Source organism: Carya illinoinensis, chromosome 14 (genome assembly GCF_018687715.1).
Source record: "Carya illinoinensis cultivar Pawnee chromosome 14, C.illinoinensisPawnee_v1, whole genome shotgun sequence".
Lineage (NCBI taxonomy): Eukaryota > Viridiplantae > Streptophyta > Magnoliopsida > Fagales > Juglandaceae > Carya > Carya illinoinensis.
The window spans coordinates 18,148,019-18,220,107 of record NC_056765.1 but is presented as its reverse complement, the minus strand read 5'-3'; the positions used below and the strand labels follow the sequence as shown (position 1 = coordinate 18,220,107).

General features: G+C 38.9%; 2 protein-coding genes, 2 long non-coding RNA genes and 1 pseudogene across 6 annotated transcripts in view; 3 read left to right on the top strand and 2 right to left on the bottom strand.

The window, feature by feature from the left end:
- Positions 1-2,883, bottom strand: part of LOC122293662 (disease resistance protein RPV1-like) — a 3,986-nt gene extending 1,103 nt beyond the window's left edge. The window contains exons 1-3 of the mRNA XM_043102180.1: positions 2,300-2,883; positions 1,022-2,111; positions 1-211 (exon numbers count right to left, since the gene is read on the bottom strand). The exon at positions 1-211 is cut by the window's left edge and continues 437 nt beyond it. Of these exons, the coding sequence (XP_042958114.1) occupies positions 1-211; positions 1,022-2,111; positions 2,300-2,883 (1,885 nt within the window). The remainder of the gene's footprint in view (positions 212-1,021; positions 2,112-2,299) is intronic.
- Positions 2,884-38,637: 35,754 nt separating this feature from the next.
- On the top strand, positions 38,638-42,179 carry LOC122293661 (protein FAR-RED IMPAIRED RESPONSE 1-like; the record flags this gene model as incomplete). The annotated part of the gene is made up of 4 exons (XM_043102179.1): positions 38,638-39,042; positions 39,774-39,875; positions 39,961-40,087; positions 40,174-42,179. Coding segments are annotated over exons 2-4 (2,226 nt in total), but the record flags the coding sequence as incomplete, so codon positions are not given.
- Positions 42,180-42,551: 372 nt separating this feature from the next.
- LOC122293961 lies at positions 42,552-44,376 on the top strand. Of its 2 annotated transcripts, XR_006237414.1 has the most exons (4): positions 42,552-42,990; positions 43,134-43,232; positions 43,343-43,436; positions 44,083-44,376. It is a non-coding gene; the product is annotated as an uncharacterized LOC122293961 (long non-coding RNA). The 2 variants fall into 2 exon arrangements; XR_006237413.1 differs by having other exon boundaries at positions 42,552-43,232.
- A 256-nt stretch (positions 44,377-44,632) lies between these two features.
- On the bottom strand, positions 44,633-46,232 carry LOC122294954. Of its 2 annotated transcripts, XR_006237814.1 has the most exons (3): positions 46,062-46,232; positions 45,130-45,284; positions 44,633-45,034 (listed from the first exon to the last, which is right to left on the bottom strand). It is a non-coding gene; the product is annotated as an uncharacterized LOC122294954 (long non-coding RNA). The 2 variants fall into 2 exon arrangements; XR_006237813.1 differs by having other exon boundaries at positions 45,130-46,232.
- A 2,859-nt stretch (positions 46,233-49,091) lies between these two features.
- On the top strand, positions 49,092-50,109 carry LOC122294906 (annotated as a pseudogene).
- The last annotated feature ends 21,980 nt before the right edge of the window (positions 50,110-72,089 follow it).

Sequence of the window (72,089 nt, the reverse complement as noted above, 5' to 3'; positions counted from 1 at the left end):
AGAACTTGTCTAGAATTAGTAGTCTTGTAAGACATTCATTTAAACTCAAATGTTTTAGTCGTTTGAGAAGTCCGATGGATGGGTGGACCTCACACAAGCTTTCACAACCTGCAAGGTATATTTTCTCAAGATTTGGGGCTTCTGTCAAATTTGGAGTTTCGATCAAGTTCTCAGAATCACTTAGATCTAAGTACTTCAAATTGTTTAAAACCTGTTATAAACAAGTAGTTATAAATTAGATCAAAATATAAATATACTAACTTATTTGGAAAAGATATGAAGGGGGACTATTAAGAAGATCAATACGCATTTACACTAGTAAAAAACTTACCGCCAACCCCTTCCAGAGTTGTTTAATTCGGGTGCCAGACAGTCTTAATTTTTGTAGTAGTTTGAGCACTTTGATGGATGGATGAACCTTACACAAGCATGTACAATCTGAAAAAGTCTATTATCTCAAGTTTTGGGGCTCCACTCAAATCTGGTGTTTCAATCAAGTTATTAGAATGACTCAGATTTAAGTACTTCAAATTGTCAAAAACCTGTTATAAACAAACAAGTAGTTTATTAGACCAAAATATGAATATATTAACTTATTTTGAAAAGACAGGAAGAGATATTATTATGAAGAATACGTATTTATAAGAGTGACAAACTTACCATCAATCCCATCCACAGTTGTTTGAAGTGGTTGCAAGGCATGCTCAGGACATTAAGATTTTTTGGTTGGAAACTGCTCGGCCAGGATTTCAAATGACAATCTGACCAGTGTAAGAATTGCAACTTATCACTTGGCATGTATTTTAAAGGATTTCCACACCATTTTATATATTCAAAATAATCAAAATGAAGAAATCTCAATTTTCTCATCTTTGAGAATGCTTTGGCATTGGGTCTCTCTTTTGTACAAAGGTCCATGCCTTCAATTGCATCAGTTCCCTAGTAACCAAGAACAACGAATTAGCAAGCCTTATGATGAAAATATAACTTTTCATATTAATCTCTAAACTAATCAACTTACAGTATCATTCTTCAGCATGTGATAGACATCCTCCACACGAAATAGTCTACTACGTCGTCCAGGTTCTTTAGGACACTCGCGGCGAACTATTTCCTGACCCATTTTTTTTAGCAAATCATACATGGACAACCTTCCATATTCTGATTTGTTAATGAGGGACTTGTCGACGAGAACCTCAATGTCGATGGCTGGATATATTTCCTTAAAAGAGTCCCTTAGTTGCAAACTTGCTTGAGGAAAACATGCCACATCCAAAAATAATTTTTGTTGCGATTCCTCCAACCCATCAAAACTTATTTGAAGTATATCCATAACTTCTTTATTAGGAATTGCTTCTAGTTGATCCCTAGCACTTTTCCATGCATCTATTGTTCTCCCAAACAAGAAGGAACCCAAAACTTTAAGAGCTAAAGGAAGGCCTTGAGTATAATTCACAAAATCCATAGATATTTCCTTGTAATTCTCTATAGGATGGGTTTGCTTGAAGGCTGACAAACTAAAGAGCTGCAAAGCATCGGTGGTTTGAAGCAACTCAACCTTATAGATATCATTCACTCCGTGTGTTATCAATAGATGACTATCTCTGCATGTTATAATCACCCTACTCCCTGGACCAAACCATTTCTGATTCCCTACTAATGCCATTAGTTGCTTTAAACTATCCACATCATCGAGGATGATAAGAACCTTTTTATTCTGCAACCTGGTCCTTATCACCATGATTCCCTGGTGATGATCCCATATACGTATTTCTTCTTGCATGATCATAGAAAGAAGTTGTTTTTGTAAAGAAGCTAGACCACAAGTTCTAGAATCTTCTCTAATACAAGAAATAAAGGTGCTTCCTTCAAATTGAATAGAAGCTCTATAATAAATTATTTCGGCCAGCGTTGTTTTACCAACGCCACCCATCCCATGAATTCCTAAGAAGCGAACATCATTTGATTCCATATGCAATTTCTTCATCATTTCCTCTACACGGGAGTTTATTCCAACAAGTTTCCGGTCATCATCATGAATTAGGATATTTAGCATTGTATAATTGTAGAATATTATTCCACTGATTTTTTGTATAATTGTTGACTCGTACCTGTAATTTGATAGAACAATTAATATAGACGTGACCTGAATAGGCACGAAAAAAAAATAAACTCTTGAACTTATAATTAGAATATTTAGCATTGTTAATAACAACACTAATAATAACAATAACAGCAACAATACTAGCTATGTGTCGACTATATTATTATTTTGATCTCAAAGAGGACTAAATGTTACCTGTCCTCAAGTATGTGCTCTCCGGCAATATTACTGACTTTTCTGCAAGCATTTCTCCATGTATCAATTTCTTTGATGTCTACCTTGGGATCTTTTTCGTGTGCAGTGAAAGCTTCTGCAAAAGTCCCTCTTAGATTTCTTACGTCTGAAGGATCCACATGGTAGAAAATAGGAATAATTGTGAGATTCGTTTTTTTCTCCCATTCAACAATCTCGGCAAGTTCCATGAGGCACCATTTGGACGAAGTATAATTTGTCGAAAAAATGACGATGGCATATTTGGATTCTTGAATTGCTTGCATAAGCTCTTGAGAAATGCATTTTCCTCGGTTGAGTGTTTCGTCATCACTAAAGACGAGAATACCTTTTCGTTTTAAATCAACAAATAGATGATCCATAAAATTATTGCGAGTGTCTTTGCCATAGAAACTAAGGAAAACATCATGTTTCCATGGAGGCATCAAGGAAGAAGGTGAGGAAGAGGTTATGATTTTTTCATCTTCTTCCGAACAAGATGAATTGTCTCTTTTTCTTTTCTTAGTATCCTCGAAATTAGTAGATGAAGAGGGTGTTTGAGTGGCCATGAATGCGGGGTTTAGAAGCTTAATTGTGGAAGGAAATATTGGTAATTTGCAAGCTTAGACAATGAGAAGAACAATGAAGATATCCTGAGGTGATCTGTATGTATATATAGAAGCTGGCCATGGAGTACTAGACGTACGTACTGGTCGACTTGAGCTGGAAAGTTCAAAGTAGATGCAGCATCAACTCTCGGTTATGGAATGCATTGATCAGAAAGTGGGAGGAAGTGCTGCGCACAACCAGCGCATATGTACCTAATTTCCAGATTACATATTTTATTAGGGGGGAAGGTTGAGCATGCGCAGCTCCGCTTTAGTAACTTTTTGACGGCTACATCTTAATTAATTTAATGAAGAGATGATGAGTTCTATAAATAAAGAAGCTAGCCGTACTGAAGAGACCTCAGCTGGAAAGTTCCAAGTAAATCATGCAACATCATGATCAATCCAGGCAATGGATTGTTAGGCCACCTAGAGTACCTATGTTTATTGTTTGTGATTTATCAATTCCATTCCCCTGAAGGTCATTCAATTTCTTCGTTATTCACAAAATCATTTTATAAGTTTTCACCTTATCTCAACTCATCTCATCTCATTATTATAACTTTCTCAAATTCTCATATAAAATATAATAAATAATTCAACATTTTCAAATCTCAATTCAACTTTTTCAAATTTCAAAAAAATAATAATTGTAAAAGACATGTCCCACCACCATGAACTCAACTGTTCACTTGCATGATGTAAAAAGACTCCCGCGTAATATGCCTGAGAACACTTTGATACTTAAGTCAAAAATGTATCACCCAAACATAATTCAAAATTTAGATCTAGATTATCTTTGGGATTACCTGTATGTATAGATTTCCAATTAGACTTGATCAGCACCATATAGGATTACCTTAATGTGATGTATATCTTGCACAACGCTTATCAGTTTAGATCACCTCTGAGTGACCAAACCAATTATATACATGCATGAAATTCGCTTCTTCCCACATAAGGCGGTGTGTAGCATATGGATCCCTACTGGGCTTGGGCTCTTCAGTTTAGGCTAGTTGGCAGAGTACCTTTTCCATTTGGCCTAATCACCAAATAGGCCCTCCGATAATAATATTTTGTTTAACTTTTATCTATCATAAAAAACTATCTCATCTCATCTAATCTTATCTCTGAATACAAACCAGTTTTGAGACAGATGCAGGTTCTTTGAAACAATTGTATTACTATTTGTTTCTTGCCTTGTACGTCTATTTGGTTAAGCCAATTGGATTCAGGGCATATATACTGGCTCCTCGATTTTTGAAAATGCTGGAAATTGAGTAATTTGGATAAATAGATCAGCTTCATTAAGATTTCAATTACAGCGGAAATGGATACTACGTTACAGGTTTGGTATTCCCCCAATAAAATTGGAAATGCGAGTGAAAGAATGTGGGGCTGCATTTAGTGTCTTCATATGATGCTAATTCACAATTCTATAATAGCATTGCTAGCTCCTCTTGGTTTGGGATCTCCAATTTTAGATTTCTATCATCAATTTTATTTTTCTTTGCAGGGAAAATCTCTGATTGATCATAAATTCCTTCCATTGGCGATGTCAAGTGATCATAAAATCTCAGATTGATTAAGGGAATGTGGTCTACCCCTACCCAAGGTTTTCTTCTTTGTCATGTTTCTGGTACATTATGCTTCCTAAACTGATACGGGATATACCAGCCAAGATTTTACGTTGATTGCACTGAATTATCTTAATAATTAAATGTGTTTCAGTAAAAAACACACCAAAGTGGGAGGAAGTGGAGCTGTACAGAACCATCTAATTCCTAATAAAATATGTAATCATTCCTATGATCTACCATATTCATTCGTCTTTGTTTTTTTAATATGGCGTGATTAGCGGTTGGAAGACTTCCAAGTCTATTTGCAGAATTATATATATTATCCCTCTATTCCAAAAAAACGTGACATTATATATCTTGGATATGGGAGTCGATTAGGCAAGTATGCTTCAAGAAAATATAATTCTGCAAATTGTTTGTTGCACCCATATAATAATTAATCAACCAAAACCGCGTATATACGTAATTACCAGGTGGCTTCTTCCAAACGCTAATCACGCAAGATTATAAAAAACGAGTACAAAACAAAAAAGTTGAGAGTGAGTCAATTCCAGAGTGGTTGCATGTGGAAATTGGAATTCATGATAGCTATCTATGTGCGTACGTAGGTGCCATCCTCTTGTATGAGTTCTAATTAATTAATTGAGATGTAGTACTTAAGTAATTAATGGAACTACACGTTTTAGTTTCTTTCCTTTTCCCATGAATATTAACGATGACTGCAATAATACAGACTTTTGACTTGACCGCGAAGCCCATATATATATATATATAGATGGGAAATGCACTAAAGACTACTCTATTTGCCGGTGACACCATTAATTAATTAACTATTAGTACTATTATATCTTAATTTAGAGAATGTTTGGAAAATGAGATGAAATGAAAAATCTATAAATAGTAGTAATTAAATGGTTTGTGATTAGTAATGAACATGTTTGAGTTATGGTGTTTTATGAGATTTTAGAAAAGCAAAGTGTTGGAGTATATAGCATCAAAGATAAAAGATATGGAATTAAAAGCTAAATATGAAAAGGGCAGATTAGAGAATGAACATTGATAGTTATTTAGTTCGTGAAAAACTACAACAAAACCTCATCAGGCTATTCTACATTCCATCTCGACTATGACAGTCAATTTGGATGTGTTTGGTTCTTTCATGCTAAATTGGATTGGAGGCTATAGACATGGCAGACTTGCTATCAATATACATCAATGTTGGCTGAGAATGATGAATTTGTAAATCCTGTTGTGCATAATTCAACCATTGGACTTCACATGTTGTGGTTGCAAGGGTTCGATATTCTACTTCAGCAGATGATCGGCTGATAATTACTTGCTTTTTGGACTTCCATGAGATCAATGAGTTTCCCAAAAACACTGCAAACGCTGTAACACTTCTCCTTGTATCAATGCACCTTGCCCAATCACTGTCTGAAAATGCCTTGAGTTGCAATTCTAAGGATGCCGAGAAGAACAATCCCTGGCCTAGAGTGGCTTTCAAGTATCTCAACACGCTAACTGCTACTTGATAATGACTTACAGTAGGCTTAGCAAAGAATTGGCTTAGGACTTGGACTGAATATGCAAGGTCTGGTCTTGTAAGTGTTAACTATCATAGTCTCCCAATGAGTCTTCTGTAAGCTGAAGGATCTTCATACAAATCAGAATTAGTGGCTGTCAACTTTAAGTTGGTCTCCATTGGAAAGGCAGCAGGCTTTGCACCAATTATTCCTGTGTCTTGAAGACTATCCAATGCATATTTCCTTTGGCAGATGGAAATACCTGCTTTGGATCTTGCTATTTCCAATCCAAGGAAATATTTTAGGGGCTCCAAATCTTTTATAGTAAATTGATCATGCAAAAATTCTTTTAAGCGTTGAATTTCTTGTAAGCTATCACTAGCCAGCAACACATCATCAGCATATACTAGCAATGCCATATAAGATGTTGTGGATTTCTTTATAAAAAGAGAGCAATCAGAATTCCCTTGAGTAAAACCATATATAATGAGAGTAGTAGACAGTTTTTCAAACCACTTTCAAGATGCCTGTTTGAGACCATAAAGACTTTTTAAAAGTTTGCAAACCTTATTTTCTGCATTAGGCATTCTAGGGGCAGCTTCATGTAAACTTCTTGTAAATCACCATCCAAGAATGCATTGTTTATATCAAATTGATAAAGATGCCAGTTCTTAATTGCAGCCACAGTAAGTAATAGTCTAATAGAAGTCACTTTTGCCACAGGGGAAAAAGTATCAAAAAAATCCAAACCCTCTTGTTGATTATAGCCATTTGCCACTAATCTGGCCTTGTGACTCTCTATACTTCCATCAGCTTTATATTTGACTCTAAATACCCATTTACAGCCAATAGTCTATTTATTTTTAGGTAGAGTAAGAAGGTTCCAAGTTTTATTTAACCCCAAACTCAAGTTCATTTTTCATAGCTTTTTGCCATTTAGGAAATTGTACAGCCTGTTTATAAGATTTAGGTTCTCGACAGTTTGCGATTGAAGCAAGAAAAGCTTTATGGGAATTAGATATTCTACTAGAAGATAAGAAGGATGAGATAGGATATGGATTACCTTTAGAAGCATCATTAGAAGAAGTGAGAGGGGTTTCATTTGTTTTTGGGATGTCTTTTACAAAACCACTTGCTTCTTTACCACTCTCTGCAAGATGAACATCCAATATTCATATTCATCTTGAGGGGGGGCGTTGGAGTATAGCATCAAAGACAGAAGATATGGAATTAAAAGCTAAATATGAAAACAGCAAATTAGAGAATGAACATTGGCAGTTATTTCTGTTAATAGTCATCTCTATTATTCTTTTCTCATATTTTTATAAATATATGTAAAGTGCTTGTATCATTCAATTCAATTCAATAGTCTTAATGCCATACACTATAGTTTTCACTTCTTTCTCTCTGCTTTTCTAGTTGTTTAGAATTTTAATCTTCTATTTGTCAAGTTCTTAACACAAAGAGAAAAAATTAAATAAAAATACCATATAGTAAAATAATGTTAAAATATAATTTTTTAATATTATTTTATATTGAGATTTGAAACAATTGAATTTATTTTTGTGTTTTGTTTGGAAGTTTGAAAAAATTGTAATAATTAGATGAAAAAACTGAAGATTTAAAATTGAAAAATATTTATATTTGAACGAGGTTTGAAAATGAAATAAGATAAAATAAACATGAAATAGCTAGAATGAGATGAAAGGAAACCATCCCATCAAACAAGACCTTAGTCCTACAAGAAAGTGGCAGCTAGCTAGCTAGCATAAAGAAATAAACTAATATCTATCATATATGCTTTATGAACATTGCCTTTTGGAAAAGAGCTATAATATATATAATTCAACAAATGGACTTGGAAGTCTTTGTTTGTTGCAGGTAATTTTCAGCTGGCTTCCAACCGCGAATCAAGTCAGATTAAAAAACAAATATAAAAATAAAAAGTTAAGAATGATTACATATTTTATTAGGAAGATGGTTCTGCGCAGCTCCACTTCTTCCTCCCGCTAATTAATTAGTAACTTTTTCACTAAATTAAACACAAATTATCATTATCATAGTTTATCATTTGGAGGTCCATAGGTAGCAACAATATATCCAAAGCTCCATCACCTATCCCCAAGAGTATTGTTTGTGGAATGGATTCACTGATTTCTTGGACTAAAGGGTGTTTTACATCACTATCTTCTATGCCAAAAATGTAAATTAATTTGGTAAAGCTGTTTACCAATCCATATATCAATCAAAGCTCCCCCATCACAAGATTGAAATTTGATGCTTGTTGACTGACTTTGCTACATTTTCTACGATGAGAAGAAATTCAATTTAGGCATTTAATGAATTCCTTGTCTATTTGCTAAGCGTGTGGAAATACTTTATTTTATATCTGTTCAGATCCTATACAACCTTGAAAATGAACATCATTTATTGATGACTTAAGAATGATAGAAAGTTAGCTCGACACTCGTGAAAGGTCACTCAAGGGAATATCAAACCATTAGTTCACTCGTCCTCCACATCAGAGTCTACGATTCCATGAATCTCAGCAATCTCAGCAAGTAAAATCATATATCAACAACCAAGAATTTCAAACATGATACATACAACATACTGAGACATGAATAATAAGAAAAGACCAAATTACCCCTTCTTTGTAATTTTTACTCAAAAGTGTCTTCAATTAAAATCACTCATCCCAAAAATCATATTTATGAACACAAGTGACAATTATTTAATTACAGTGTGTACTATGGTCTTCCCTAGGGACCATCTGCACACTCTAACTTATTTCGTCATACTATTGGTAATGATCGTGCGTGTGACTTCATAAAGAACAATGCTCAGCTCTGCGCTTGGTAGATACGTAACCAAACATCCTCTAACCCCCACAAGTAGAGGGGTCACAGAGTCATATCAAGAGCATTACCATCTTGGCTAAGCTTGAATTCCAATTTTCACATGCAACCACTCTCGAATTGACCCACTCTCAACTTTTTTGTTTTGTACGTGCGTGTTTTTTATAATCTTTCGTGATTAGTGCTGGGAAGAAGCCACCTGGCAATTACGTAAATATGCGGTTTTGGTGGATTAATTATTATACGAGTGCAACAAACAATTCGCAGAATTATATTTTATTGAAGCATACGCCAAGCATGGATGCGAGGAAAAACTTTTCTGCAATTAATTAGAATCAATGACAAATCGATCCTTGCTTGATTGACTCATCCCATGAATGCATATCCAATCCACTGACTCTATTTTCCGGTGACACCATTATTATTATTATTATTTCTCCCTCGGCAACACCATTAATAATTAATTCTATCATATATGTTTTATGAACATTGCGTCTTGGAAAAGAGCAATAATATTATATACAAAAATGGAATTCCATGCAAGTCTTTGTTAGTTCGTTGAGGCCGGGTAATTTCCAGGTGGCTTCCAACTGCTTAAAAAAGGTTAAGAATGATTACATATTTCGCAGCTCCGCTTCTTCCTCCCACTAATTAATTAGTAACTTTTTCACTAAATTAAACACAAATGATCACTGTCATAGTTTATCATTCGCAGGTCCTTAGGTAGCATCAATTTTATTTTCTAGAGATGCTAGTAGATAACGGCCTGAACTCTTCTAGATTGTAAGTGAAATTACAAGATTGGTCATCATAAACCACAATTATGAAGAGAAATATTATAACCATAAAGGATAAAGCAAAATAAGACAGTCACACAAGACAGATTTTACATGACAAAGAAAAACCCTTTGACCAATTCTTTTAAACGCTTATGGCCTAGCAATGACTGGCATACAATGGTTCTGCGCAACTTCTCTAATTCTCTTGTATTTAATAGGCTGAGGATGAGTTCTTGCAAAATGATGATTTGAAACACTACGATCAGGTCTTGTCCATGCATTTTGTGAGAAAAAGTCGGACACTTTGTGAGGAAAAAATGATCTGCACACATAGTATACATGTGTCTCCAAATTAGTCCCATCACCTATAGCCAAGAATATTGGTTGTGGGCTTCCATGAAACATCTCAGGAAACATCTCAAGATAACAAACTGTAGTGTACTTTCAGCATCCACCGCATTAGAGGTGGTAATATGTGATACAACCCGTTAATCCAACACAAACACCATACGATAAAAGCGGGTTTGTCTTAAAGGGTTCAGGTCAAAACGGGTTAACCCGTTAAAATATGATTGCTTAACGGGTCACTAACAATTCAACCTAAGAAAATTGAATTTCCCTTTATACCCTTAGACCTAAAGTTTAAAAAACCCTAACTTCCTATTTCTAACCCAAATCATTTTCCCATGCCGCACCCCCGCTTCTCAGTTTTTATTTTCTCTTTGTTCCATAGTTCACAAGTCTCACACTCTCACTCTCCCTTTGCTCTTCTCACGCTGTCGTAGCCCCCCTCTTTGGTGTCTTCATCTTCATTGGCACAACCTCGGCCTCTTCTCACATTGCTCCCCATCTTCATCTTCAATCCACGTAGTAGCGGCCCATGGCCACACCCAGTGGCCAAGTCTCACTCTCCCTTTCCTCTTCTCAGGACGTCGCCGCCCCCCATCTTCGTCTTCAACCCACATAGCAGCGGCCCATGGCCACACTCGGTGGCCAAGTCTCACTCTCCCTTTCCTCTTCTCACGACGTCGCTGCCCCCCTCTTCTATGTCTTCATCTTCAACGGTGCAGCAGTGGCACACGGCGCCATGCCCACTGCTCAAGCGCACCTCGCGACAGCCACATCCGGTGGAAGATCTCAGTTTTGTTTTTTCTCTTTCTCAAACCAAAAACAAAGTATAGATGTGGGTGAGCAAAGAGATTTTAGTTTTTTTTTTTTTTTCCAATTTCTCATATATCAGTTTTTTTTTCTCTCTATTTCTCATATTTTAGTTTTTTTTTTCTCTCTATTTCTCATATTTTAGTCTTTTTTCTCTGGTTTTTTTCTCTATTTCTCTTTCTAGTCTACTGTCTTCATGAATCTCTCTCACATTTGCTGAGCCAGGCCATCTCGGTCTCTATGGGTTTACCTGTTACTTGGGCAAAGGGATTTAGATCAGATCAAAGAGACTGACTCCATTGAAGCAGAGGCTTTGAAAGAGAGGAGACAAAGAGACCGACTCCAGTTGATCGAGAGTGCCGAGAGATCCAGTGTTGAATTGTTGATCAGATCTGCATCCTTTCAAGAGTGGGTTCGAGAGTGCCGAGAGAGATCCAGTAGATTGAAAACGTATTGGGCACTGCAGATCTGGTCGTGCTCGTCTGATCTTTACAATGTGTTTGTGTTTATATTTTTTGAATTTTAATTTTAGATTATGCCAATATTTGGTATTGTTGAGACTTTGGTTTTAGTTTTTTTTTTTTTTTCTGCTTTGTGGATTTTAGCTTGGTTTTGTATTTTTATTGTTTAGATTGTAATTTGTATTATTAGTTTTGTTATAGGTTAAAAATGAGAAACATTAATATTATTCTTTAAATTTAGTTTGTATTTTTTAGTCATATTGTAATTTTAATTAATAGTGGGTTGAGGTTGTGTTCATGTCCAAACGGGTCGTATTTGTCTCAAAATGGGGCTAAAGGGGCCATGTTTGTGTCCATTAATATAAACGGGTTAAAACGAGTCGTAACTAGTTGTATCGTGTCGTGTTAACCTTTTTGTATTATTTACTAATGGATCGTATCGTGTTAACCCATTATCTTAGTGGGTTGAGTTAGGGTTTAGGATTTTGACACAAAACTCTTAACGGGCGGTGTTTGGGTTGACCCATTAATTGTAATACACATGTCTTAACACGATATAAACACGACCCATTAATTCGATTTGACACCCCTACACCACATCTAGATGTGTCATCATAGTCAAAGGGCAACTCACAATATCTATGTATTAAATGTACCCAACAATCACCAGCTTCTAACATGCACAACAGACTTCAAAATGGCACTTGAAGATACAGCAACCTCAAGACATCTCATCATATTGGTTGGTTCTTGTGTTGGCTTGAGAAAACAAAATGAATCGACATTTCATTGAACATGGAAGTTGGGGTTTACCCTCTGTGGAGATTTTTTTTAGGGAATACAATAAAAGGCTATCTTGAAAATCAATTCAGAAACTAGCAGCTATAAGATCTGTCCCATTTTTCTTTCTTCTCAACCCATCTAAGTCATACAACACTCTCACATGGCCCAGCAAATCACACATAACAATGATCAGTAGGGGCTCAGTGAAAAACATAAATTGAGAGACAAAGCTAAAACTTTTTTTCCCTTTCTTTGAACCAAGAGATTTAGTAAAATTCTAATTAAATTGATAACGTAGAAAAACTCATGGAGTTGTATCGTTTAGAATTCATGGAGTATTTCAATATGTAGGATACCGTTACATTGATAAGGCATGAACTCTTTTCATGATACTTATTTTACTCAGTTGCCCTACACCACATACAGCTTGCGAAGTAGAATAATTTCTTTTATTTCTTTTCTTTAATAGGTGTTTAGTGACGGGATATTGAGTAGAATTTTTCTTTTCATGAATTGGGTTTATTTTACTTATATAGGCTATTTTACAATAATACCCCTTATTTAAAATATAGTTTTGTAATAATATTGTCAAAAAAGTTGTCTATCATTTTACATTTGAAATAGATAAGTTTTTGCCTTATTTGAGCATTCTCATTGGCTTAGGTAAAGGCAAAGATAAAATTACATGTTTTGCCTTTTGCCCATGCCATTAGAGATTCACACATTGGATTATCTATCTATTAGTCAAAATAATAAAAACACATTATTAATTTAATATTTTTAATAATCTTTTTATCTAATTATTTTTCTCATATTTTGCAATTCAAATTCATTGTAAATTGTATGAAGCCAAGTACCTATATATATAAAATAATTAGTAGTGAAAATGTAGCAACAAAATGAGAAAAATTAATATAAATTATTCAATGGTACTGGATGAATAGTAACCATACAAATAAGAGAGTCACTTGACCTCTTTCAATGTAGATCATTTTAAGAGATTATTAGCCAGATTTTAATTTGTATTTACATTTGGCTAAGCCATGAATGTTCCAACCGTTTAGTGGTCTATTTTAGCATTTTCCTTGTCAGAGCACTTTGAAATGATGACCTACATGTCAAACATTTGCCATTATATGTCTCAAAAATTAAATAAAGGGGGGGGGGGGGGGGATTGATATAATATATTAATGACTATCGCTGAACATATGAGGAGGGAAAAAAGTTCAGTGCACCAAAATAGAGAAAAAAATTTATGTGGATCAGGGTGTAAATGAAATCAGAAACTAGCTAGTTTTTACTTTTTTAAAGTTTGGTAGCAAAGTTCTAAAAATTTGAGACCATAGTTTTTCGACTTTACATGATGTAGCATACTAATTCCATATTTGTTTTTAATTGGGTGAGGAGTGGCGATAGTATGCCACATCAATACTTCAATTGAGTAAGTTTTAAAATATCGGGGCCACATGATCAGCTTCAATATGCCAATTGAACATATTGATTTGCTTTCTTGTTGATGAGGGAAAAAGTGTTTTGATTAAATGGTAAAAATTTGTGAGTCAACAATGAGCATTAGAGGTGGGTAGCGAAGCCTCATACCCCTCTACCCGGCCCCTGTCCACCTTGTAGGGAGAAACGAGGCAGACAACTATAGAACAGAGTCCCATATTGTATTGTCTTGACCTTCTATATAAAGACTCTTTTAACTCACATATTATATGCACTAAAAAAATTAAAAATCATGTCATTAGTTTTTAAATTATAGTCATAATTAAAAATTTAAATTTACAATTTAATTTATGTGAATATTCAAAAATGTGTTTTTAGTCACTTTTTAGTCACTTTTGCGTCCAAAAATAATTTTTTGGCCTAGTGGGCCATGGGCACTATTGGAGAGGGTGGGGGCCACCATGTTAAAGCCCTAACCCCCGCCCATGCAGGGGTGAGGTGCTGGAAAGTGTCAACCCTACCCCCTGCATGGGTGGATAGCACCCCTAATGAGCAGTATGTGTAATAAAGGGGCACCCATAGTGGGCACCCCTTCCCCTTCCCTTAGCTAGGGGTTATGGAGCCTTGATGGTTGGAACTTAATGACTAGTCAAAGGTTACACTTAGATGAGCAATTTACATTACTTTCCTCCCTCCCCCCTTTTTTTTTACTAAACCTTCGAGCTTTATTGATAATCCTTCACTTATGCTAGAAGAATTATGTGGTTACAGGACTTTACCAATAAAAACCCCAAATAAACTATAATACATTGGCTCAAGAATATCTCATATAAGGAAAAGAAAATTTGCCATATACGATTTTCCAATACATATCAAACCTCTAAAAAAACTTGGAACATGCAATAAAGATCTCGAAACCCGAGTCAAGCCTTGAGCTCCCAATTTTGCCAAATAATCTGTCAGCACATTACCTTCCCAAAAGATGTGATTAATGATAAAATTTCACCCACTAAACAAGCTCATAATCTCCTCTCAAAAATCTTGAAGATACCGAACACCACATCTCTATTGAGGAATCTAGTTTACACAAACTAGAGAATCCGACTCGACATCCACCTGTTGTAACCCCAACGCACGTCAATATTGCAATTCAATTAATTATGCATTCAACTTAGCAAGATTATTATATCCATCCCCAATACAGCATGAGAAAGAAAGAACCGTATCCCCATGCATATCTCCAATTATACCACCTGCTCCCAGCCTCCCAAGATTGCCCAAGCTGCAACTATCAATATTCAACTTAAACTGCCCTGAATTGGCTTCACCAAAGAAAACAATCTATCCTTTCCTGGTTTAATTGCTAGGGTAGGAATACACAGTTCCTTCAACCAATCCTCATCCGTAAACAACATTTTAGAAGACTTTGACAGATTACATATCACTTTACTAAGCCAAACACGTACGGATCTCCAAACCTCTCTAGCCGAAAAACATCTACCACCATCCATTCTTGCCTTACACCTGTGTTGCCATAACTTCCAAGTAATAATACAAGGAAGAATACCCAAAATACTACCAACCTAGGAAGAATGAGAAGCATGTCTAAACCAAAGCAACACCATCTCAGGCCAACTTCTATTCAAGTCATATGGCACGCCCAAAATAACAAAAAACCTCTTCCATATAGCTGAAGCAATGTCATATGTAGCAAGAACATGATTTAAATCCTCATAGCTATCTCCCTCACAACAATTACATTTAGAAGTAATTGGAATCCCAACTCTTCTCAATCTATTATCAACACTCAAACAGTTATGGAAAGCTTTGCACATAAGGATTGAAATTTTTTTCTGTATAGCTTCATGGCACACCCAAGAAGACCAAGACACAACTAGATCACTCACATGAATGCACTACAATGCACTCTTTGTGGAGAAACAACCATCTTTAGTATGAAGCCAAACTAGAAGATCTTGAGTAGTTTTATGTGCGCCGAAAAACGACATATTCCATCCATCTTCTCTAAACCAACTAGCATCTCCAATACTGCAATGTCTCCACCATTCGAAACCATTAATGCACCCAACTTCAAACTCGGTGCACCCACAATAGGAAGAGTAACTACCATCCAACCAATGATCCCACCCAAATGAAATATTTCCATCCCTAACTTTCCATTTTGAATTTCCAAAACTGCTAGAATGCACTTTACCACCATCCTCCAAAACTGGGACCCTTTCTTATGCTCTAACAAAGAGACATGCTTATCTACAATATATTTTGCATGGAAAAACCTAGACCAAAGATCATCACTTGTCATGACATTCCAAGCAAATTTCATGCGAAGAGAAGACTACACCTCAGCAAAATCCCAAAGACCAACTTCCCCTTCTTCAATCCACTTACACATAGACTTCCATGCAATCAATTTCTTTTTTTTCCTTTCCATCTTTCTAGCCCCAAGAAAATGAATTAAACATCCTATTAAAACTTTTCAACACCATCCATGGTAATTGAAGAATAGACATAAGATGAATAGGCATACTTGACAAAACATGTTTCAACAACACCAACTTTCCACTAACTAAGAGGCATTTTAATTTCCACCCCACAATTTTGTCCCTCACCTGATTTAAAAGAGGATCCAAATGCCAATTAGTTAGCTTACCCATGACAATAGGTGCAACCAAGTAAATATAAGGAAAGCTCCCTTCAGCAAAGCCAATAATATGAACTAACTCCCACTTCCTCCCTGAAGAAAATTACTTAGCAAAATAAACAACAATTTTCTCCTTACTCTTTGACCAGACCATTCCTCATAAGTATCAATAATCTTCATCAATTCCTTAACCGAATTCTTACCACCATTAGCAAAAATCACTACATCATTAGTAGGAGATTAGAAATAAGAGGCATACCTTTTGGATGAGAAATTTTTTTAATTTTTCCACATAAGAAATTCTTCTTTAATAAGTGAGAGAAACTTCTTCCATAACAATAAAAAGGTAAGGCAAAAGTGAATCTCCCTGCCTCAAACCTCTAGCTCTCTAAAAAAAACCTCAAAGAAATACAATTCCTGATCAAACCACAAACAAAACTTGAAAAACCAAAAGCCTTGAAGACATATAGAAGAAACTCTCATTCCACCCTATCATATGCCTTAGCCATAGAGTTCTTATTAAGAGAATGAACCATTTCTTGTGTAAGACTGATATTATAAAAATACTCATTCTCAGGATAAAAGCACATTGCTCTGAAGAAATCAAAGAAGAGAGTAATGCATATTTTATAAAACACTAAGCATAAACTAGTAAGCTGAAACTTATCAAACCCTATTGGCTGAGGCATTTTAGGAATAAGAACCAAAAAATAAGCAATATAAAATATGGAAATAGAAATCCCAGGAAAAACACCCTTACCGCTTCCACAACCTTCAAATGAACAATATCCCAACAAGCACGATAAAAACCCAAACCAAAGCCATCCAGACTTGGATTACCATCATTGGGAATGGTAAAGACTACTTGTTTCACCTCTTCTTCAGTCGGCAAAGAACAAAACTTAAGAATTCCATAAAATATTGCACAGCATCACTCGACTAGACTGCCCTAAGAACTCCGTAAAATACTGCACAACACCATCATGAACTTCTTGAGGGGAATTTAAGATCAATCCATTCGAAAGCTTCATCTCCATAATCTTGGACTACTTCCTTCTATTAAGTAAAGCCTGAAAATAATGAGAGTTCTTATCACCTTGCCTCCACCAACATACTTTTGCACACTAAGCTAACCAAACATCTTCTCTATGAAGCCAAGTATCCAATTCAATTTTTGAAGCAATAAGATCCTACTCCACCTCTTTGATATACTGATCTTGCAATTTATCTTCCAACACTTCTATTCTATTTTCTAGCTTCTGAATATGTACACCTTTCCAACCAAAGACTAACTTATTCCATGATTTCAACACTTGTTTAAGCCTTTTAAATTTCGCAATAAGGTTCATTAGGACATAACCGAAATCATCATGTGCCCATGAGCCATGCACACATCAATCAAAATCTAGATGGTCCAACCACATTTGTTGGAAATGGAATGGCAAAGGACCATATGCTCTCACATTCTTCACAAGAAAAATAACCATAGGTGCATGGTCCGAAGTAGTATGAAGTAAATATTGCATGATAGAATTAGGAAAAGCATCTAGTCAATTTTGATCCAGTAATGTAGGATCTAAATGGGCCCAACTACGAGACCTACCATTATGTTTATTACACCAAGAAAAATGCTAATCAAAAATTTCATCTCCAGTAAACTGCAAGAATGCATCCATTAATTGAAATCCCCCATAGCCATTGCAGGATGTGGCCTCCCTCCTCTTCTTTCCAAATCAAAAGAAATGATATTGAAATCACCTGTAACAAGCCAAGGGCCCCCTAAATTGCTCTCTCTTTCCAATTCTAACCATAAGTTCGTAGTGACATTTCACATACACTAAAGAAACTTTACATTCAATCAACCTGTGATACCCCTATTAATGTGTATTTTAATTAAATAATTATTTCATCTATTTTATTATTGGTCCTCTTGTTTTAAAATTTATATGAGTTTTGTTATATTATTTTATGATATTTTAAGTTGTGAAATTTATTTCAATGTGTCTTTGTAGTTATTAATTATTGTTTATTATTTATATTGCTCTTTATTTTAAATTATTTTATTGTTAGATTTAATATTTTATTTTATTTAGTTACTGTGTTTTTAATTTAAGTTATTGTTTTAAAACCTTTTCGTTGGATCAGTTTTGAGACTCAAGATGAAAAGATTGGATATCAAGTTTTTGCCTTCATTTTTCCTTTTTTTTTTCCCCTTCTTCTTCTTTCTTTTCTTCGCTGCTCTCCCGCACGGCAGCCACCCCATCCCTCACGTCATGCATCACTTGCACCCACCCCAGCCTCGACCTAAGCCACCACTAGTCGACAGTGCCAAGACCACTACCTCTACACTCATCCACCCCAGCCACCACGCCCCCTCCTTCTCTCTCTTGGTAGTGTAGAGCCTGAACAGAATGTAAATTCATTGCGCCACCATGCGCCCCCCAACGGTGCCGCCACCACCACCATTTCTTTCCCTCCTGCCAGCCATCATCCTCCACGAAGCTAAGACCTTAACTCTCCGTCTGCTGTCACCTGGCCACCGCACCACCACCATTAGCTCCCTATCTCCCCAATGAGTCTACCTAGCCTCCCCAACCCTAGCCGAGCCTTCACCTTCTCTCACTCTCCTTCACTCTCCCACAACCTTTCTCCACACTTATTGGCCGATCTCCACCACGCACTGCCACGCACGGCCACCAGCCACCACCATCAACTCCACCGATCTCCATAAGCCCCTCTGTAACCAACCCAAGCCTCCAGTAGCTTCCATTCGATTTTTACCAATTTTGAGACCCACAGCCAAAGAGTTTAAAAAACATTGGTATGTTGTTGTGCCGCCACCTTTAGCACCAGCTTGATCCTCTGAAAATTATATTTTACTGCTGTAAATAATTTTCCAAAGAATTTCTTGAGACTTAAATATATTTTTATGCTAACATATTTTCTACAGTCTGGTTGGTTGTGCCAAACTTTGAGTTTGAGGAGTATGGAAGTAGGGTTGGATTTGAGGATTAGGTTGTTTATTGAGATGAATTATGCTTGTGTGTATTATGTTGTGTTTTGGTTTCATGACATTTTATTGCATTATGGCATGCATATTCATGTGTTGTAAATAAAAAATGGGTTTTCATGTGAGAGGGTATGTTTGTAATGCATGAAGTGAAAAGATTGAGAGAGAGAGAGAGAGAGAGAGAGAGAGAGAGAGGAAAAAGGGATTGTAGGGATGGTGGTAAGCTGGAACGGTGGTAGAGTCTTGCCTATAGTGCTATGATAGGTATCCCTTGTGTTGAAACGAACTAAAGGGATAGTAGTAAGCAGGGACGGTGGTAGAGTCCCACTTGTAATTCCCACCTAAGATGTACATAGTAGGAATCGTGGTAAATAGGGATGGTGGTAGAGTCTCATCTGTGATTCTCACCTATAGTGAGTTGATAATTAGTTAATGGGCCATTTTCTGGAAAAATGACAGTTTATGATTAATGGATATGTGAACCATTTTCTAGGAAAATGGCGGATCTTATGATTGAGCCATTTTCTACCATAGCTTAACCCTTAACCCATTTTTCAACACTGGATAAAACAAAACAAAATAAAATAAATTCCATAAATAAAATAACATAATTTTAATTTAAAAATAAATTCAAATTAAATAAAAATAATGTCAAATTAAACCTTTAAAATTTTCTGGTAATGCACCTACGGGAGATGTGGTTTTACCTAGAACTGAACTGCTCTGATACCACTTGTGAGGCCCCGACTCCCACTTATAAAAATGCAAGAATAGTGACGTCGGGATGATGACAACACGGGTTATGCATTCAAATGATAAGTGCTCCAAGTGTGTGAAACATGCAAAAGTGTACAACAAAAGTCACAACAGGTAATTCACATTTAGTCAACTAAGTAGTAGAAGTTTAAACGAGAATGCTATTGATAGGTATGAATATTTAGTGAAGTAGGTCTGAATTCTTATCACTTGGGCTACTTTTATAATATCGAGGCTTGAAGGGAACGGCATGGTCTGGGTGATCTCTTTGGGGAGTAGGATAATTGAGGTCTTAGGTTCTGTGGAGTTTATGAAATAGTCTATAGAGCAGGAGGTTGTAAATTCATCGACGTTTAGGGATAGATTTATAAGAATTTCACCAAAGGTTTAAGGTTATGCAGACTGTAGGAAATGATTTGTTATCATTTAATGTTTTAGGTTTTGAAAGCTTTAGGAGTCAATTGTTTTATTATTAGATATAAGTTCATCGATCTTATAGTTTTTGGAAAATGATTCTTATATAATTTAAGGTTTTAGAATTGCAAATTTGAAGGGCAAATTTGTAATGAGAATTGAGTTTTTAATTCCACAAGCTTGGTGTGCTAGCTTGATTTATTTTGGAGACTGATTAGTCTATGACCATTAAAATGGAGTTGAGTTATTGATATAGGAATTTTCAAGGAGAATATTTCTTTGGGGATTGAAGGTATTGATTTCGTTCATGTATTTCACTGAGGATTGAAGATTTGGATCCAATTCGGGAGAATAATTGTTATTAGTTCAAGGTTATAGTGGTAGGTTTTATGATTAATCCATATCAAGTTTAAGGATAATAGTTAGTGCAGATTTAGGAGATGATTGTTGTTGATTTTGAGGGTACAGGTCCGGATGATGGAAATGGTAGGAATGGATCACTTGTACATTGTAGGAGTATTGGTTTTGACTAAGGATGCACGAGATCAACGCGTAATAGTTGTGAGTGTATGGATTCGGAGAGTACAAGTCCTTGTTCCATTTTGGCTTGGAACAAGTGGTGTAGGTGTTAATCTATGAGGGCATAATTTATGCATGTGGTGAATTGTAAGAGTATGTAGCAAGAGCGTGTTATTTTGTGATATAATTAGGTGTTTAAATTTTGTTCTAATCTTGAGGAATTAGTGATGATTTGAAATTTTGAGATGATACTTGTAATTGGTGATTAATCATTCGGTTGTGCAAGTTATGCTTATTAATAGTTAACTTTGGAAGTGGCTAATAGGTTACCAACTTATAGAATACAATGAAGGTTTGGAAGTTTTAGCATAGGAGTCGCTTGAGGATAGCACAATTTGTTGTATGAAAATAATAATCGGAATTTATTGAGTGTTGTATTAATGGTTTTGTGGAAATTATAAGATATTGCCTGTCCTAAATAAAAATTGCAATGCTTAACACAATAAAGAACCCAAATGTGTAATGTTGATACTAAATAAGTCTCACACAAGTACATATGTAGGTTCATTTCTCCTTATCTTTCACATAAAAATCTAGTTTGGAAGACATAGATAGGATCACCAATTAACCTGCTTGAATGTGAACAAACCAAAATTTCAAAAAAAAAATTTATATATTTCTTAAACAAACATAGACAACACTAGTATTCAGCATAATCAAATATCCATTCCCCCAAACTTAATTTTGACATTGTCCCCAATGTGAAAGTAAAGAAAAATGGGAGACTAACACTCTCCTTTTTAGCAAAACTTATCACAACGAATGTCCGATTGAATTGAGCACGAACTAGCTTCTTGCTTGATTTTTCTAAACTTACGCAACACAACCAAAAGAAAGGGGTTACAACCATCATTATTAAAAAAAGAAAAAAAAAAGAAAGAAAAAAACTCAACCTGGGTTGCCTCCAAAGAAGCGTTTGTTTACAGTCATTAGTTTGACTTCTACAGCATCAAACTAGGTAGGATTCTTGAAGGAGTAAGTAACTCCTTTAGGAACCACATTACTAGCAAGATAAGGCTTCAAATGCTGCCCATTAACCTTGAATGCACTAGTGACCTCCCTATGCACCTCAATAGAACCATATGGATACACTTTTGTTACCATGAATGGGCTAGACCACCTAGACTGAAGCTTGCCTGGGAATAGCTTAAGTCTTAATTTGAAAAGTAACACTTGGTACCCAATTTCGAAGTTTTTAATCTAAAGATGCTTGTCATGCCAATGCTTGGTCTTTTACTTGTAAATCTAAGCATTTTCATAAGCATCCAACCTAAACCTCAAACTCACTCAACTGTAACAATCTCTTTCCTCCCATAACTTTCAAGTCCGTGTTCAACTCCTTAATTGCCCAATAGGTCCTATGCTCCAATTCAACTGGTAAATGAAAATACTTTCCAAAGACAAGTCTATAAAGAGACATACCCAAAGGTGTCTTGAATGCTATCTTATAAGCCCAAAGTGCATCATCTAACTTATTCGCCCAATCCTTCCTTGAACTGCTCATAGTTTTCTCTAAAATTTGCTTTAATTCCCTATTGGCCAGTTCCACATGCCCATTTGTTTGGAGATGATAGGCAAGTGCCACCTTATGAGTAATCCCATATTTCTTTAACAAAGTCTCAAATGACTGGTTACAAAAATGGGAGCCTTCATCACCAATAATGACTCTCGGCACACCAAATCTTGAAAAAATATTTTTCTTCACAAATCTCATCACCACCCGAAAGTCATTAATCTGAGTTGCAGTAGCTTTAACCTATTTAGACACATAATCCACTACTACCATGATGTACTAATTGTTGAATGAAGAAGGAAATGGGCCCATGAAATCAATTCCTCACAAATCAAATAGTTCAACCTCCAGGATATTGGTCAATGGCATATCGTTCTTTTTTGAAATATTACTAACCCCATGACATCTATCACCCCAGACTGCCATACGTTTGCAATTGTCTTAAAGGTACTAAAATGTCCACCACACTCCAAAAAATGGCAATGGTCAAGGATATCCTGCATCTCATCTTGGGCTACACATCTTTTAATCATCCCATTTGCACAGTGTTTATAAAGTAGCGGTTCTTCCCAAAAATAATGCTTCACATCCCACAAAAAATTTTTCTTCTGATAATAGCTCAAATAAGGGGGAACAATGCCACTCACTAAATAGTTCACCAAATCAGCATACCAGGAGAGGATTGAAATTGCCAACAACTGCTCATCTGGAAAGCTTTCATTAGTGGACACTTCATCTACTCTTGATTGACCCTTTAATCTAGACAAGTGATCTGCCACCACATTCTCCATGCCTCTCTTGTCTCAAATCTCAAGATCAAATTCTTGAAGCAACAACATCCACTTAATCAAACATGGTTTGGCATCTTTCTTTTTTAACAAATAATTGATTGTTGAATGGTCCGTATATACAATCACCTTGGAACCTACAAGATAAGATCAAAACTTGTCAAAAACAAACACAACAGCAAGCAATTCCTTTTCAGTATTTGCATAATTCAACTGTGCATTATTTAAAACTCTACTAGCATAATATATAACATTCAATTTCTTGTCTTTTCTCTAGACAAGAACAACATCCAAAGCGAAATCACGAACATCACACATTAGCTCAAAAGGCAAACTCCAAAGAGGTTTGGAAATTTTAGAAAAATCCTTAATAAAAAGCCAGTAAAATCCTATGTGACCAAGGAAACTTCTAACTCTCTTATCATTGTTAAGTGATGCTAATTTTTCAATAATATCTATTTTTGCTTAGTTACCTGAGAACAAACATTTCCATACTCCCATGGTTGTTTCTCAGCACCTGTCTACTAATGGTTCTCTATTTTTTACAGCTCTCTCCTTGGCATACTTTAATATTTGACCATCAAGTACCTCGACATTGCTCATACTGTCAACTCAGTTAGCCAATTTCTACATGCTCCAACTAAAGATCATTTTCTTGTTGTTAAGCGTATTCTTCACTATGTCAAGGGTACCCTCTATTTTGGCCTTACATTTTGCCCATTTGCTACTCCTGGTGCTCTAGTTACTTACTCTAATGCTGACTAGGAAGGTTGTCCTAACACTTATCCTTTTATCTCTAGCTACTCTATTTACCTTGGCAACAATTTGGTTTCTTGGAGTGCTAAGAAGCAAACTACTATATCCCATTCCAACTGTGAATCTGAGTATCGTGCTGTTATGCACACTATTGCTGAACTTCTTTGGCTTACACATCTCCTTCGTGATCTCTGGGTTCCCTTCCATAGCGGCCTCTTCTCTTACAAGACAACAAAAGTGCCATTTTTTTTTAGCTCCAACCCCATTCCTCACATGCAAGCCAAGCATGTTGAATGAGACTATCATTTCCTTCCATAACTTGTTGTTGCTGGCTTACTTCACATGTAATATGTACCCTCTCACCTACATGTTGCCAACATCTTTACAAAAAGTGGTCAAGGGGTGTTGAGGATACTTTGCCTTGTAGCAGGCCAAAGCCAATGAACCATTGGAAATAGTAACATTGTATCTTGACCACCCTAACGCCACCACGCATATCACGACCTGAGTTGCCTTGGGGGACAAAGAGGCTCTAAAGCGACTACTGATAAAGCACAAGGATGTGTTTGCCTGGAGCCATGAGAAGATGTTGGGGATAGACAACAACGTTATTGAGCATCATATGTGCGTAGACCCCACACAAGATAGTGCACTAGAAAAGAAGGTTGTTCTACACAGAGAAGTAAGCTGCCTTCACTGACGAGGTGAAATGTCTGCTTGATGTTGATTTCATCAAAAAAGTCCATTACCTAGAGTGGCTATCCAACGTCGTCTTTGTGAAGAAGGTGAATGGGAATTCAAGAATGTGTGTGGACTTCACCTACTAAAAGAAAGCTTGCTCGAAAGACCGTTTTCCCTTATGCAGATTGATGTTATTGTGGACGCCACCACTGGACATAGGATGTTAAGTTTCATGCACACGTACTCAGGCTACAATCAGAGGCGGATGAAGAACAGACGTCAATCATTACAGATTGGGGACTGTATTGTTACCAAGTCATGCCATTCAGTTTAAAGAATGTAGGGGCAACCTACCAGAGGTTAGTCAACAGAATCTTTAAAGAGCATATTGGGAAGTCAATGGAAGTGTATGTAAATGAACTATTAGTAAAGAGAAAGGATCCCACCTGACACCTTGTTGACATGAGAGAGGCATTTGCAATCCTACGTTAGTAAGGCTAAAGTTGAACCAGGCAAAATGTGCATTTGGGATTGGTTCAAGAAAATTTTTGGGTTTTATTATGTTTGAGAGAGGAATTGAAGCCTCCCTGAAAAAGATTGAAGCAATCCTCAATATGAAGCCGCCAAGGAGCCTGAACCACACTCAACGGCTGGCAACAAAGGTAGCCGCCTTGAACAGGTTCATGTCCAAATCAATAGACAAGTGCCTCGCTTTCTTTTGGGTATTGAGTATGATACATCCATGGAACAAGGAATGCGATAAGGCTAAGAGACTAAAACAACACCTTGCCAACCCACCACTTCTGAAGCAACTAAATAAGGGCAACATACTCTATGCGTATTTGGCAGTTTACCAATAAGTAATCTCCTTTACCAACATGCAATCTCTGTTATTTGGCCGCCCAGCATCCCGTATACTACATAAGTCAGGCTTTGAGGGGAGTATAAGTGAGATACCCGTGAGTGGAAATGCTAGCTTTCACTTTGGTAACGGAGGCCAGGAGGCTTCATCCATACTTCCAAGCTTGCACGATGAAGGTTCTCACAGAAAGCCTATTAGCAAAAGTATTGCAAAGACTAGACAGCTCAGGAAGGTTAGTAGAGTGGCTGATCGAGTTGAGCAAGTTTGATATAGAATACCTACCAAGAAAGGTGGTGAAGGAGCAAGCATTGGTGGACTTTGTGGCAAAGTTTTCAAATTTTCCCCCAGAAGTTGTGATAACTCCAATGGGAGGCCATGGGTGCTCCTCATAGACGGTTCCTTCTGTAGGGCTAGCAGAGGAAATGAGTGCATTTGGTAAGCCCCAATGCTCAGGAACGTCAATACATAGCAACCCTTACTTTCAAAATGACCAATAATGAGGCAGAGTATAAGGCACTGGTGGCAGGGATCTCGATAGCCATGATCCTGGGAGCAATCAAGGTTGATGCAAAGTCAGATTTTCAAGTGGTGGTGAATCAAGTAGTAGGCTTGTATGCCACAAAGGGCAAGAAGTTAAAGAAGTACTTGGCTCGAGTTTGTGAGGTGCACAATTGGTTCTTATACTTTAGCATATCCCAAATACCTCGAGAAGATAATGCACGGGCAGACAAGTGGTGAGCATAGCATTAGGGATGGAGGAGGTACCCCTTTCATGGCAAGTAGAAAAGAAGATTATTGAAGTCTCAACCATCGTGTAAGAAATGAGTGCGATAGGCCCAAGTGTCCCCGAGTGGGCCGGTGAAGTGGTCAAGTACCTCGATGTGGGAAAACTCCCTAAAGGGAAGGAAGAGGCGAGAAGGGTAAGAAGAAAGGCAGCAAGGTTCATGCTCATCGACGTGGTCCTTTACAAAAAAGGCTTCTCGACCTCATTATTGTGATGCATCTCTCCATAGGAGGTGCAATATGTCCTAGCTGAGATACACGAGGGGGTATGTGGAAACCATTCTTGTGAGAAGGCCCTAACACACTAAGATACAATCAGGAGTTCACCAAAAAATGCCTCAAGTGCCAAATGTATACGCCAGTATTTCACGCCCCCCAAAAGAACTAACGTCCATGACAACCCCTTGGCCAATCACCCCGTGGGGAGTGGATCTAGTCTGGCCTTTCCTGCCTGAAAAGGGAGGCGTGAGGTTCATGATTGTCACAGTGGAGTATTTCACCAAATGGGTGGAAGCCGAGCCATTGGCAACCATAACAAGTAGGGGTGCTACCCGCACCATACGGTGCGGGGTAGGCCCCCTCCCGCCCCCCGCCCCCGCACGGGGCGGATGGGGAAAATCCCCTCCGTCCCCCGTCCCCGGTGTGCGGGGGCGGGGTACCCCGTCCCGCATGACGGGGTACGGGGTGGGGGGGCAATCCGTCCGGCCCCCCGCTTCTCACCTGTACCCACTTCTTCGAGTCGAAGGAAACAACTTTGTTTCCTTTGATTTTTTCACGACTCTTCTTATCTTGTGGTGCACTTGTTGCAGAAGAAGATGGGCCGGTGGAGCTGCAAGAGACGGCCAGGCTAAGAGATCGAGGAGGGAGCGGAAAGAAAGATCGCGATCGGGATCGAGACCGCGACCGTGATAGGGATCGGCTGAGCCGTAGCAAAAGGAGGAGAGGTGATAGATTATTGCACGGCAACAACAGAGAAGATGGTGGCGAGGAGAGCTCGGAGGAGAGTGTGAATGACGAAGAAGAAGACGAGGATGAAGACGGAGCCGCCTCGGTGAGGATGATTCCCCCAAACCTCGGTGAGGATTATTATATATTAATAATATATAATATATATTATATATATTATATATGATGCGGGGAGGGGGAAAAACGGACCGGGGGGGGTCCGTCCCCGTCCCCCGCCTCGCATGGCGTTAGCCTGGGCCCCCCGGCCCTGACAGTGCGGATGACCCGCCCCGCCCTATGCGGGGGCGGGCCGAACGGGGCGGGGCAGCTGGTAACGGGGCCCCGCTGCCCACCCCTAATAACAAGTAAGGTGATGACTAGTTTTTTGTGGAAGAACATCATCTGTCGACACGGGATTCTAGAAAATGGGCACCAATTCGACTCAGATCACTATAGGGAGTGGTGCGCAGAGATGAAGATACAAATTAAGTACTCCTCTCTAGGCCATCCATAAGTAAATGGGCAAGCAGAGGTGACCAATAAGGCATTACTGTTAATCTAAAGAAGAAGCTCACAATGAAGAAAGGAGAATGGGCAGAGGACCTACCAGAAGTATTATAGGCCTAGAGAGCCTCAGTAAAGACCCCCACGAGGGAGTCCCCATTCACATTGGCATGTGAATGTGAGGCCATACCTCCAGTACATGTGGGGCTGCCAAGTTTCTCAGCACCCTAAAACAGTAGAGTGATGGAAGAGTACCTTGACCTCTTGGAAGAAGAAAGGGAAGCGGCAGAGGTCTGAATGCTACACGAAAAGGAAAAGGTTGAGCTATACTTTAACAAGAGAGTGAAGCCCAGGACATTTAAAGTGGGAGCCTAGTCTTAAAGGAGAGTAGGGCTACAACCAGGGAAGAGGGCAAGCTGGCACCCCAACAGGAAGGGCTATAAACAACAGTCCAGGGTCCTACTACCTAAAGGGCAGCCAAGGCAAAGAGTTACCGCACCCTTGGAATGCAAAGCACTTGAAGAAGTTCTACCCATGATGGGACTTTACTATTTACATATTTTACATCATTATATTATCTACAATATGTTCGTTTATTATCCAGCAGAACTCAATCATTTTTATTCATCTACATTATGAATAAATGTGCTTTTTCCAGCTCCATCATTGGCCAAAGAACTTGTGCTTAAAAAATGGACGCAGAGATCATTAGACCCCATCACCCTCAAACACCAATGCAGAGCCCCAGGGACATGCGATGCCATGATGGTGGGTAGCTACATCAAGCTTGAATAGATCCTTGTCAAAGAATGTCAGGTTTGCGGAAGGATTGGTCTTCAAGTGAGACCTGAGCCTTAACACTCCAACACCATAACCGTAAGCAAAAGCACAATCTCGAGTGGTGGGGATGGAAGCTAAGTGGGAGCACAGGTGGATAATCTCCTCCTTAGCATTCCTTAGTTCTTCTCTCGTCTTGCTCAAGGAGCCCTAGGCCTCAAAAGATCAACTCTAAAGAGCCGCCCCTTCTCTATTGAACAAGCCAGCTCTTGCATAAGCCCACAGTTATGATCATGGGCATCAAACATATCCTAGTGGGCTAATTCCAACTCCCCCTATGTGGCCAAAGGGAGAACTAAGACCTAGCAGAATCCCTTTCCAACTCCTGCAGCCTTACGGAGAAGTTGTCCCTGGCCTTCGCCTCCATCTCAAGGCATACTTTGGTGCGAAGCCTGCAAAACCTCATTTTCAAGGATCTCTAAATCGCCATGTGCGGAGTGAGAGTAACAATTAGCTTCCTCCGATAAAACCTTTGTCTCATCTATCTTTGCAGTTGCTCACTCCACTAGGAGCTCCATCGACGCCTTCTCAACCTTTCATTTTTCAAACTCCTTCTTAGCATAGTAACCAAACTTATGCCTCTCCTACACCTCTACCTCTAAGGCAGCTCGATCTACCATAATTTAGGCTGTCAGGTTGTTAATGCTCTGCAAAAGAAAAATGCCGAAAACAAAGTAACCAACCATTAAAATGTGCACACAAAAACAAGGAGAGGCCATTGCCAATGATACTTACACTGGAAAGCAAGACCCTCAATTGGGCAGCCAACTCAACAGTGGCCTCGCTTGGGGTGTTGGCAAAAGAAGAAGAACCGCCACCCTGAATCACACAGGGATCGTGCTCGCCACCCAGCAGAAGCCCCCTAACGGGCCCAACTACTGAGTTAGCCCTTCCCTCAAAGGGACTTCCAATCCCTTCCAACGAATGCACAGTGCTAGTGCATGCTAGGTCTGCATCAATAAAGTGGGCACCCTTACCCACGAAGTCACCCAAAGGGATGCCTCCCACCAAGGGCAAGCAAGGAGCAAAGGATGGGAAGGCATCCACCATTCACATTCAAAGAAGAGGTGGTTCCCCCAGAAATAGTAGTTGGCAGAGGCTAAAGAAAAAGGCCTTCTGTCTTGATGCCTGTATGTAAGTCCTCTTGGAGAGAAACCCTATTGTCATCCTCTCCTCTCTTGCCATCCTTACTATCCCGGTCATCCTCGCTACCTAAAGGGGTGACCGCCTGACTCACTTCAAGGGCTGTAGTCACTTCTCATTTTAGGGCGACCACAGCCTCTATATCATGCCCCCTGGAACTCATTTGGCAGGCAAGGTCGTTCGCTCCAGTAGCGCGAGTCTCCGCACCTCCAATAGGATCCAAAGCAGTAGCAATGTCTATGCTCAACTCGTTGTCCCCTACCAAATTCTCAAAGAATGGAAACTCAAAAGTAGGGCTTGGCATAGAAGTAGGTGTCTCTTGAGGAAACTCTAACTGGAAAGTGGTGGCCAAGTCTGAGAGGGCCAAGCTGGCCAAACCCTCAGCATCACCAAGGCATGGGGAGGCTGTGCAGGTGGGTGAAATATTGAAAGTGATTAAGGGGGTAAGCACTGGGGAAAGGCTCTCAATCGCAGTTGTCGAGGCCTTTTTCTGTTTCTTAAAAGGAGAAGGGCGTGTTCAAAATGGGCCCATTTCTTCTCCTTCTTCTCCTATTTCTTGCCCTACTTATCCTATCTATCTCTCTTGTCCTTTTCCAAAGACTATTTTGGGCATGAAGGCTGCACCATAACTGGGGTTAGAAATAGGCTTCCCTTAACATGGGAACAATTGGGGGTCATCAAGAAATGGTCTATCCGGGAGGGGGTTAGCAAAACATCAGTCCAAAGACTATCTAGGTGGCTCTCTACCTAGGCACGAACCATTTCAATTCGAGCCAATTCCCGCTCGGATAAGGATCCCATCCTTGCCCACAAACCTTTCTTCTCATGGACTTTACCCAAGTTAGCCCTAATTGGAAAATCCCTCTAAGTATTTTCTGACCTCGGAATGCCCTAACCCATACAAGATATAAAGAAAAATTTGTGTGTATAGTGCTTAGCATTGGAGTGGCGAGATTCAAAATGGGCCAGTGTCTGCCCTTTTGCTTTCTTGGCGAAACTACGAATATTGCCCTTAGGGGGTGGTCGTAGGTTATAAAAAGATAGAAATTCTCAAGCCATTAACTTAGGACAAAACTCTCCTTTGTGGCTCTAGAGCCATACGGAATACAATACAAGCACAAAGGAAGGCCCTCAGAACAAATGGGTGAAGTTGGGCAAGAGCAAGATGGAGGAGATCCAAACTGTCGCACAATGGGCAATAGAAAGGAAGCCTTAGTCCATGGACAAATGAAGAAAAGGTTAGGGCAACCTTACCAATGAAGCCTTCATCGTCTATGCATCCTTGATGGGGGACCTTCAAGAGAACCGTCACAAAGTATGGCAGAAGTTACGGAATTGGAAGGAGATGCTTTTATCTCAAGGTGGAAAAGAAATTTTAATCAAATTTGTTGCTCTTTCCATCCCCACTTGTGCTATGAGTTGTTTTAAATTGCCTAACTCTCTTTGCATGAACTTCAAAAAATGATGACAATATTTTGTTGGGGCTAGAAGAGAGAAGAAAAGAGAATCCATTGGGTGAGTTGGAAGAGAATGTGTATCCCAAAAGGTGAAGGTGGACTGGATTTTAAAGACTTATGAACTTTTGATGATGCTCTACTAGCCAAACAAGGATGGAGACTCATGTAAAATGAGGGCAGTTTACTTCACAAGATTTTTAAAGCTCAATATTTCCCCCACACTGGTTTTAGTGTTTCAAAACTTGGACACAACCCATCCTATGTGTGGAGGGTTCGGAATGGGAGACCTAAGACAGATGGAGGATGGGATGAATAGAGAGGATGGGGCTAAGGTAGAGAATCTCTTTGATCAAAATAGTGGATGGTGGGATGTATAAAAAGTGAGGAGGACCGTACCACCTGTAGCTGTTGATGAAGTATTGAAGATAATTATTAGCTTAGGGAACCATGATGATAAATTGATCTAGTAAATATATAGGAATGTGTGTTCCAGTGCTCATAGATTGTTTAGAAGTTTGATGGTAAAAAGATTTTTTTTTTTGGGGGGGGGGGGGGGGGGGGGGGGCGGGAGGGGGGGAGGGTCCACCAACAGCAGGCAGAAACAACTTTGGAAGGGAATTTGGAAATTGAGGATATCCCCATAAACTTAAACTCTTTCCTTGGAGGGCATGTATAGAGGATCTTCCTACAAAATCAAACTTGAAAAAAGAAGAGCAGTTGATGAACAGACATGTCAGATTTGTTCTTTTGGTATAGAAAATACTTTACAAGCTCTTTACCAATGCCCTTTACTAAGTGACATGTGGCAGAAGCAATTTCTTGACCTTAGAACAATATATACAACTCTAGAGTCCTTGGATGTGGTGTTTCAAGTGCAAGACAATTGTAGTAAGGATGAACTCGTAATCTTTTTTCATGATTTTTTTGGGCCTGCTGGTATAAAAGGAATCAACAGCTTTTTGAAGCCAAGCAAAGAATTATAGAAGTGTTCAATTATAGATTCATTTAGTGAAGACCTTCAATCAGTGCAATTTTCGAAGGATGAATCACTGGCAGCCACCTCCTCTGGGTGCAGTTAAACTCAATATGGATGGGGCAACTTTTCATCAAGAAAATAGCGTAGGAGTGGGATTAATTCTAAGAGATTGTGAGGAAAAAGTGTTGATGTTAGTAAGCAAGAATGAACAGGCTATAATGGACTCTCTGGAGATTGAACAATTAGCAATTCTAAGAGGTCTACAATTTTGTATTCCTCTAGGACTTGGGGCTTTATGTATTGAAAGTGATTCTTTTCTTCTAGTCCAAGAAATTACAAACCCCGTGAGATCAAACTCTATTCTTGGAATATAGTAGCAGACATTCAGTAGCTAATGGAGAGGATAAAAACTTGTTCAATTGCTCACATCAATAGAGAAGCAAATGAACTTGCACACAAACTAGCAAGATTTGCTAGAAATGTTGAAACTATAAATGTTTGGTGGGAGTCAGTCACCTACTAGATTCAACAAGTCTTGTGGGCTGATTCACATTTATAATGTTGATGGCAGTAATGAAATATGTGTCTACTATTATAAAAAAAGATGACATCAAAAGAAATATATATATATATATATATTGGAGAACCGTTGCCATTTTAACCAACTATACAATTAGCATACGTCTTCAAGTCAATACTTTTCATAAAATTTTGCAACAATACTAATTAAAATAAAGATTCCATACAATATTTTGAGCTACAATCACTCTCAAATAATTAAAGGAGCAGTGCTACATCTACCAAGGATGTAGTAAGAGATGGCTCCCAATGAGAACAAAGTTATTTTTTATTTTTTCCATTCATTTTTATATTTTTAAATATTTTCAAAAAAAATTCACAACATCACTAAAATATACTTCCTTAATCACTAGAAAAAAAAAAAGAATAAAAATTTTGTCAGGACCCAGCATTTGGTGACAATAGCATTTTTGTATTGAAATCCTGAAATCAAATTATTTTCTTTTTTTTCTTTCCGCTTTTCTACTTTCTTTTTCGTGGGCATCCGAGAAGAGCACTATTGGTTACTTCCGAATAAAATATTTTTTATTTATAATTTATATTATAATGGTATTTTTGAATTAAATAATTAATGAGAAATGGTATTTGGTTGGATTCTAGTTCGACAAATGGATTGAGTTAGCCGGAACTTCCTCAACCAAAGTGGAATATGCCCATGTCTCTCTAATTAATTCTTTCCAAATGCATTCTAGTTCGACAAATGGATTGAGTTAGCCGGAACTTCGTGGTTGGATTTGGTTCAACAAGAGTTTGGGATTTGTTCCTAGGAAGTTATTTTTAAATATTGCCTTATGATTTGAATCAAGTCCAAATTTTTGGAGTTGGTTTTGGTTTGAAAAAAGATTGTGGCTAAGTATTACTAAATATGTGCCTTGACAATCAATAGATATCATCAAACAATTTGTAACACCCCGTCAAATCATGCCATCAAACCATAACGGTAATGGGACTTCGACCATGTTAAGGGACTTAGTAGGTAAGTATATCTAGAGCCATGATTTGGTTCAGTGACCTTCATCACCTTTTAGTCTAGATTTCTTTAAGTGGTTACCTTTTTGTCAAGAAACCAATAGGAAAAGGCCAAGAAACCAATAGAATGGGCCCAAGGAAAGGCCCAAAAGTGAGAACCAATGTGAAGCCCACAACTAGGCCCAAATCTGAATGGACCAAGGCCCAATTTGGAAAGCCCAACCCAAAGCCCTAAACAAAGCCTAGCCCAACCTACAAACTTGAGTCCAAATGCACAACTTGGAGATCAAGCTTAGGAAACTTGCACATCACTCCTTGCCTCAAAATCTCAACACCTAGTGAATCTAAGGTATGTCTTGACCGAACCAAGGGGCACCCAAAACTTCTTGGCTGCTAAGTTTCAACCTCCACCATGGATTCAAGAGGACAAATTCTAATTTGGTATGACAAAATAGGAGAAAAACAAAGACAAAATAGCATGAAAGCTATGTATCGGTTACTTGACTTCAAACCATTTCCCTTTGAGAAAATTTTCTTAAACCGAGTCTCTTTCTCTTTAAATTAGATTAAGCATTAGCTAACCTAAGCTAAGACTAAATACCAGTACATGTCATAACCATAGGGGACATTTTAAAGCCATGCACTTTACACAAACAACTCACCAAGTGCAATTGGATACCCTTCAACATATGTCATTTGTTGCTTAACTCAACTTGAATGAAATTTATGAAATAAGCATAGTCCCACCTCCATAATAAAATTTGGAAACTCAGACCTAGAATAGGACAATAGTGACGCTCCCTTACACATTCATAAGGGGAATCACATTTTGACACTTCTAACTACCTCAAATAAATAAAATTGCGCTTATGGTACCATAGTGAAGGATAACACTAACTATACTAATAGACTAAAATCTACACGATTGGTTGAATCATGAATACTTACGATATTTTCACAAGGTTCCTAAAACCTATAGAAATTTCACCATTAAATTTCTAGCGAGCTATTACACTAAGGCAAGCCATGGCTAAAATTTTCACTTAAAACGATTAAAACACTTAATCCATTCTTAATGGACATGGTTTTGAATCAAACCTAGTAACCTTTTCTAAATTCAACCATAATTCACTCCAACACTTAGAAACAAGAATTGGCATGTAAACTAAGATGTAAGGCAAGAAAACTTACAATTTTTGTGGTGTCTAACACAAGAACTCACAGGAACTTCATGAACACTCAAACACTTACACCTTTTGGACTCTCACTAAACTCTATGGGAAAATAAGGTTCTCAATGCCCAAAAGGAGCTTCAAGATGAGGTGTGAAGGAAAGTAGGGAGTGGAGGGGATTTTATTTGCAAAAATGGGGGAGGCGAAATTGTTCAAAGCTCAAGGGGATTGGGTGAAGTGGGTTGTGGTGTAAGGAGGTGAGATTTTAGCTTGCATGCATCACCTTGTGTCACTGATGTAGAGTGGATAGTGCCCTAAAACCACTATGATTTCATCAAGTCAACTGCTATAATGACCCTAAGGGTGCTGGTCAGGTCGTGATGCAGAAGGAAGAAGAGAGAAACAACAAAAATAAAGCATGATGCCATGCCATGATGACGCCTGGTGAGGGGTCTTCCAAGGTAGGCAGTTTTCTTTATTGGTTTGTCTCATCCTTTTGTTTTAATTTTGTAGGTCTGAAGTCTTCTTGTGGTGGCTTTCCAAGTGAAGGAACAATGCTTGGGTGGTTGCCAAGTGATCATGAAGTGGCAACTCAAAGAGAAGAGGGAAGGGAGGTGGGTTGCTGAGTGATGCTGGCTTGATGCCATAGGCTTGGTGTATTTTTTTCGGTGTGGAAAAAACTTTTCAAATGCTCATGATGACATGAGGGTCTCTTGGGAAGTGGGTGGTGATGAAGGTGGCATGTGGTGGTGGCTCAGCCATGGGCAGAAGTGGGGTTAAAATTCAAACAACCCAGTTCCCATCGTCACTTCTTCAGCCTATTCTTATAGAGAAATCCAAAAGTGCTCTCTCAGGTAGATTCTAGGTCTTTTTTTGTGGAGATTTTCCGTCCTTTTTTCCCGTGTTTCATGCTTTATTCTAGTAGAATGTCACAATCGAGGTCATGTTGCAAACGGCATGAGACGCTGGGGTGGCAAACCATAACAGCCACCCACCACTGCAAAGCAGGTGGAGGAGGGGTTATTAGAGATCATGATGGCCAAGTGATGACCAGATTTGCAACTCATTATGGGAAGGTCTCCAACAATATTGCTGAGGGGAGATCTTTACTTGATGGCTTAAAGTTGGCACAACAGTTGGTTATTCGAGATATTTTGGTGGAGTCCGATACTGAAGTTATTGTGAGATTGATTGAGGCTGGTAAATGCAACTTATGGTACTTGTGTGATTTTTGGGATGATATCCAAAGATTGCTTGATGACTTACATTGTTCCATCCATCATATTTTTAGAGAAGCAAACATGGTTGTGGACTATCTTACTAAAGTGGGAGCTTCTAATCATTGTAAGTATTTTACAGGGTTTGACCTGTATAGGGGAATCTTTTGTGGGTTATTACGTACGGATTTGTAGGGACTTCCTTATATTTGGTTGTAATTATTTGTTCTCCATTTTTCTATTGTTAGCTCTTTCTTAATCTCTTTAGGTTGGTATTTTATTTATTGATCACCGGTGCTTTTAGTTATAATTTTATATTTTTGTAAACCCTCTAGTGATTGCTTTGTAACCATGGTATTCCTCCGTCATATGTGAGGGCTTTTTAATAAACTTGGGATGCGGCTGCTATGTGGGTGGCTACCGGTCTTCATAAAAAATAAAATAAATAAAAAGACCGATTCCCATCCAACTAGTGTGTAGGGTGCAAAAGGTTTGGGGTTTTGGTTTGGTTCTTGAAACCAAATTCGTCCAAGGATTGGTTTGGTTCTAAAGGGATCATATGAGGTGTTTAAAAACCATAGTGCCCTTGAGAAAAAGGTACAAAAAGATTGGGTTAGGGGTAATTCAGTCCATTGCACACAAGGACACACGTGTGCCGATTGGTATAGTTTTGGGATTTTGATATGTCATTACTCTTAATGACATGTGTGGAGGTTTATCTATGGTTCTAATATGATCTAAGAATGATGCACCTGAATAATGGAACAAGAAAATTTCAGAGAAAAAAGGCTAAAAGATTAAGAAAGAAAATTAAGGCGCAAAACATGGTTTAAAAATCATTAATCATGGGTAAGTTGATTAATGGTCTTAACCCAATTTCAAAACCTAATTTGAGTTCAAAAATCACTTAGAGTATAATATGGACTTGAGGAAATCCATGATATGGTGTATTGGGCTTCATATAGAAGAGTGAAAAGAAGCAAAATAAGGCTTTGGGCCTTGTTGGGCTTAAAAAGACCATGAGTGTGAGTTGATGATTCACGGGCTTTGGGTGTGGGTTGATGGGAGGCCTCAAGATCCACGAAGATGGAGATTGAAAGGCTTGTCTTGACATAAATGGGTCATAGGTCAAACCTACACTAAGTTAGGCCCAAAATACCTTTTGCCTTCCTCATACTTGGGCCAACCCTTACCAAGGTTATCCTACCAAGACTTGTATTCCTATGAGGCTTGGTTTAAGACTTTTAAGTCTTGGCCCATTAATGTCCTAAAGTTCTAAGGACTTTCATAGAATCACTAATGGACGTGCTTCTCTTAACCTTTGAGCTTAATAATTAATGACACTAGGTGTCATAATCTAGATATATAAGTCTAACTATTTCCAATAATAGAATAATAAAATAATAATATAATAATAAATTTTTAAAGCCCAAAATCATAAGCTTAAGCTAAGGGTGTTTAAAGATTGATCCTAACGGTTAATGAAGTGGGGTGTTACACTGCCTTGAGGAAAGAGACAGCTTCGGCCCATTGGGGTCATCCCAACCTAATGACATCCCTTCGTGAGGAACCTTCCATAGTGGAGAAGCAACGGGGTAGGGATCCCGTTGCTAAGGTGGAGTCCCTGATTGAGGGAGCTGGAATCGCCAACAGATCCTACGAGAGGAATGTAAAGTGGATCCCGAGCCTTGCTAGTCAAAATAGGTCATGTGACACTAGGCAAGGAAGTTGAAACTAGGTAAAATGCATCGTTTAGAGATTATAGGATAATGTAAGGAACTATTGTAATTATCAGGGAACTTTAACCGATGAGGCTTATCTAGCGAGAGGGTTGTCACTGACAAAATAGGTCTTGTAGAGATATCTTTGCTGGCGGGACACTATCATTTCCAATTTTGTATCTACAAGGAAGACTTTACAATGTGAAACACCTTGAATCTTATAAATGCACCCCCATGTACGTACTATGAGAATGTTAGATTGATTAAGAGACTCTAGGTCATATCTAATTTAACTATCAGAGGCATCCCCCCCACTGAGATCATCCGAGACTGTTTATCTATTCACAGGTGTCTATTGGAAGTGTTGCATGCACCACTAAGAATTGTATAAACAATGAAATTAGTATGCAAGCTCCACTATCAAATTAGTACCCTTGCTTTTCATATTATTATTTTTTCTCAATTTCAGATTTATTTTATTGCAATGTTACATTCCGATCGAGCATTATTAAATATTGCACTGTGGGACGTAATTATGCAATTTATGAAATTCATGTTAGTTTATAAATTACATTTTTCTGTGTTATGTGGGGACTGAATCCTGCCTTTACACTTCATCTAAAACTAAAAGTATAATACGTGTTCGGTCTACTTATTATTTAAGAGAGAATAGTATAATGCATACCCGATTATATTAGTAATTAGACAACGTTATACATCTAACTGAGGGTCTAGTGATCAATAGTGGTGGCTGCGTATTGCATGTTTTAATAGATATACTATATGGTATTAATAAATGAGTTTTGATTGGCATCAGCCACTGTAGCGGTGTGCAATTTTGCACACCGTACGTGGCAAATGTTTTTTTTTTTTTTATTATGCGAAACGCACCGTTCGTTACATCAACGCAATCTGAAATACCCATTTCGAATTGAAACCCCCCCCGCGTTGAAATCGAGCCCGCGTAGAATACAGTCCCCGCCCGCGTCGAACGTCATCTCCCCACTCCCACCGGCGACGCCGTCTGCCGTCCAACCATTTTCGCCGGTTGAAAGCATCTGGCGACGTCGTCTGTTTGCAGCCGTGACGCCATTTTCACCGTCGCTCAGCTCAGCACCCGCGACAGCGCCACCCAACCTGAAGCTCACCAGCGCCGAAGAACGAAAATAAAACTGTTTACCCGGCCAGCTGCGAAACAACGAGAGGTAACTCCCGGATGTATTTTTAAGCTCTGTCCGTATTATATATTACTGGGTTGCGTTTGAAAATGTTCATAATGCATTTTAGGGTTGTATCTGGCACTTAAAATGAAAGAAAGAAAGGAAAAAAAATGTGGTTTGTTGCAGAAGGTGAATTTATTGTAGTTCAGCATTAATATTTGAGTGAAGAAGGCTAAAAAATATATTTTATCGGTTTTGAAGTTCCCTGCATTAACTGTTGTTCTGCTTGTATGGTTTTATTGTTGATGATCCATCTGTTTTCTAGTTCACACAGAAATGCGTGATCATTTTAGTTATTTTATCAGCCTTTTCATGAAGTATGAAAAGGGGTAGTTAGTGTTTTATGACTTATGTTTGAAAAGTTTTTTTTCAAGGACTAAGTATTCCCATTTAGTGGTGAATTTTTATTTTGAAGAGAAAAAGATTGTACTTCCAGTTGTCTCATTTTAGTAGGAACGTAAGAAAAATAAGGCAATTTCAGATTTATCGATCGAGCCGGATCACGAGCCGCATGAAATAAAATAGTTTTGATAGGGACCAAGCATTATAGTGGTGTGCAAAACTCCTACGTGGCATTCGTTTTTATTTAATTATTTTTTATAATACATTGAAACGCACCAATTTTACATAATAAAAGTTGGACATTTGAAACTTTTATTTAATTTTTATTAATGGTTATCAATTATGATTTGTTAAATGTTTGTTTTTCTTCATAGATTTTTGTGATGGGGGAAGAAGATGAAATGACACCCAGGCCATCGACTTCAACTTCGCAGTCGTTAATGACGCCTCAAAATACATGTTCAAATGACTACCAAGTGAGTGTGCAACTTGATGCCTTTTATTGTCTTTAAAAAAGTGTGTTTGACGTGCTCATTATTCTAATTATTTGCATTATTTCAGCAAAATCCTGAATTTAGAGTGTCCCACCCTCCGCCTCCGAGTAATCCGGATAACTTTACTCAAGAATTTTCTCCCTCTACAGAATTTCAAGAAAATGTTGGAAGTACATTTTCTGATGCGGCTGATGGTAGTACACATAATTTTGCTTTGCTTTGACTTTAATGATGCTAATATTGATGTGATGCTAATCCATCGCTATGTTTCCATGTTTAGAAATGTTATTTGATTTAGATGAAGATTTAGAGGGTAACACTGTTAGCCCAGATGGTGATGCCCGGGTTGAAGCACCAAGATCCGGTATGGAATTTCCTAGTGAGAATGAGCTGACGGCGTACTATAAACAATATGCCAAGCAAGAGGGATTTGGTGTAAGGACACAGAGGACTAAAAAAGATGATGATGGGAGGCCCGTTTATGTTACTATTGGATGTGCCCGTGGGGGAAAATACCAACCTAAGAACATTAATCCCTCGAAGCCACGTGCAACAACTAAGACGGATTGTAAAGCCAAGGTCAATGCGACATTGAACAAGAATGAAAAATGGGTTATCACCACAGTTGAACATGTGCACAACCACATTACTATCAGCCCAAAGAAATCAAGACTGTTGCGATCTCACAAACGTCTAGATGAATACAGTCAACGGATTCTCGACCTCAATGATAGAGCAGGTATTCGGTTGAATAAGAATTATTTCTCTCTTGTCGTTGATGCTGGGGGTTTTGAGAATTTAGATTTTCAAGAGAGAGATTGTCGTAATTTCATTGATAAGGCGAGACATTTAAGATTGGGTAAAGGAGGTGGAGATGCCCTTTATGCATACTTCCAGAGAATGAGAATGCAGAATGATGGGTTTGTTTCTGCCATGGATGTGGATGATGACGGAAGGTTACGGAATGTATTTTGGGCTGATGCACGGAGTCGATCGGCGTATGAGTATTTTGGGGACGTTGTGACCTTTGATACGACGTACCTAACAAACCGGTACGGAATGCCTTTCGCTCCATTTGTTGGGGTTAACCATCATGGGCAATCGATACTACTAGGGGCAGGGTTGTTGTCAAGCGAGGACACGCATTCATTTGTTTGGTTGTTCCGCACGTGGTTGGATTGCATGAATGGTCGAGCGCCGAAAGCCATTATAACCGACCAAGACCGGGCAATGAAGAATGCCATTGAGATTGTATTTCCGGGAACCCGCCATAGGTATTGTCTTTGGCATATAATGCGCAAACTTCCAGAGAAGTTAGGATCTCACTCTCATTTCTCTACAGGGTTGAAGACCTCTATTCAGGCTGCATTGTATGATTCACAGACATGCTCGAAATTTGAGAAGAGGTGGTGCCACCTTCTAGATATGTATGATCTCAGAGATAATAATTGGTTGAAGTCCTTATTTGAGGAAAGGACGTTTTGGGTTCCGGTTTATTTGAAGGATGTTTTTTGGGCGGGCATGAGCACGACACAACGGTCAGAAAGCATGAATGCTTTTTTTGACGGATATGTCCATTCCGGTACAACATTGAAGGAATTCGTGGACCAGTTTGATAATGCTTTAAGGAAGAAGGTGGAGCTAGAGACAACGGCTGACTTCAATTCCAGTAACCAAACGATCCCCTGCGTCTCCCCTTTTAACTTCGAGAAGCAGTTTCAGAGCTTATACACAAATGCAAAGTTTAAAGAGTTCCAAAAAGAGCTGATGGGCCTAATGTGTTGTAATTGCACATTGGTGTGCAAACAGGGGTGCATTTCAACCTTTGATATCTTGGATGAAATCTCTATTAATGACTGCAACAAAATAGTCCACTACACACTTTATTTTAACGAAAAGGAGTGTGAGTTGAAGTGCACGTGTGCATTGTTTGAGATGAGGGGAATTTTATGTAGGCATGCACTTAAAGTTTTTCAGCTGTCCCGAATTAATGTGGTGCCAGATAGATATGTCTTGGATCGGTGGAGGAAGGATGAGAAGAGGACATACACATTGATCAAAAGTAGTTATGATGACTTGCGGTCCAGTGGAGATGCACGAAGGTATGAGATGGTGGTTAAAAGATGCATGAAACTAGCAACTAAGATTTCACGAAGTGATGAGCGTGTCAATGCATTCCTACGTGTTGTCGATGACTTTGATTCAAGATGTGATGATGCAACGGTTGGGTCGAGATCAGAATCAACGCATGTTGGTTCAAACGTACATGCGGATAAGGGTAAGAAGATATTAACAACTCACGTGGTTCGAGGGAAAGGGAGACCCCCAAGTAAGAGAAAGGTTCCGGCTGTGGAGAAGGTGGCAAGAAAGAGAAAGGTAGTACACTTTCACATTTCTGCATTTACTGTTTTTATGGTCATCTTTCTCTAATTTTCTGGCTTTATTTGTTTCTTAACTTAGGCTTGCAGAAAGATATTGGAAGATGCAATGCCATTGGGTGATTCCCCGGGCCCTCAACAACCTCCATTTGATGATGGGCAAGGTGTTGGGACACAACAGAGCAATGTCACACAATCTATGCCACCGGAGATTTCGAGAGGTCTTAAGATATTGGTTAATTGTGTCTTTGAATATATTTTTATCATTAAAAGATTGATAACATAATGTAACAGTTGTTTACATTATAGTTGTTTTATTTCAGATGTGCCGCCATAGTTGCTGTTTTTGTGTCTATTGGATAATGGTCGTTGCTGTTTTTGTGTCTATTGGATCATGGTCGTTGCTGTTTTTGTGTCTATTGTTTTTGTGTCATGGTGTAGAAAAGATTGTCGATGTGAAGTCATTTGTTGAGTGATTGGTTGAGTGATTGGGTAATACACTCATCGGTATTTGTTTGGTCGTTTTTTATTTTCCCACTTTGTGAAAATGCCAAACATGATGGGTTTTTTGTGGAGTGCAACGACATATTTTTTGATCCTCCGGAAGAGGTGTGGTGATCTCCTTTGAATATGCCGAGATAGTCGAGAAGCAGCTGGTTTTTGGTAGCATAATGAATAAGGTTGGTTTTATGTGACTTGATGATGGGCAACATAAAAAGGTTTGGTTTCTTTCCATTCACATTCCATAATTTATTGTCTTTCATGTAAGAGTGAAATAGGGTAAGCACCAAGTACCGGTATCGAGGCTAGTTAGGATTTTGATTAATGATGTTTAATTGAGTTTTATTGATTCTGTCCACAGGTAGCAATGAATGCATTTGAAGGTATGAGATTTTGCACTTGTGGATTGTCTGCATCGGTGAAGTCAGATTTTTGTGGCATGTTACGAGTGCTTTCCTTGGTCGGACAAACATCCCTATTTTTCCCTATTATTATTGCTATTTTTAGGTCCTAGCCTAACCATTTTATTTTCCTACCATGGCTTTTGTTTGTGTTTCTAATTAGTTACAGGGTTGGGAAGTTCCAATAATGGGAACTGTATGGATGAACATCATGGTACCAGAAACACGTCGGTTTAGAAGAAAATGTATTTGTCTCAGGAAAGGTATTCGAGAGCTCGGTATTTGTTTCCATAATTGGCTGAAATGTTTCTGGTAATTGTAGCCCAAAATTTATTCACCACTAGTGTGGAGTATAACTATCCGTAGTCATATTACCTTTGATACGAATACAGTTGAAGGATGTCTATTGACCTGCTACAATGATACAGAGGACAAAATATTATGGTTTCAGTTTAGCTACTTTCAGTCAGGTTCAAATGTAATAATTTTCAAGGGGAATTTGGTGCTCTTGTTAGATTTATTTCAATATATATCTGCAGTTAAAGTTAGGTTGTCATGGATTAGGTGAATTCGTGCAACGGCTGAATTTCCATTTTGTGTCTTTAGACTAAGCACGCTGTATTAAAGGAGTTTCCTATTAGAGAAACCTTAATGCATCCTATTGGAATGGAAGGAAAAAAAAAATTAAAATCCCCACATTTATATCAACTCTCTGTCTCTTTAGGTGACATACACTTAAAACTTTATTACCTACTTAATAGGAAGGGTAATTGGTCAATTGGATAGTGACAGGGGTGCATGAATTTATTTTTTTAAGATTGGCAAGTTACAACTGTGCAGAATATTCAATGTTATTTTCTGCATTTATTTTGTTCCCAAGCCTAACGGATTGTGATTTGCATTAAACAGGAAAAAATAGGTACAACAATTCGGTTTGTGGCATGCACTCAAAACATATCACTTCCAGCGACCTACAGACAACGGCTGCTTATGCAGGCAATTGTACTAGCCGACATTGTATTCATTCTCTATTAAGAATTTTATAATTAACTAGTGTTACGTAAATTCCTTTTGTACGGTTGTTGTCATGGAAAGAGAAGAAATTCCAGTAGCTGGAATTAAGTGGAAACTGCAACAGCCATTTAATGGGCAGTGATTGTGAATATTCGGTTTCTATATGAATGGAGAAGTCGTTGTATGCAAGTTAAGATATTGGGTTTCTTCAGCTACTCGGTTTCTTAGGATAAGGGTAGTAGAAACCTTAATGCTTTTTCAAGTGACTATTTTGAGCATCATGAAAGAGAAACATTTTGGGTATGCCAACGTCAGGACCATGATTCCCTTTATGTATGAAACCTGTTTTTCGACATCTCCTCCAATTAATGTTTCTCCAATTCAGTTTTATACAAGGATTGATACCAACCTAAATGCATGAATGAATGCTAGAAAAGTACATAAATTGTCACACTTGGAACTTCATTGAAGCACATGATAAATTTTCACAACCTAGAAATCCCCTTTTTGTACATCATAACCAAAACATAGGGAGTACGATTACATTAGAACCAATTCAAAATGATGTACTCCATACAACGTGTCTTTGAATACATACAAGGCATTATCCAAACCAAGCAAATAGTATTACAATTGTGAGAGCCCAATACAAACACAATAATTTCCTTCGTTTTTTTTCAAGTGTTCTCTCTCTCTCTCTTACTTTGTCTTCCCTTAAACGAACTTCGCACTCTCGAAGCAGCACGTCATCCCACATCTTCCAAACTTTATTTTCTCTGTTACGAATATTCTGATCTAGCAAATAAAATATATCTGTCCAGACGAAGAATTCACACCTCACATCTCCCTGCACACTTGACGAACTCCCAATTAACGTAAAAATCCACAACCCCCAAGCATAATTCGATAATGAGAATATGACAAAATACATAATTGCTTTACCATATCATACTTTGGGCAGGCATAAAATCTCCTTCCAGGATTAGACTTAGTGTGGGATGTCTTAACTGATGTTTTCAAGCCACACCAACAAGTTGGTGATTCCACCCAATCATCATTAGATAAACATGATGATTGGGATGATGCCATGCGTGATTCTGAATAATGTAGCAGCACGTCAACGATATATATGTGTCATTTACAGCATTGAATACATAGCGATAGAGCCTACTGATCGGAATGTAAATAATTGAACCACAAATTTAAATACATAGTAAAATCCTTATCACGTGTGCATAAAAATGGTAGACAACTGCATGTGAGAAAAATGTATTTCTTTCCAAATATTGTCCAGAATTTTTCCCCCTATGATTTTCAATAGCATTATTTCTTTCCAACTAATAGGTATTCATTTTCAACGAAAATGTTTGAAGATTGACAAACTTGCCTCTTTCCTTATACAGTAAGGGAATACATTGTAATCCCTAATCACGCCTCAATGATTATAATCATAGAAATATAATCATGCACAAGTTATGAACTGATCACCATACCCCTAGCCATACCATTAACAAATTTCAACTCCTTCCAACAGTGAGTCAACTCTGGAAAATTCTATCATAGAAATTTATTCTCATTTCAACTGAATTACCTTGGACTAATTACAGGTCAATTTACATGCATGACTTTCATAGACTCGGTTACACAACATATTTTTTATGCAATCAAAACTCTTACTTTGAATTTTCACTACTCAGCCTACATGACACCATAACTTAAGTGAGATTGAAATTAACGAGTATGACTACGTGATGGAAGCTTACATCAAATGTTTATCTAATTGAACCAGCACACACTTTAAAGCTGAAAACTCCATAACATGCAAAATCCACATAACACAAAAAATCTCACGAAGATTGAATGGGAGTCAATACCTTCGTCCGTGGCTGCAGATCTCCCACCAGAAATTACACTTTTCAATCACCACAATTTTAGGGCGAAACAGACATGGCAACGCGAGGGTGTGGGTGGGTTTACGAATGGGCGTCTCGGGGAGGGAGGGAAGAGGGAGGCGGAGATGGGTCTCGGGGAGGGGGGGAAGAGGGTCCCGGGAGATGGGTCTCGGGGTGGGGGGAGATGGGTCGCGGGGGGAAGAGGGAGGGGGAGATGGGTCTCGGGGTGGGGGGAGATGGGTCGCGGTGGAAGGGGTCGGGGTGGGGGGAAATCGTCGTCGGGAAGGGGAGGAGACGGAGATCTCGGGGGGAAGAGGGAGGTGGAAGGGTCTCGGGGTGGGGAGTTTTGATTGGCAAGTCGTCGTCAGGAAGGGGAGGAGACGGAGACAGTTTTTCAAAATTTGAAATGAAGTGAAATTTACTCGATCGACCAGCAGGGATACAAAAGTAAAATCACCCTATGCCACGTGGGGTGTGCTTCGGCTTCAACAAAACAGGGGCTGACGAGAAGCATTTTCGTTAATAAATATATGCATCCGTGTACGTAGAACCTATCCCAACAACGGCAGAAATTGTTGATCATTATAATATATATTCATGAGCAAAGCAAATGAGCATTTCTTCACCACTTGGGAATTCAACGTTCAAAGTCATATGATGGAAACAATTAATATAACTCGAATGATGCAATATTGAAATACAAAACAAAGAAATCAAATGTAACTTAATCCTTCAGACAATCCAAGTCAAAATTTCTTGTTCAAATGGTAAAAATTATGGGAAATATATCCACTTGAATGAAAATAATCGTAAAAAATAAAAATAAAAAATCATTTGAAGAAAGAAAATTCAATTTGATCGAACCGATCGTGATTTGAATGAGTCAATGAATTTATGAAGAAATCTTGAAATACTTTAATTTTTCGGATTTGAAACGAAAATCTGGAAAATGATACCCAGCGTAACATCCGACAACTAAACTTAACCAAAGCAAGTCAGAGCAAATACGCAAATTTGGGGGTTTTGGGAATTGGTGAAAGAAAGAAACACATGCACTTTCATTGCCGTTATTTACACACACATATAGATTGAAGAACCGCGCTCTCTAGAAGATTGATCTTCAATATTTCCTTTTTATGTTATTTCTTCTTGGAGGATATTTAAGTGCATGTTTTTCTCTGTCTTGGATGAGATTGGCTTCTCTCAAAACATTTACTTCCCTAGCTAGGTTCTGGATTTCATAGCGCTATGTAGGCGAAATATGCATACCTTATCCGGTGTGTAAAGGCTATTAATTATTTACAGCCATCCAAGCAATCACAGAATGCCACGGGATCGCTTGGGAACGCTTTCTAGCTATTGAACATGTAGTTATATATAAAACTATCATAGCGTTTAGACGTAGTTGTTGGGATATATAGGTAGCTACAAGAAGTGCTTGAATGAAAATTCCGTTTTGATTCCTTTCTAGAAAGAAGTTTGCTTTTTGTATACCAACTAGAAAGCATCTACCAATTAGCTAAAAATCTAATCTAGTATCTCAACTTAAGGAACGACTCTCAACTTAAGGAATGACTACTTTCTGTAAAAGATCAAGTAGATCCTGCAGCTGAAAATCAGGAGCTTTCAAACCATCTACCAGCTGCCGATATCAACGCTATAAATAAGGGATGAGGAAGCTGTGATCCTGCCGTTTGATTTTGATTTCTATAACTGACATTTGAATTTAAATGTGTTGCTGAAAGTTAGCACTTCATTGTAAAATGTCTTTCTATTTATACCCATATCAATCAACAAAATATACAAGTATTCAAAATTGTTTTACTCTGTTTTCTTTGACTTTCCATCAAGAGGAAAGAGCATCTATCTATACAGTTAGCTGCCCTTGGCTAGTGTTGGACATTGCCTTAGCTAGGATGGCTTTTAGGCTATACTAAATAATAATTTCATTTATCATCCTCACATACCATATAATACACATATTTTTATTTTTATTTTTATTTTTTAAATAAAAAATTAATATGTGCTGTACAAATGATAAGTAGAACAATCTAATTAATTTAATAATAATAAATAAATAAATAATAAATAATATTAAAATATGTAAAGCATATAGCCAGTGTGGGATGACGCGCGAGTTGTTATTCCTTTAGTTTCTATTTTGAGACGATATATAACGAACGTACGTGGGAATGAACTTTCGAAAGAGAAATGGTGTACACACGTGTTTTGAATAATTTGTAAATTAGAATCTATGATGCCACTTCTTTCACACTGCACAAGAGATAAAAGAAACTTTTTAATTTTTTAATTTTTTTTTTTTTTCACAAATAAAGAACTAAAAACCTCTCAAATACAAACTAACCAAACCAAGTAAGAAAAGCAAATAAAACGCCGATCTAAACAAGCCTATAAGAATAAAACCAATGAAACTAAATAGGCCTATAAAAAGGAATGCAATAAAATCTAAACAAGCCTAGATAAAACCAAAGCCAACAAACCAATAAAAAACCATAAATAGATATATACAAACTTATAAATAATTAAGTAAAAACGAAACCAAGGAAGCTGTCGCAAATAGTTAATCCGGACTACGCCTTTTAAAATCCGAGGGAATCTTTGAATGCTAAGGGATAAAAGAAACTTAATATTGCATAGATAACTAGATCTCAGTTGATTAAAAAAAAAAAAAAAAAAGGCACTAGATCTCAGTCAGTTCATAATTCAATGACTTCTGCCATTTACATGAAGCCGGCGATGTATAAGCATAACATTAATTGTGGAACCCTTCAAATTATTATTAAAAAAAATTAAAACAACAATAATTTATTATATTAGTTGATGTAATAAATTGAGTTGTTCAGTGTGAAATAGTCAATAGAGGATTCAATTGCAAACAGCTAGCATGCATATAGGTGACATATTTCTCAATCACTACACTTGAGTTCTCTCCTTATAAAACGTCTCCAGAGAAGATCTTATCTTCACATCAAAACACTCTCACACGACATCTCAATCAATAAGAAATATGGACGGCACAATATCCATGCTAGCTCCCATTGCTAAGAGGTAATACTAAAAAGCAAAGCTTTTAGTACCTGTGCGCGTTAATTTGCTCTATCTTGTTCTCTTAATTGTTTCTATAGTTTATATAAGCTGTTGTGATATTTCAAAGTTACCCGTAATAAAATTTAGAATATACAGACTAGCAGGCAAGGTTGCCTTGATAACCGGAGGTGCAAGTGGAATTGGCGAGAGTACGGCAAGACTATTCGCTGAACATAGTGCTAAGGTCATCATTGCTGACATCCAAGACGAGCTTGGTTTCTCAATTTGCCAAGACAAAAGCACCCATGGTGCCATTTCGTACGTCCATTGCGATGTCACAAGCGAGTCTGATGTCCAAAATGCTATCAACACTGTGTTGTCGAAACATGGGAAACTCGACATAATGTTCAGCAATGCAGGGTGTCTTGCCCAAGCAGATGCAAACATCCTAGCCTTTGATCCGGAGGAGTACAAGAAAGTTTTTGATGTAAATGTCTGGGGGTCAATGCTGGTAGCAAAACACGCGGCAAAAGTAATGATTCCAGAGAAAAAGGGCACCATTATATTCACTGCAAGCTCTGTAACACAGTCACAAGGAATGGGCTCGCACACCTACACAGTGTCCAAGCATGCGTTGGTGGGACTAACCAAGAATTTGTGCGTTGAGTTGGGGCAGTAGGGAATTAGAGTCAATTGCATATCACCATTTGTTGTGGCCACCCCTATGTGCTTAAAATGGTTGGGAATGGATAAGAAGGAAAGATGTGAAGAGATTGTGTCCACTGCGGCAAATTTGAAAGGGGTAGTTTTGGAAGCAACAGATGTGGCAGAGGCAGCTTTGTTCTTGGGGAGCGAGGAGTCCAAGTACGTTAGTGGGTTCAACCTAGTCGTGGACGGGGGTTTTAGTGTCACCAATATAGCTCTTCCAGAGACCATACGAAAGCTCTTTAACTGAGAGCAAAAGCATCATAGTCATCTTTTCTCCAAGCATATATATATGCTTGTTTTGAGCGTCCTACGTGTCGCAGTTGTATCAATGATTGTACGTTGAATCTAAATAATCTCCCATGCAATTATAATAAATGCATGAAGGCGCATAATTGCCTGTGATAGCATAATTGAGTATATTTTATTGATCTTTATAAAGAGGGTTTTTCATAACTATAATATTTTAGGTAGAGGGTACGTGGAAGTTGGTTAGCTCATAAAGTGCGAATTAACAAGCTGCAAGCACAACATAAATTTCTTAAATTAGAGTACTCGTATTGGGCACATCATACAAATTTGTTTGGATTCAGATTTTCTGGTCCCTTCTACTAGTCTTTCCCAAACTTATAATCGTTGTCTTGCTATGACGAATGTATAGGGGTCACCAAAAGAAAATTATTAGGTACTTTTGGAGTACAGATGGCATGGTATTCTAGTCTTACGTATTACGTGTCTTCTAATTTTAATTGATATATATATAATATCTTATAATAGGATGAGAGTACCACATAACCGTTTTCTAGGAATACTTAATATATAACTATTCATCAATAAAACTAAGCCCTTTCTTTTAACCTTAATCAATAGTACTGGCCAGCATTCCAATCCAAATGGTTCACCATGTAACTAGTGACACAACCATGACATTCAACTTGCCAATTACCGAAGTAGAGTTTGTGTTACAATTTTAGCTAAAAATATGGGTTTTGTAAAGAAAATATCTATTTGGAAGTCTATTTTTTGACATACCAAACGTACTATTTAAGGGAATCCCGAAATGATGAATATTATTAATGTTCTAGTTCCTTTCAACTATAATTGGTCTCATAATCTGATGTGTTGACTTAGCCAAAGGCTCGAGGAAAGCGGAAAATACTTATGCACTAGTAATTCTTATTGTTTTACCCAATGTAACCAAAGGCTTGAGGAAAGTGAAAAATGCTTATGCACTAGTGAAATGATTTGTGTATCGCAGTGAAATAGTTTTAGTTAAAATGTTTTATGGAGTTTTGAGAAAGAATTATGAAAAAGGTGAATAAAAATATTATAAAATTAAAATAATTATTAGAATATAATTTTTTAATACTATTGTTGGGGGGATATTCCCTAGGATCTCGAGCCTGGAAACATAGGCCCAGCCCAGGTGATAGAAACATTCCCTTCGAAACATGGTAGACTCGAGAAGCCCATCCCATCACTTCAAGGTCAAAGCTCGCTTGACCTCCTGATGGCCCACCCGAGAACTCTTGACTCAAACAACATGAACATGAGTGTTGGGTTGGGGTTGACCATAGTCTGGGGAGCACAAGGTACCCTTCAGACAGGGAAGAGGGGACACGCCACCTTGAAGGGACTCCACACTTAGGTGCCTCCCAAAACCCATGCCACATTAATTGCTTCATTAAAAGATTACGCCGCATTAAATGAGATTTGCCAATGGACACTCCTCTGCTCAGTCCTAGGTCATGGGCCTCTGACCTCGGGCGCAGGTATAAAAGTAGCCCCCAGTCATTGAAAAGGTGGGCTCCCTAGACTCTATCTACCTAAACTATCTACAATCTTCCTTCCTCCCCTTTACTCATACTATTTAGGCATCGAAGACTCCGCAAGGCCACCACCATAGTTGTTGTATTCAGGAGTTGCCTTATGTTTGCAGGATATAGGAAAAAGACCTGAGTCGTCGAGGGCCAGGCCCCTAAGTGTAAGAAACACACCATCAACAGTGGCATTGTCTGTGAGATTCAAAAATATTTTAATGTGTCCTTCATACACTTGTGACAACCCACCCTCATGAGACTTGAAGGCATGATAGAGCACTAAAATAAGTAAGTGTGGAAATGGTGGCCACAGAAGGGATGTGACCAAAAGAGACAATGCAGGGTGGAAAGGTCGATCAACCAAAATATGCTAAAGGGGGAGTTTGCACCACGGAGCAAAGGGTGGAGACGTTGCCCAACCTCCCACCTACCATAGAATGCATCCTCACAGAGAACGAAACAAGGGATGAGTACGCACTAAAGAAAGCAAAGGCGAATGAACCCTTGGAGCTGATTCTGCTGGATTAGAATTAATCGAAAACGATCGCTAGGATCGGCATGGGAATGACCGGCAACATGAAAGAGGCTTTGCAGTAACTACTTATGGAGCACCGCAACATCTTTGCATGGAGCCAAGAGGATAGTCCAGGAATAGACCTGGCCATCATGCGACATTACTTAAGTGTAGACCCTAAATCCAGGTGGTAAGGCAGAAGCATAGGAGTTTCAGTGCTAAGAAGAATGCCACCATCGCTACTGAGGTTGACTACTTGCTCGCAGCAAAGTTTATACTAGAGACGCATTTCCCAAATTGGCTATCCAATGTGATGCTTATGAAAAAGCCTAACTGTAAATGGAGAATGTGTATAGACTTTATGGATCTAAACAAAGCATGCCTGAAGGATAGTTTCCTACTACCTGCATTGACCTCATCGTGGACTTGACAGTTGGCCTTCACATGCTGAGCTTTGTGGATGCTTACTTTGAGTATAATTAGATCTATATGCACCCAAGCATAGAGAAAAAGACGTCGTGCATCACCAATCGAGGACTCTACTACTATTCTGTCATGTCGTTTGATTTAAAAAAATGTTGGAGCCACACACCAACAGCTGATCAACCGAATGTTCAAAGCCCAGATCAGAAGAAATATGGAATTCTACGTTGACGATCTATTAGTCAAAAGGAAAGACCCGGTGCCGAACTTAGATGACCTCTAAGAAGCCTTCATCGTACTAAGACGATTCAAAATGAGGCTGAATCCCACGAAGTGTACATTTGGAATTCAGGAAAATTTCTTAGATTCGTGCTATCGGAAAGAGGAATCGCAGCAAATCCCAAAAAGGCGGATGCCATCTTAGACAAGCCTTCCCCCAAAACATTAATGACATACAGAAGCTCGTCGGCCGATTAGCCTTCCGCTGCATTCACTGCACTCAAGAAATATCTGTCTTGCCCTCCACTACTTAGCCAGCCTGAGTGCAGGGAAACACTGATCTTATGCTTATCTGTCTCTCCAGAAGTGGTCTCTTCAGCCTTGGTGCGAGACGACAGCAGGGTTCAAAGACCGATTTACTATGTTAGCTGAGCTTACAGGGGGTGAAAGCCAAATACCCCTATATTGAGCAGCTCGCCTTTACACTAATAATAACCACTCAGAAGCTCCTACCCCATTTCCAGGCGCACCTAGTCAAGGTCCTCATGGAGGTCCCTCTAAGAAAGATCCTACAGTGATCAGATGGCTCAAGTTGGCTCACTAACTGGACCTTAGAGCTGAGTAAGTTTGACATCAAATATGCCCCACACACCTCCCTGAAGGGGTAGATACTGGTAGATTTTATCACAGAGTTCATTGAATTTATTGACTAGAAGGGATATGCACAACCCATGAAACCCAAGCAAGTATTCGTTGATGGCTCATCATGCCAGGCGAGAGGGGGAGCGGGGTGCATATCATCACAGACAAGGGCAAAGAACACAACTAAGCCATTAAGCTGGCATTCAAAACTACAAATAATGAAGCAGAGTATGAGGCACTATTCTTCGACACAACTATAGCAAAGTCCCTAGGTGCCAAGGAGGTAAAGGTCTGAGCTGACTCCCAGGTGGTAGTTAGCCAAGTGCAGAGGGAGTTTGTGGCGAAGAGTGAAAAATTGAAAAAGTATCAAACAATGGTGTGGGCTGAGTGATCTCATTTTAGGCACTTCCAAATACAGAAAATACCTTGAGCCGAGAACAACAAAGCAGACAAGCTAGCAAAGATGGCATCCAGACAAGAAGCTGCCCTAATACCAAAATTGGCCATTCTTAAAACCGTAGAAGTGCTAGCCACAAAGATCAAGCTGTTGGAAGTAGGACCAGGTGCACCAAAATAGGCCCAGGACATCATTCGATACTTGAATGCCAATTCTCAACGATAACAAGCTGCAAGGTACACCATAGTTGATGGGGGTGATGTACCGTGGAGGATATAGTACTCCCCTACTAAGATGCATCTCAAGTGAGCAAGCCCAGCAAGTGTTACCAAAGATACACGAGGGAATCTGCAGTGACCATGCTGGAGGATGAATATTAGCAGGAAAGGCAATGCGAGCAGGGTACTATTGGCTTCACGCCCGAAGGACACTAAGGAATATGTGTGAAGGTGCAAAAAATGCCAGGAGTTCTCCGGAATCATCCATCACCCACTGGAAGAAATGACGCCGATATCCTTCCCCTCACCCTTTGCCCAATAGGGGGACGACCTAGTAGGACCCCTCCCCCCGGGCAAAGGCGAGGTAAAGTTTGTAGTGGTAGCGGTGGATTATTCCACCAAGTAGGTTAAGACTGAAGCGCTCATGACAATCACAACTAATAATATCACTTGCTTCTTATGGAAGAGCATCATTTGCAGGTTCAGCATACCCAACATCATCGTTTCAAATAACAAGAGACAATTTGACTCCAACCAGTACCGAGATTGGTGCTAGGACTTGAGGATCAGGTTCCAATACTCCTCCCTTGGACATCTCTAGTCAAAAAGGTTAAGTAGAAGCAACCAACAAAACCGTACTAAAAATACTGAAGAACAAGCTTAACAACCAGAAAGGAGCTTCCAGTAGTTCTATGGGCGTATAGGGTGACCATGAGGATGCCAATAAGGGAAACCCCATTTACCCTCTCATATGGCCATGAGGCCATGCCACCAGTTGAGGTGCATATCCTAACCTACAAAGTATGAAACTACAAGCAACACTCCAATGATCAACTACTAGAAGAGCAACTTGACCTGGTAGGAGAAATTCGAGAAGAATCACAAAGGCAACATACAGGAAGAAGGTGGAGCACTACTTCAACAAGAGAGTGTACTGAAAGTCCTTCAGAATTGGAGACTTTGTGTTGAAGCAGACAGCGACCACCACAAGAGATGAAGGCAAGCTCAGACTGCAGTGGGAAGGCCCCTATGTGGTAGTTGCCAGCAATCATCCTAGAGTCTACTAGCTTCATGACTCTCGTAAGATTGAACTACTACATCCATGGAACTTAAGCACCTACAAATCTTCTACTGATAAAGGCTCTATGATGCATATATGTGTTATATATGATTGTTGTATGCTTACCATTAATGGAGAGAATGTGAATGTTTCAGGGATTAGCACACCCAAAAACGAGATTCTTGTTTGCATGTAACCTACACCAATGAGACTCTCGGCAATAGAGTACCTTCCCCACGAAGTCAACTGATGGGAGTGGGTACAATCGTAAACTACCCGAATAGACTACCTCTATATGAGGGTCAACAAGTGGGACTAGCCCCAAGCTAGTCCAACCTTCCCCATGGAGGAGAGTGGGTCCAACCCTAAGGCTGCTCAAAAATTACCCCATCCCTGCCGCGCCGAAGAAGTTGATAGCCCCCAATCCTCTAACACTTACCCCTCACGGGGTACCAAAGGGATGGATGTATTGCCAAAAGGCTTCTTTATCCCTCCTGCAATGGGAAGCGGGCCAGTCCCGATCACGCATCGACCTACCATTGCCATGGGTATCGACCAAAGGGAGTGGGTCCAGTCAGCGACTGCCCGAATAGATTATCTCCTCTCGAGGCATCAAAGGACGAGGTGACCAAAAGCCACCACAATCCTCTAAAAGGAGAGAGCGGATCTAGCCTTGAGGTTGCCCGAACATACCCTGTCCTGACATGATGAAGAGTAGATGCGACGCCAACCTGGTCTTCACTTACTATTATGAAAATTTGCAAGTATACAAAATCGTAAGAAGTAATATAATGGTAAAGAAGGATATCGAACCCACAAGGACTATTTACCTATTAACTATTGAAATTATTCTAATTCTATATTATTTGAAAATCAAGAAAACTGGTGGATTTTGAATCTAAAAAATAAAAATAAAAAATAAATAAAATTAAATCAACAAATAAAGGATTGACCAAATACGTAAAAAGAAGAAGATTTCACACAATAGGAAAATACTAAGGCATCCGACTCACCTAACCAATCCAATCCTAAATCCTAATCATGCAATCAATCAATTACCATCCTAGTTAACAATGAAATATTCTGACTTATCTAAAACCCTCTCTCGAGTAGAATTAAAATTACCCAAGATACAATAACATGTGATATTTCTATGTGAATTTAAAAGTATTTGAGTACATTAAGATTTATAATATTTCACATGAAAGATGTATAAATCACATTGGCACATTCCTATCTTTCTTTCAATTCATGGCATACATCATACGAATCTACACTACATGCATCATCTCTCGAATTACCTTGCACAATAAATCACTGAACTATTAGCCAGATAGTTGAAAACATTAAATTCAATGATGTATACTCAGAAGGAATGATAAAATTATGATCACATAAATATAAGATTCAGAATTGTCATGGAGAGGCTACATCATAGCCTTAGCATTAAAAATTAGCTCATAATAGAATTAAAACAAACCATATTAATTCTGGAATTCATAACGAAAATTGTACAATGAGGGGAAGAAAGAGTTAAGAAGGAAACTATATCTAGAATGAGAATCTCAATCGTCCACAGCTCCAATTTGGCCTCTGTCTTCTTTTTCTTCTTTTTTCAAGTTTCAAATTCCTCTTCAATGGTGAAGAAAATCCTCCCTTTTCAAGGCTCTAGTCGTCCTCCCTTTTATCTCCTCAAAACAAGATTCTCACCCCTTTTATCTCCTCAAAACAAGATTCTCCCAAAATCGGTTGTTTTTTCTGCCGCCTCTTTGATGTGCTTTTGTCTCTATCAAGATCTTCTTCTTTTTAAAAGTATTCAACACAAAAGTTGTAGGGTTTTTTTCTTAGATTTCCATAGATACTCAAATTTCCCTTTTTGGAGTTCTCTAGCAAAAGTTATGATCAAACTACTGAATGGTATTTCAAGAAATTTGACAAAGAAAAGTTTTATTGGACTCTTGATGAAGGGAAGTTGAATTTGAAAAGGAAAGTCCCTCCTTAATTCTCATGACTCCTTCTATTTATTTATTCCTAAACAAAAATAAACAAAATAAATAAAACTCTAATAAATAGTATGACAAAACTTATATAGAAAGTAAATACATCAGTTACCTTCCCTGCGATGTCAACAGGTGGGAGTGGGTACAATCACAAACTACACGAATAGACTACATCTAGGGGAGGGTCAATAGGTGGGACTAGCCCTAGGCTAGCTCGACCTCCCCCGCGAAGGAGAGTGGGTCCAACCTTGAGGCTCCTCAAACACTACCCCATCCCTATTGCGGCGAAGACCGGAAGGCCCCTGGGCACTCCGATCCTTACCTTCCCCACTGGGTACCAAAGGGATGGGTGGAATGCCAAAAGGTTCCTTAATCCTTCCCCTGGCAGAGTGCGGGTTTGTCTTCAACATGCCAACACACTTTACCTTTCTTGTGGGCCTCGACTGTCAGGAGTGGGTCCAATCCAAGACTACCCTAAAAGATTACCTCCTCATGGGGTATTGAAGGATGAGACGAGCCAGAGGCCATCTCGACCCACCCAGAGAAGAGTGGGTCTAGACTTGAGGTTGCTTGAACATACCCCATTCTGCCACGATGAAGAGTGGGCGCAACTCCAACCTGGCTCTCACTCCACACAAGATTCAATAGGCAAAGCTAGCCCTAGGCTAGCCTAACATCCTACGCAGAGAAGAGTGGGTCCAATCCCTAGGCTGCCTGAACATTACTCCATCCTATCATGGAGAAGGGATGATTACCTCCCCTGAGGGAGGGGGGATAAAGGGGACGGCATGATTTGAGGCACCCCTACCCATCCCTCAGGGAATCCGGGATAGTACTTAGACTACTTGACACAACTTCGGAAGAGACCACCTCCATTAGTCAAACAAAGACTTTGGACTTCCCCACATCAACCCAGCAAGACAAGTTATTAATTGTCAAATAAGAGTCTATGTCTTGGTTCCAATTTCGCAATCCATACATGTCGTTTGCCCCCCGCCCCTGCCCCTCACCCCACACCAAGCATGAGGGTCAACGAAGCACGCCCAATCATAGGTACTGCATGACCTTCGTAAAGAATGTATTTGAAGTCTTTCAGGTGAGTCCGGCTTAAGCGCGAGGATGAGTTTAGGCTCACGTGCCGCTCGACCCTTCTCACCAAGCGCGAGGGTCAATAAGGAGCAACCTCAACGAAAGGAGTTATAGGGAGCCTGATCTTACATACTGCTCGACCTCTCTTGCTAAGTGCGAGGGTCAACGAGACGAGCTAGGCTTACATGTCTCTTGACCCCTGCAAAGGACCTACAGATGAACCAAGTTATACATACCTCTTGATCCTTCTTGCCAAGCACAAGGGTGAACATGGCATACCCAGCCACACACACTACATGGAAGAATGTGGGCGAGCATGGCTTAAGCGATCAAGGTTGTTATACTCGGCGGGGTACTGCCTAGCGATGCACAAACATCACCAAACACTAAGGTAAGCAACCAAGGTTGTTATGCTCGGCGGGGTGCCACCAAACATTTGAGATCCCTCTCGCAACTCAGGAAGTTGAGTGCTCGGAAAAATAGGAGAAGGCAATGTAATATATTCAAAAGCAAGCAAGTAAACCATAATGACTATAAAATACCAAGGGCATAAACAAAAGAACACTTAATTCATCAACTGTTGTAATGACTACAAAATAAAAGAACACGGCATCATCAAAAACCCTACATAGAAAAGAACAATTTAAAGGATTTATAGATGAGGTCAAACTTGGTGAGGTGCATTTTGGTACCATCAGCAAAAAGAGCCAAGGTCAGTTCGATTGCCAAAGGACCTCTCCCTAAGAACGAGAGCATAATCACTATCACTTCCACCCCAGACGTGGAGAAGCCCGTGCGACCTGTCCTCCATGATGACTCCCATTCGAGATAGAGGCAGGTCTGCGGTCCTGACTCAACTCATCCCACCAACAGGATCGAAATGTCATGGGAGAACAAGAACTGTGAGATAGGTGCTAAGATAAGAAAACCCATCAAATGAAGCCGCTGCATAACTTGACTAACACCTCCCCCATAGCACTTCCCTAGATGAAGAAGGACACCACACTTCTCAATAGGCTACCCTAGAAGCTTGTGGTCATCCCAAACAAGAAGAATGGGGTTAAGTCAACAATAATCAGTAGTTTAAGGCCGACGAATAATGGCCTTTTCTCCTACAGGGAGGCTCTTACGACCTCCTCCACTCGACATAGCATCAATCTTCGATGAAGTATTTCCATAAAGGAGTCAAATCGAAAAAGTAGAAATTTAGCCAAGAAAGGAGTCACTCGTTTGAAATGGAAAAGGAGGCCTAGACCCTGTGCGAGCAAAGGGGAGAGGGCGGTGAATCCAAACAATAGGTAGCACCTCATATAGCCAACCCGGGGAATGACGCACCCCTCCCCACATCTAGGAAACTTGTGCGACCCCTCACCTGTCACATCTGACACAACACACGCCACTCAGTCATTAATGCCCTACAGAGCAGACCAAGTGAGAAGAGGTATAACAGTGAGATCTCGATACACCACCAATCACCACAATAACCCGATAAGTGGTAAGACCCCATGATACAAACACCTAGCAATCCAACCACTGGGGAGGGGACAAAGGACACTAAAGTACAAGATAAAGCATAGAACTACGGCAACACACAAGGATAAATAAATCTATTAACATCAAGTTTGTAGAACTAAAAAAGCAGGAAAAGGGAAAACTTCGAATTAAAGCACAGGAAAGCAACAATAGGGGCACAAGGCCCTCCTGAAAAGCATTGGGATCCTCCTCCTAGGACTCAACTGGACCCACCTCCAAGGGATTCAAGGCATCTGGATGCACTATAGGGACAGCCTAGAATGCGTTGCTAGATCCACTCTGACATGAGCTCCTACTTCTACTGCTACTAGGCTAGGAGCTAGGGCATCAAGGTCCAATAATGACAAGTCCTCCCCAAGATTCTATAGTATGTAACCCTTCAATTCCTCACGACACGGGGAAAAGCCATGCTGCCAAGTCTTGTCCCAGACCTACCACAACCATGATAGTTCATGGGAAGTGGTTGTGGCCTTGACGTGGGTGGACATTTCCACATCTTTGAAAGAGACTCAAAAAGCTGCAAGAAGTTCATTTCAGTAAATCGAAGGGATGTGACAGCAAAGTCACACTTCCTGCTCAGCACTGAGTTTGTAGCCTAAAGCCTTCTGAGTTCTTCCAACTGACATTCAAACATATTCTGAAAGCATTCCCTCACGTCCAAGATCCTAAAGCACAAGCCAACCTCATCCTGGGACTTTTGTAGGTCAAACTCCAAGTAACATTGGCATCGACACAAGTCAGCAAGGGAGCCCTCCAATCCCTCCAAAGCACCCTCTTGCCTCTGGCACCTCCCAAAACCAAGCAGGCCACAGAGCGAAACTCTTGGTTCCTAGATTCCAACCTCTCTTGATCATCCACCACAAAGGTCGCCCACTGACCGATGCAAAACTGCAAGTGCACAGTATCGTAATTTTATAATAAAGTGATAAGAAGAGTATCATCCTCAGGGATTGGTACCTTACTTTTGCCGAATACCAAAATTATACTAATCTCGATTTTATCTAGAGGAATCACTAAGATTTTTGCAGTTGCAAATTAAACTAAGATCAACTCAAAAAGAAATATGCAAAGGAAATAAAACTGACGTTCAAAGATCAAATTAATGGGAAAGAATACTTCTAGGAAATCGATTTCACCTAATTCTTCACTATGCTTTTCTCATCCAGCTAATTTAATTTAATTCTTTTTGTTCATTAGCAAATCTCTAATTCATCCAACAACCTCTTTCGATAGTCAATTAAAAATTATTCTTGTTTATCAATTCACACAAGAATATGTAAATTAATAAAGCAAGAAAGCAATAAGACCAATGATTTAATTACAACATAGGTTCATACAAGTCTTTCGATCTCTATACTTTCCTATGCTGAAATATTCAAGATCTACCCTATGATTCCCTCTTTCGATAGCAAATCACAAGATTAAAAATCATCTAATCAATAGCCAATTAATTAGAAGCAATAAACTCAGAATAAATCAGATAAACAAAGAGATAATTGCCTTAAATTAGCATAGACAATCAAGCATAGTTCAGAACTAGGTTACATCATTTTCCTAGAATAAATAAAATTTAGCTCATGCTAGAAATGGAATTCAACATAAACGAATTCACCATAATTATTCTGAGAATATTGGAAGAAAATAAATACTGAAAAATACTCCTCGCAGCCGCAACTCGTCTTTAAAAACTCTAGGAATTGATTAAATGCTTTTCTCCCATCTGTGCTCGTGTATGATTCCAAAACAGATGATTTGAATCCTTCTAGGTGTGTTTTTCTGTCCCTAAAAATGTTCTCCAGTCAAAAGGTACGGCCATAGAGTGAAAAATCACTTTTATATGGTGTGACAGGGGAAGACCCTAGATCTGTCAAAATGCGATGTTCGCTCAAGCGGGGTGTCGAGCGCACATCGAGCGTTCGACTCTGTCTAATTTCGCTCTAGCGTCCTATCGAGCGCACATCTAGCGTTCGACTCTGCCTGATTTCGCTTGAGCAGCCAAAAGCCTTCGCTCGAGCGATCTTTGTTTTCCTGTAACCAGCTCGAGCTCACTGTCGAGCGTTTGAATGTGCCTGAATTCGCTCGAGTGGCCAAAAGCCTCCGCTCGAGCGATCTTGTAAAATCTACAATACGAAATTTTGCAAGTCATCACCCACTGATCTGCACCCTATCAAGAAGACACCCATCAGGACTATAACTTAAGCAATAGACCAACTTAGGATAGAAGACAAGGGGTTGAAAACAAACCTGTGCTAGGGACTCCTCCAAGATGGCAGCCACCATCTGAACTTGATGTGCATCGTCCTCTCTACCCCTCAGTGAGGGCGCTACCCTCCAACGGGAAGAACTCTAGTGCGCACCTCCTCGCGCAAGGCCTCCACTGAGAATGACCCAGTCCTGGGAATGCCAGGACCTCCTATGCATTTGCAAACTCCCCAGACATGGGTCGTGCCACCCTTTCCTTCACCCTACTTTCATACCAAGGAGCGGGGCCCAAAGGGTAGGCCGCGGAGACATAAGCATTAGGCACCCAAGAGGATACACCTTGTGACACTCGAGAAGGGTGCTAGGTGCCTCCCACCCAGTGAGAGCACTAAAGAGCCTTCAACGACAAGTGTGGCAACAGAGGGAACTGGCGATACATTGCTCAAAAGGCCAACAACCACTAAAGAATGGACACGTCAGGACTGCGGAAAGGAGCTTGACTCCTAGGGACCACGTGAAAGGGCAACACACCTGTGCTCAATATGATGGAAATCCCTCTTCCCCCAATTGGGGGTCAGGAAGGTCGTTAAACAGATATCCCCACTGAAGATTGTCCAAAAGCGAGGAGAGTATCATCATCAGAGTCTAGTGCAACTAGCAAGTTTCACCAAGGTCTTTTTCCCTTCCCCTCCACCTACAAATTTACGAAGTGTCTATGCACTAGGTGGTTAGTTGGCTCTAGTGAGATAAAGTCCCCACATGACACAGCACTGTATGGGCGAGAAGGTATTGTCGCAAGCTGTCAACGCTCAGTAGAGCATCCGACCAGGCTTCCAATGGGCAATGATCTAGTACCATACAATCTCTACTAGCAAAGCTCCACCGAGGTCGCCGGTAACCTCACAAGCTCTTCCTCATGCACGATCCCCCAATTTGCTCGAAACAAAAGATTTTGCCCCACAGCTTGCCCCGGAGGATATTCTCACCTAATGCCAAACATGAAGAAAAAGTGCTTGAACTACGAGGTCCTTCTATCATATTTCAGTTCTAAATGGACGAGTGGCTAAGTAGAACGGAAATTGCAAATGTTTGCCCTCTCTTCAGGACTTGATGGGTGAGAAAGAACTCTCAACCCATGAGGTTAGGCCACGCATCTCGAGCATCTTCCAAGGCTCGTCGCCAAATCACACAACACCCCACGAGGGTTCTCTAGGCATTAGGGAGAAGCTAGGATGGTGCCACACCTGCCATGTCTGGCACATCTTAAACTAGGCAATAGAAGGGTAGCCATAGACCGTAAAAAACATGGAGGGAAACAATGCGACTTTGTAAGCAAACCCCTTAGGGTCCACAATGCCCTCATTTGATCGTGGGACCTTAAAAACTATATGCTCTGCACGTTGTATGCTTGCCTCAAGGCATGCAGGTCTGAGGGAGACACCAACAAGCACCATGAGGAACTTGCATACCCCTGGCCCTTGGTAGTAACTTCTAAAGGTCCCACCCTCGTAGGCAAGCCAAAGGGACTAAGTGGTCTGGTGGGCCCGGGCCCTCTAAGCCTTTCGAAGCCACACGAAAGGATTTCTTGGTAGCCATTGAAGAGAAAATAAGATAGTGATAAGCACCGGGAGTGGGAAAAGCTTATATATGTGCCCGAGGGAATGGTTCATATTCCAGAATTGTAGGAACCCCCACACCACATTGATATAGCAAAATTCGAAATGGTAAGAGAGGACATTGTAAGGATCACCTAAGACCACCAACATGGACTAGACAAAATGGTTGCCATTCAGTGCATGGGAAAAACTGTCATGACATGCCATCACTAAGAGTAAGGGAACTATTGAGCCACGTCCACAGGAAATAATCAGGGTAAGACACTCAGAGTAACCGCCGCACATTAACGATATTATAAGCAAGAGTGACTTCGATTGATTTATCTACAGGTCAGAAGAATAAGAATCTGTAAAAATTCCCATCAAACCATTTTGGTAGGAATTTGAGGGATAACTATTAGGGGATTTTCCTCGGGATCTCATGCCTGGGAACATAGGCCCAGCCTAGGTGATAGAAACATTCCCTCCAAAACATAGTAGACCTGAGAAGACCAGCTCATCACTTTAAGGTCAGAGCCTGCCTGACCTCCTGATGGCCCACTCGAGAATTCTCAACTCAGACAACATGAACAGAGGTGCAGGTCAGGCTAACCATAGTTTGGGGAGCCCAGGGCACATTCCAGACAAGGAAGAGGGGATACGCCCCCTCGATGGGACTCCACACTTAGGCACCTCCTGGAAGCCACTCCGCATTAATTGCTTCATCAAAGGACCACGCCACATTAGATGAGATCTACCAAGGGACACTCCTTTGCTCAGTCATAGGTCATGGGTTTTTTATCTTAGACGCATGTATAAATGCGGTCCCCAATCATCGAAAAGGGGGGCTCCCTAGACTCTGTCTACTCGAGCTGCCTACAATCTTTCTTCCTCTCTCTTACTCTTACTGATTTAGGCATCAGAGACTCTGTCTGGCCACCACCATGGTGGCCGGATCTAGGAGTTGCATCGTGTTTGCAGGACGTAGGAAGAAGAACCAAGTCATCGAGGACCAGGCCCCCATGTGTACAAAACACACCGTCAACAACTATTTTTAGTTTCAAATTTTAAAAGGTTGATAATTTTATTTTATTTTTTGGTGTTTCGTTTGGAAGTTTGGAACAATTATAATGATTAATTAGGTAATGATTCAATGAAAAAGTTGAATATTTGAAATTGAAAAGTGTGTCTTTGAATGGTGTTCAGACGTTGAGATGAAATGAGTTAAGATGGTATGAAATGAAATAAGATGAAATCATCTTAACATCTAAACGGTGCCTTATTATTTTACCCAATGTACTAAACGAGAGCACCACCATATCTTTAAGTGTAATAGGTGTTTGTGATCTTACGTTATTTGATAATGAAGAATTCCTACTCTTTATAATGATTTCCATAGAACTATAATTGTATTATTAACTAGTTGTTCTAGAGTACTATGGGTCCATATAATATGATTTGAGTTTTGTTTTGAATGTTACAAATAGTATTAGAGCCAATTTCAACAATAAAATATGGGACTTGAAGAAATCCCAAATGATCTCATAAATGTATGATCAAGATACGTTAAGTTGAACCTGCTGTATGGCTGGTTAGAGTGATAACCAATATATCATGATCATAATGAGGCACGTTTCATATGTTCTGTCATGTCACTTTAAAATCAATGGGGTTGGATATTTGCCTTTGAATGTTTGAATTTAAGCATGATCCTGCATATAGGTGTCATGCTTAGAAGCTTTGGATGTAGATGCGATGTGATTTATAGCTTTGAATTAATAGCTCAAATCTCAATATTAACCCAGAAAAAATGAACAGTGCTCTTCAACCAATAATAATTTGAACAATTCCATCATGACCAACCATATTGTTATTTTGAACATTTATGAAATGGGAAACAATAGATCAGTTAAAATGAAGTAACATATTTATTTATATCTTCTTTTTGTATTTTGAGTTTAAAATATTGATGCACGTGCTTGATTCTTCTTATTTTTTATTTTTTTCATGGGAAACAAACTTCATATTAATAAGGAACATTACAAAAAATGTTTGTCAAGCCATATGGCTTGGGAAACATGTATGGCTTGACATACATGATAGGGAACATCCATCACATCTTTGAATCTTCAATATTTCAAACATATATAGCTAGTCTATGAGCAACCTCATTACCAAGTCAATTTATGTGTTGAGCAGTACAATTTTGAAACATTTATATTAATCTTCTAGTCTCCTGCACCAGCACTATACTCGTTGAGCCATAAAAGAGTCATTACTTTGTTTGATCTCAGATATCATCACCAGACAATCATTTTCAAGGATAAGATTTTGTATTCTCATTTTTGCACATATCTACAATCCTCTAAACATGGCTAGGATTTTGATGGTAAAAGGATCAGGGACTTCATCTTCCTTTTTACTAGCTACCAGCACTACATTACCACTTGAGTCTCTGAAAATGATCCCTACTCCAGCCTTCTTTTGGTCATAGAATAAAGCACCATCCATATTTAGTTTTTACGAACTAATTGGAGGTGGAAGCCATCGAAAACGTTTTTGTTGTCTAGGATTTTGATACTGTATGCTAATCTGAGGCATGTTCTTCAGTGAAAAAATAAATTCAACCACCTTGACAGGATCCATGCACCATTTCTCATGTAACATCTTGTTTCTTCTTAATTAATACAAGATAGGACAATGAAGTTAATTAAAAAAAGATAGCTACGTACTATTGATAACAAAATATGTCAAACATATTAAAATAACAGAAAATACAGAATTGTCGGCATATGTCACCAATAGAAAACAAATAGCTTGAAGTCGTCAACCTTCATATATAGGAACATTTCGGCCTTTGAAAAGGGCTCCAACACCTTGAGCAGCAAACATTGTCATGCTTTCAATGTTGTTTTTGAATTTACTACGTAAGGCCTACATGACCTTAATTACCAGCCGCTACATTGCCTAAAAACTACAAAAAGACAATATGGAAAGTTTTGAACGTTGAAAATGAATTTAAATAGGCATCACCTTCTATGGCGCCCTAGCCCCCACTTGGAATTTGGCGATGACTAAAATGCTGAGACATATAATACAAAGTTACATACCCCTCGTACATGATGGATAATATGCGTACTCCTAGATATTCTAGTAGTATGCAATAAACGTTCATTGGAAAAAAATAAAAAGGTAATGAGAAAATCTAAGCAACACCATAGGCAATTGCAAAATACATGATAAAAAATAAAAAATAAAAAAAACCTTAAATCTCCAAACTTGTCCTAAAATACCATCATTCATAATAAGAGTCTCAAAACATAATCAGAGTAGCAAATTTTCAAAACACGGGATCAAAAGTTTCTCTCTTTTACTTTCTTTATTTGCTTTCTTAAAGCGGTTCATCCTTCACCCGTTTTTCTAAGTCCTGATCCTTATCCCTATTATTGAGGCATTGAAACTCCTTAATAAATTGGAGGATCTTAGAGATCTCCTCATTGATGGCCTCCAAGTGATCCAAAATTGTAGGCTTGAGTCTATTAACGTTCATCTTAGGCATAATCCTCTCCAAAGGAGGGGCTGCCTTCCTCTTTCTCTTGGTCATTATCGTTCTCTTCTACTCTTGTAACAACTTCTACCATTCTGGAAAATGAATGATAGTGGTAATAATACAACAGTGAGATTTCAAGAAATCTCACTAAGTAATCACACAATATATCATGGTTAATCACGAGCATACAAGAGGTACATCATACAATGCATACGTGAACGTGTACTTGACACATGACGTGACTGAAAACTTGACTTATGCACTTGACCTTTTTCAAAATACTTGTGATAGAATTCTTTGACTTTTCTGAAAAATATACTTTTGTCCTTATTCTTATCTTGCTTAATCACGTGATCCAAAGCATATCATATCATATCACCTAATTCACATCATGTGATTCAGAGCATATCATATAGACAGGGGCCTCATTCTTGTGGACACATCACGGCTCCCCTATGCACCACGTGTTCCTGTTAGTTACTTCACCACCAAAAATCCGTACACCATGATGAATACATCTTAAACATATTCATATCATAGTAATACGATAGTACTTCATCGAGTTAGTTGCCTTAATCATGGCACCCACTAACGTTAGGTGCTACCTCGCTCCAGCATCCTTTAAAAAGAATTCATTTGAAGCACGCTGATGGTTCTTTGTCAACCTAGGGGTTACCACTCCATTCTTAAGCACTCCAGAATAGACAAAGAGCTTCCACTAGGACACTTATCAGTCCTAGCATTTGGGGTCGTGATAAAAATTTTCTTTTAAAAATGTTACTTTATTTCCAAAGTATTTTTCATTCTTTGAAAAAAAATTTCTTTGGAAATCACTCTTCCCAAATGCATGTGACATGAGACTTAAGATATACACTCTTATACTTGACATATGACACATGAAATGCCATGCATGAAATAACCATGCATAACATATTTGATTCATGGCATGTTAACATATAACACATGAGCTATCAAATTGCATACATGGAACTATGAATATAAGCCTTGGCTGAAACATGGATTCTCAAAATCATGAATGTTCATCACTTAAACATGCTTCAATTTTCATCCAAGATATTTAGAATGCATGATATAGTAAAACAAGACATGAAATCATAGCATTTGTACACAATCCAAATCACTCAAGGCATGGTAAAACCAAATCATCAAGAACTTTGAAACCTCAATGTCTTTTTCCTCAAAACCGAAACATGTATAACATTTTATCACCATTTTTCATCATAAACTGAGTTGCATTAATCATTCCATATTCATTTTCCAAGTTCATGTAAGAGTATTCAACCAAGCAAATAAGAATAACAATCAAAACAGCAATAACTCTAAAAGGATTTACACAAATATATGCAAGTATTAACCAAGAGCAAGTTGAGTTTATACTTACAAAAATCCAATGGTTTAAAGTAGCAAAAATCTAGAAATATAATATAGTCTTATTTGAAACTCATACACAAAAACCCTAGATTCTGAAAATATGAGTAAGTGTGACTATATGGTGCTTTTGAAATCCTTTTCTCAAAACAAAACCCTAGATGTCAAGATAACTTTTCTTTATTTAGATCTAGAAGAAGATATCTATATGCACTAGCTTGAAGGATTTATAGTACAGGGAAAGAAGAAGAACTTGGTTTGCAAACTAAAGAAAAGCTTGTATAGTCTAAAACAAGCTCCCAGAAAGTGGTACAAGAAATTCAATAGTTTCATATGCAGTTCAAGGTACATCAAATGTCAGGTAGACCACTGATGTTATGTGAGGTATTTTGACGACTTTTTAATCATTCTATTGTTGTACATGGGTGATATCCTCATTGTAGAACATAGCATCGAGAAAATCAATGATCTAAATAGGCAGCTGTGAAAGTAGTTTGCCCTACAAATCATCTTGCCCACAAGGTGGGGAGATTTCTCACGAAGTGCCAGTAAGGCTCCCAAGTGGCATCATCCACTTCAGCTCCCTTCTATAATACCAAAACTTCAATCATGGCTCAAGCATGAACTCTCCTTAGAATTCAACTAGTGAAAGTGTAGAAAGATGTGACACATGTTCTCCCAACTTCTTCATTAAACAGGAAACATGGAACACAGAATGCAAGAGAGGACCTAAGGGAAGATAAAGTTTGTGACCAACCCTATGTGTGATCTGAAATGAGCCAAAGAACCTTGGTGAGAGTTTCATATTGCACCTATCTACCAAAGAATGTGCTTATAGGGCTGAGGTATGAGATAGACCCAATCCCCAACTAAAAAACTCCCTCTAAGTTGTATGTGTGTTGGACTAAAACTTCATCCTGTCTTAGGCTGCTAATAGATTAGTCTTCAAGGAAGACATAATCTAGTCCTAGTTTTTAACAATTCTCATCTACTCTTTGTTTAGGTGTCAAGCTTGGTATATATTTTTGTAAATTTGCAAGGGGTATACCATAGATAGCTTCATAAGGTGTAAGCTTGGTGGAGAAGTGTCAAGTAGTGCTATATCACCACTCAACCAAGAATAACCAATCAAACCATAACCTCAGTTTGACTCTTGAGAAACACCTCAAGAAGTGCTCTAGACATTTGTTAACAATCTTGGTTTGACAATCACTTTGAGGGTGATAAGCAGAAGAGTAAGAAAAATTCACTCCTTGTAACGTGAACAACTCTTTAAAAAATGAACTAGTAAAGATGGAACCTCTATCTGAAATCATGGTTTTAGGCATGGCATGCAACTTAAAAACACTATCCAGAAATAGAGATGCTACCTTGGTTGTTGTAAAATGGTGCTTTAGGGTCTTGAAATGAGCATATTTTGAAAATCTATTCACCACCTCTATAACAATAGAACACCCATTTGAAACTGGTAGGCCTTCTACAAAATCCATTGAAACATTAGTCCATATTTGTTGTGGCACGGGCAAGGTTCTAACAAACTAGCAGGATGCACATTTTCTACTATGTTTCTTTGACACACCTCACATTCATGAAGTAAGAACTTCAGTCTTCAAACTAGGCCAATAGAAATCAATTCTAGCACTACAAAGACTTTTGAAATCCAAAATGGCCTATAGAAGGGCTAGCATGAATAAAATGTAAGATCTTCAACTTTAACTCAGATCAATTAGGAACATAAGTTTTCTCCTCTTAAACAAAAGATCATACTTAAGAGTGAAGGAAGAATGAGAGGAGGGATCTTGTTGTAATAAACTGATCATCTGTTGTACTATCTGGTCTTCTACATATGTAGCTTTCAACTCCTCGAGCAAAGTTGGGGTTGAGAAGGTGATAGTAGCCAATAATATAGGTTCTTCATTTTGATCTCTTCTAGACAAGGCATCAACTACCTTGTTCTCTACCCCTTTTTTGTATTCAACGAAAATTCATAGCCAAGAAACATAGATATCCATAAGAAGGCATGAACACCTCATTCATATGAGCTGAAAATATCAAAGGTGTATTAGTGAGTCCAAAAGGCATTAAAAGGAACTCATAATGACCTTCATGTGTTTTAAAAGTTGTCTTGTGTATGCCTTCACTTTTCATGCCAATTTGGTGATACCCAAACCTCAGATCCAACTTAGAGAAAATAGTTGAACAAAGAGTTCATCCAATAATTCATCCACCACAAGTATGGGGTATTTTTCTTTAACAGTAGCTTCATTCAACACCCTATAATCAACGCACATCCTTCACATGCCATCAGATTTTCTCACCAGTAAAATATGAGAGGAAAATTATGGGTACTACCATTATCTATCAAAATAATCATTGTCCAACCACCCTCATTGTCTTAGGGCTTGGAGTCTCCACAATGGCCTGGAGTGAGATTGAGTCAATCTCCCTACATACCTCAACGTTTTTCTCTTCATATTCTACCACCTTTTCTTGTTCCCCATCAAATTCACTATCACTATTATCAAACAAATTCATACCCTATAATAGGTAAAGCCTTGGCTTAAGGCACTTATGGCATTGATGCCACTTATCGTCACAAAAATAGCAAAGACTCTTCTCCTTCTTTCTTGCATATAAGCCTTAGACAGTTTTTGATAGGGCATCTTTGTTGTCGGTTGAGTTTTAAGTGTACCCAAAATAGAATTAGCTTGAGCAGGGTTATACACATTTGCCTCCCGCTTTGTTGATTAAAGTCCATATACCCATTCCTCCAACACCTCCTTGTACTCAACACATCATTCAAAGTAGTAGGTTCAATATCCTAATAGGTAGTCTAACCTCATCTCTTAGGCCACTCAAGAAACAACTAAGTTTACTTTTATTAGAAATAACCCTAATCCAATTAGAAAGAACTTCAATCTCAGCTTTATAAGCAAACCTACTCGAGCCTTGTAAGAGCCTCCATTAGATCATCATAGGGAGATGACCTAAACTTGGTCTGTATAGCCTGCACAAATTCCCCTCAAGTATGAAAAGCTCGAGCTTCACTAGCATCCTGAAACCAGATTAATGCTACCTCAACCATATGGAAGGAACCTATAAATATTCTTTGACCAGGAGGAACTTGATGAGAAGGAAAATACTGAATAACCCTATACTCCCAGGCTAATAGATTCTTGCCCACAAATCTTGGAAAATCCAACTTAGTCCCTTTAGGAAAACCTCTGTCACCAATGTCTCGATGGTGCACCTCACCCACACCTTCATTGAGATCACCATTTCTAACAAAAGTCTGAGTATCTTGAAATTTCCTTCTTGTTGATCCATTACCCTCCAAGCCATTAAATGAAATTTTTTATTTTCCAAAAACATTTCATTAAAGTGAGGTTTGGATAGTGTGATGAGATGAGATGGTTTTACATGAAAGTTGAATACAATATTATTAAAATATTATTTTTTTAAATTGTTATTGTTTTGGAATTTTAAAAAAATTAAATTGTTTATTATATTTTGTATGGAAATTTGAAAAAATTGTAATGATGAGATGAGATTAGTTGAGATGAGTTGAAACAAATTCTGTATCCAAACCTAGCAAAATCTTTTATC